The following is a 72,089-nucleotide window of genomic DNA, read 5'->3' on the forward strand; positions in this document are numbered from 1 at the left end:
TGAAGCAGGCGGAGTGGTGGCCTTCTATGGTTTTGGTACTGGAACGTTGATGGCATATGACCAGGCTTAGGAATAGTCCCAGAACTCCAACGAATATTTAGAAGATCTCGGATAATTAAAAGATCAGAATCAGGCATTACTTAAACATCCCATCACACGTCTCATTATTTGTTTATAATGTTGACACCTTTGATTTCATTGTATGAGGATTGGGTGTTTAAACCAGAGCTACAGTCCAACATGGCCGTAGAAATGTCAGATAAAAATGTGGTTTCATGAGTCCACGAGTTCTCTGAAATCCCTCTGGAATTTACCAGAGCTACTAACAGTTTGTTCAGCTAGTGCATTAGCCTTCTGAAAATTGGTAACTACACTGCCTCCTACGCCTAAACAGGTATAGGACAAAGGCTATGAGTACTAATGATGCTTTTGATTTTAGACCAAACAGAAGATAATGGAGTAAATCTATTTATACTTGAATTATATTGTTACGCCGGCTTGAGCGTTTAGTCACACGAACAACACGTTGAAACTCAGCACGTTTCCAGCAGAAGTAGGACAAACCCTTTTATAGACTTGTTTCTTTGCTTTGTTAGTCTGTTCACATTCATCGTACCAGCACACGTCGGGAATGAAAGAAGACCGGTAACTGACGTTTTCCAATAGTATCCCGGTATGTTTACAACAATTGGGAAGTAATGTTGTTATTTTAAACATCAACATCATCATTGATGAGTTCAGAGAAATGTCTTGCCCACAATGAGAATAAAAATCGGACTGGTTTCATTTTTAAATTTCCTTCGTGGAAAATGCATACAAGAGGATCTAAGTGGAGTGACTTGACCCTATTACAGACGTGTTCCCTTGCTGTATTTGCCTTCATCATCCCTCCAAACTTTGGGGATGAAAGTAGATCGCTTACTTGACGATTTTTCCAATGGTTGCCCAGGATATTTGAATAATTCGTAAAGTTATGTTATAATTTGAATCATCAACATTTTCGTTTATTAGAACCGCCTCCGTGGTCTAGTGGTAGAGCGGCCGCCCGGAGAGCGAAAGGTCCGGGGTTCATCTCCAGCCGCGTCATACGAAAAGACGTTGAAAGATGGTACTTGTTGATAGTTGATAATGGACGGCTTGGAGGCAGTATACTGTGTCTGAGTGGGGTATTCATGTTAAACTGCGGCATGGTATCTCAGTGTAGCTCTGTAAATCGGCATCAGTCCGGACTTGTACAAGCAGACACACACACACACCTGCATGCACGTCGCTATGTAAGTGCAATAATTTTGGACGCGACGTTAAACCCCATTTCACCTCACCTCGTTTATTAGTTCAGAGAAGAATATTCGGGCCAGTTTGCATATTGGGAATACATTCCAGGTACATTTAGAAGCTGATGAGGGGGATATAATCGCACCGTCCAAGGGCAAAAAACACCCATCTCCCCGAAATCCATTCGGGCCATTTTACCAACATTTAAAATCATCAGCTCTGATTCATGTTTGATCTGGTGTACAATTATATCCAAACGTATGTTAAAACTTGAATCACGTTCCACGACATGCACTACCCATTGGCAGCCTCAAGAAAACAGGTAGGGTTCCACGACATCCACTACCCATTGGCAGCCTCAAGAAAACAGTTAGGGTTCCACGACATCCACTACCCATTGGCAGCCTCAAGAAAACAGTTAGGGTTCCATGACATGCACTACCCATTGGCAGCCTCAAGAAAACAGTTAGGGTTCCACGACATCCACTACCCATTGGCAGCGTCAAGAAAACAGTTAGGGTTCCATGACATGCACTACCCACTGGCAGCCTCAAGAAAACAGTTAGGGTTCCACGACATCCACTACCCATTGGCAGCGTCAAGAAAACAGTTAGGGTTCCATGACATGCACTACCCATTGGCAGCCTCAAGAAAACAGTTAGGGTTCCACGACATCCACTACCCATTGGCAGCCTCAAGAAAACAGTTAGGGTTCCACGACATGCACTACCCACTGGCAGCCTCAAGAAAACAGGTAGGGTTCCACGACATCCAGTACCCATTGGCAGCCTCAAGAAAACAGTTAGGGTTCCACGACATCCACTACCCATTGGCAGCCTCAAGAAAACAGTTAGGGTTCCACGACATCCACGACCCATTTGCAGCCTCAAGAAAACAGTTAGGGATCCACGACATCAACTACCCACTGGCAGCCTCAAGAAAACATTAGATGGATATCCGTATGTTCCAGTCGTCGCATGTGCTTCAAGTCGCAAGAATCTTGTACAATGAAGTATTGTGGCTGGCCCCACGAACATCTCACAGATGGAGCACAGATGTTTAACCCTAAACTAATTATAGCAAAATGTTGAACATAGTCAAACTCAACACTCCAGCTTACCATCCATGCAGTTCAGAACAGTTGACTTGTCTTTGCATGTGTTTGTGACGGATGCCACCGATGTCGCAGGATACGCTCACCTTTCGCGAAAGGTGCGGCACGATATTTAACTGAAATACTGTTCAAAGTGTTGTTTAGCTCTCTCACTGTGTTGTGTGTCAACATTACGTGTGGTGAGAAAGCATTTTCAATTATCCAGTTGAATTGATTATTGATTAGAATATACTTGCGTCAGTGTGTATTTTATCAACGGCCTAAACCATACTTTTTAAATACATATTATAACAGATCAAATACATGCATTGTACCAGGTACTTACTGTATCCACTACTGGTCTGAACAGTCTGAACTGTGATCTATGCAGAGATTGTGTGGTTTGAAGTCACCAGAGTACGTTCCATTTACAGCCCTTCTGCTGGATCATGCTACATGAGTAAGTGAATGAGTGAGTGAGTTGTGTTTAACGGCGCTTTTAAAATATTCCAGTTATGTCATGGCGTGTCAGCTTAGTGTGGGAGGAAAACCCGAAGTCTCAGACGTTTCGTGGTGAAACCCATGAGGACGGGTATGGTGCTGATAAACCTAAAAACATAATCGGGGTGACCCGGGATTCGAACCCACATTCATAGGTTTCTGGCGTGCCCACGGGACGCAACTCTACACAGCGAATTGCGGCGCTTTCGACGACTGGGCCACCCGTGCCCGCCCATGCCACATGGTGACAGCTGATGATTATATCTATAAGATGACTAACTGACGACGCATTCATGATTTTGAAAAGAAGAGAGAAATAAAAGCATTAACACATTTCCTGAGTCGTTTCAGGGCGGTCGGGTAGCCTAGTGGTTAAAGCGTTCGCTCGTCACGCCGAAGACCCGGGTTCGATTCCCGACATGGGTACAATGTGTGAAGCCCATTTCTGGTGTCCCCCGCCGTGATATCATTGCTGGAATATTGCTAAAAGCGGCGTAAAACCATACTCACTCCTGAGTAGATTCACATAGTTGTTTAGTAACACATGTGCGCTGATCATAGGACAGATAATTAGAATTACTGACAATAACAAAGACAATGTTGAGTGTAACAAGCCATCTTAATTATTATATTTGCTGCGTTACGTAAAGCAGCATCTCATATTTCTTAAGTTTTACTTTCATTTCCTGTTATAACGAAATATTACACGACCGATTGCCCGATAGAGGTAACTGTGCATAGCGGAGGGAAATGTGATCTCAATAAACTTGGTAACATGGATTAATTTGACTTCTTGGCGCGTGTCTGAACTCAAATGACAAGTGACATGTCCTAAAACTCACTCATCAGCAACTCTCGCTGCAATGCGCAGGACAGAAAGGCACGCCACCACCGCCAGAATTACGAAACCTACTGAGCTTCACGTGCGTCAGGGCACCGGCGCCATGTGATTTGCCGTATACAGTGTTTAAACCTCCCAGGAGCCTCCCGTAACACAGGCATGGAGCACAAAGGTGAACAAAAACACTGTTCCACCCCATGTGGAGCCACCTAGTAGATCCACCTGGTAAATCCACCTGGTAGATCCACCGGGTAGATTTCCCTTGCATGTAGCCCATCACATATCACTTTTCCTGTGTAGGAAGCTGAACACTCAGTTGCTCTCACTCAGAGGCTGATACTGAAAGGCTTACAGCGGTACTTCCGGTACTTGAGACAAGGTCACGAGTTGTGTAATCAGGAAGAGGCTGATTATTAAACTAAGGAGACTAAGTATGAATTTGTCATAAAACTGCCATTTGTTGAGGCAAACCTGATTACTCCCGGATACAGCAAACTTGCAGTTGAAGCAGGTAGATGGAGTGTCACTCTGCATGTGAAGCAGGTAGATGGAGTGTCACTCTACATGTGAAGCAGGTAGATGGAGTGTCACTCTACATGTGAAGCAGGTAGATGGAGTGTCACTCTGCATGTGAAGCAGGTAGATGGAGTGTCACTCTGCATGTGAAGCAGGTAGATGGAGCGTCACTATGCATGTGAAGCAGGTAGATGGAGTGTCACTCTGCATGGGAAGCAGGTAGATGGAGTGTCACTCTACACGTGAAGCAGGTAGATGGAGTTATATCCTTAAACTTGAAAATGACTTTTTCAACCAGACAAATACTTATCTGTAATTGCAGAACAATACTAAGATGTCCATGTATTTCAATTGAGGCCTGGACTGTCAGATCTCATGAAGCAGGAACATTGTCCACAGAAACATCCAGTTGGCTATGTCCATGATGTCATTCAGCAGTAGACAATGATACCCATCTTACTTCTGTACGTCATCCCTGTACCCTGTACCTGCTTTATTTATCTTCTCTCTTCAAAGGATGACGATGTCATTTTAAAACTTACAATTTTTGTCAAACATACTATTTCCCTTAGATACCAAGTATTAAAAAAGTAAGGTTTCGCCGAAAATGTAACTTCTAAGTATATGGGCTGAGGCCTTAAACTCAATAACTAGCTTTGACGTAGACTTTGGCTATATATTCGCAGAGTTGCATCGGGCTGGAAAACCCTTGTAAAAGATTGTATCGGACGTACGTTACAACAAATATGTGAGATTTCATCTCCATACTGGCTCGAGTTATACAATGAAATGGGGTTAAGCGTCGCGTTCAAGATTATTGCACTTCTATGGCGACGTGCATGCATGTGCGTGCGTGGGTGTGGGTGGCTGCTTGTACTAGTCCGGATTAATGCCGACTAGAGCTAGCTTACTGAGATGCCATGCTGTAGTATAACATGGATACCACACTCAGACACAGTATACTGACTCTGAACCAACCGTTCCACACACTATCCACAACACACTATCCTCCATAACACACTATCCATCACACACTATCCACAACACTACCACCCCCACGCGATCCACCAAACCGCACACACACGCACGCACGCACGCACGCTCGCAATACAGACACGGTTCATGTTGTGATAGTTACATATAATATAGGCTTTACCACCCCACACAGCGGAGGGAAGTGTTTGCAGCTAGCGATGCCTATGTAGGCTTCCAATTTGTTACACTTATACCGACTTTCTGTCACAAGATTTCCAAGAAAAGAAGCCCATGGTAAATTATTTTAATTTCCAGTGATGACATTATGCGAAAGTAAATTCAAACGGGGCATGGGGAATTATCTGATTAGTGTGTCCCACTACCTGTCTTACAGAACTGTGAAACATCCTGACGAAAACTAGGTCTGAAGAAATGAACTAAATTATGTTCATAAGTTTCGCTAACTCCCTAAATGATCATCCATAGGAGTGTCTTGGGCCAAACGCAAACTAGGGTTTATATAGCAACCTACATGCACGTGTGTGTGTGTGTGTGTGTGTGTGTGTGTGTGTGTGTGTGAGTGTGTGTGTGTGTGTGTGTGTGTGTGTGTGTGTGTGTGTGTGTGTGTGTGTGTGTGTGTGTGTGTGTGTGTGTGTTTGTGTGTTCGTGTTCGTGTGTTCGTGTGTGTGTGTGTACTGACTCCGAGACGACCAGTCCTTGTTTTAGCACCAGACAGGGTAACAACAAGTACCAATTTTAAACGTCTTTTGGAATGACGCGGCCGGGGATCAAATCCCGGACCTTCCGCTCTCCGGGGGGACGCTCTACCACTAGACCACGGAGGCGGTACAGTATGAAGGCTTCATGAACGTTAACGCTAATTTCGGTATAACCAACACGAATGATCACTCTTGACGAGTTAAATATGCTACAACAAGCACCGGGGCTGAACAGGGGTCGCGTCTTCGGGTCTTTGCTTTCGCATATTGACCTCGTTGTTATTATTTGTGTATTATTTCTTGAATCCTTTTTGAGCTCCTCTTTACAAAAGTGCACTGATCACGAACGCCGTCTTAGAAAACCATCACTGTCGAATGACGTCAACAATCTTGGCCTGTACGACGACCGATCGTGGGGTTCCTATGACCGTGATGCACCTCACCAAGTTCGCGACTTTCAATTTGAATTAATGTAAAAAGTTAAGCGTGGTGAAATAAAGTCAGGTGCAACTATCAGGGCAGATATCTAGACCTTCGTTGGATGATCCGGCTGTGCCATCGGTGTCCCCTTCAAAGCGTATTTTGTGGCGCTGTTTCCCAAGGTGTTTGTTAATAAATGGACGTACTCGACTGCACGATCCGATCACTCAAAGCGAACAGTTCCCATACAAATCTTTCGAAAACTCCGTTGCAGTGTGCCTGACTTTGTGGCCCAACACCTCTCAAATATGAACAATTACAGACAGACGGACGGACAGACATACATACACTGTACGTTACTGGGATGAGTGATATGCTTCTAATCTTTAGTACTTGACAAAGAAATTTAACCAAACATTTAATAATATGGCTATTATCGGTTGACATAAGTCTTACATTGGGTTTCAGTTAGTGGTGGATTTATGGGATATTTAGCGAGACATTCTCTCCTCGGCGGAGAACAGCTGTCAATACAATACATCAGGAATACATGTACTTCGTCCTCAACATGATCCAAGCCTCTAGCATGAATGAATGAATGAATGAATGAATGAATGAATGAATGAATGATCGGTGCATATGTTCATGACTTGATTGACGAGAGCATCATACTATCTTTTTGCCACTTTATATGTAATTTGGAGAAATATGTTATGTATATATACTAGACACTTATACCTTACTACTCACAAAATGTACATTGTTAATTGTTTATTCATAGCACTGTATAACATTCATTCATTCATTTATTCATTCATTCATTCAATCATTCATTCATTCATTCATTCATTCATTCATGTACTTCGTCCCCAACATGATCCAAGCCTCTAGCATGGCAGAATAAACAGCAGCCGTCGGTATCCGGAGTCTTTGTATGGAGTCCGCAGGGTGTCTGAAAGTATTACACCGAAACATGGTTAACGTTTTCTGTTGAGAGAGGAGAGAAGGCCACCAAAAGCTACATAGGTTTCTAAATTAAGTACAGATTTAAACTGAGAATAATAATTACAATAAAGATGAAGCCGCGAGGTCTTGATGCCAAGAAGCAGTCATAAAATCTCTGTTTGAAGATTACCATAAATGGTGAGATGCAACCAATGTCCTGAGACGGCCATATACATCCAAAACCATATAAAATATTTGAGATGCCCAAGTATTTTTACAATTATCATCAAGAGTTTTAATCCTTTTATATGCTTCATGGGGAAGCCTGTGCCGTGGTAACTGGGTCACTCTGCACCGGAATTTAACTGCTTTGGATGAATAATATTATTGCATGGAGCCTCTGCCGCACTCTCCCAGGACCATGTTGTTATTTGTATACTTGTTTACTCTCAGAAATGATTTACGGAATCTCGTATGCACACTCTCGATAATGTTACGATAAACAGTCCCCGATATCTTAGACCCATAGCACAGAATCGGTATGATCACAGCATCAACCATGTTAGAAATATCATTATGACTTCCAAAATGATTCTGGTATTTGTAAAACGAGAATACTGCTTTTCTCGCTTGTGCTGCTAAACATGTTTGCGCCTTTGTCCGTGACAATTTAGGTAAACAAAAAACAATACCTAGATATCTATACATGTTGACAACTTCTATTTTTTCTCCATTTAAAAGCCATTTTCCATTTCTGCGGAGGGGACTTCCATTTCTAAAAAAAACATCATTTTAGTTTTGTTAAGCTCTCCTTTCATTCCAATCTCTGCACAAAAACGTTGCAAAACATACATTTTCTTTTGAAGCTGTAAAGCAGTGTTAGATACAGATGAGGCACCATTAGCAGATAATAATGAAAACACATTAGACACGTGAGGAGATATAAAAACACCTCTCCCATCTTCCTCCTCCGACATTGTAGCGAGCTGGTTGATGAACAGTATGAAGAGTTGGGGACTCAGGATACACCCTTCACAACAAACTTGAAGAATTTACCTCTAACAGCAAGCGGTAAGAGACTTTTAAACAATATTTCATGATTTATGCAGTCATTCTTAGGTGGTGATGATAAAGAGACAATAAAACCTTCCATTTTGCTTTAATAAATATTTCTAGATCATAGCTTGCAATGTAAATCTATTGTGGAATAATTTGTCTAAATCCAGCTTGTGAGTATGTTATAATATTGTGATGATCACACCAATGTTGCGGTCTGTTTATAACTGAAGTAAGAATCTTGCTCATGGAGTCGATCAATGAGATTCCTCTTAAGTTGTTTGGGTCAAGCTTACCAGATTTGTGTGTAGGGAAAATAATGCTTCTTCCCCAGGTCTCAGGGACTATGCTTCTATCATACAGTATTAAACGACTAGGTTAATACAGGAGCTATATAGGTCCTTGTTGATTTACAAAAATCACTTGCTAATCTATCCGGACCAGATGATTTGACACTTTTAATATTTCTCAAACTGGAAAACGTTCGTTTAGATAAAGAATCTTACCCTCGTGTCTTTTGATAGCAAAAGAAACGAGGGTGATATTTTATTTATCATCCAACATCATTCTTCCAACTTTGTCAGTTTGTAGACAGTAATTAGCAGTGTCTTAAGTGTAAAAACTACTGCTAACAGCTTCAGTAGCAGAGCCATTAGTGATGTCACGTGATTGTGACGTGATGGTAACAATGACGTCACAATGGGACAGTTTGAGGTGATAATATTCACTCATATAGTCATTATTGTCTGCATCAATATCTGTATCACCCAATAAACAATGAGTGTAAACATACATAGACTCACTGTTCAAAAGCTTTCCACAATGACCATGCCATTCTCAGCTGATATTCCTGGAGTGACTGCAGAATTTACTCTGCATGATTTTCCTACTTTCCAAAATGATTTTGGATCATTCCTTGACTCATGGAGTTTACTCCTTTATGGACATATTCATCTAGTTTTAACTGGTTGTTTTTTGTTTCAGGTGAAATGTAAACATATATTGGCACGGTTTCAAGTCCAAGTTTGGTTGTATAAAATAGCAGTACAACATGGTTCTCGAGTCACATTTCCAAATAATACAGCAGCTACAAATACGTTCATTTTTCCGGGTCCAAAATCGGATGTACACAACGACACGTGATGTTGTAATTGTGACTGCGATCCGCTCGTGTTGTTTGATCACTGGTTTCTGCCTGACGTGCACACATTCACATTATTCACTCTGTCACTAACATACACCTTTCCATCGGTCAGGCGTCGACTCTTTGGTTGTGAACCTGCTTTGAGTGCGTCGGTGTATAGAGGTGCAAATGAGCGCCTGGCTTCCGAACTTGCTGTGTAAGGTCCTCTGTGACGTCACGTCAACAAGACAACCATATTCGGTAGGTGCACTGATTGTGCTGTTCTTGTAGATTCTCTTTCAAATTGTGTACTCGGTGAGCCCTTGTGCTAAAAATATCGCCTGCTTCAGGAATGTCATGAATAATTATACTGCTATCAACCTGCAGGTCATATAATCACATATGATTTCTCTATTGCTGACAATAACAACCTTTGTTAGTTATTCAAATATCGACCAAAATACCGAAAACAACATCCTGTCAATTGGGATCCCAACTTTAAAATCATTATGGATGCTGTAGACGCATATGTCAAAAAATGGCCATCAGAGAAGAAGTTGAATGTCTTTCAGAGTTAAGTCAGTGCGTGATGATGTCATTAGTAGAATTCAGAAACTTAAAGAAAGGAAACGGAATTGGAATAAACCATTCTGTCCAAGCCAGATGTCATCTGAAGTCTGGCTGCCCTACGTGAACAGTTTGTAGTTGTTCCCACTGACAAGGCCTAAAACCCCTAACCATTATATATAAGCATCACTACATTAATTGGTTGATCAGAGAACGTGATATAAATGCCATATCACATAATGCCACATATTAGGCCAGTATGTTAACTGAGGAAGGAATCTGCCAAAACCATGCATCAGTACTGTCCACTATTGACTTGACTCTAAAACCTGAAGACATGTCCATTCCTCTTTTGTGTTGGATTCCAAAGTTCAATGAAAGAGAAATATTGCTGGGTCCAGCAAATGTACCACCAAATCCCTGTCTCAAAGACTAATCATAATCCACAATCAAGAAAGGACTTTCTTTATACTCACAGAAAGTATTTGAGACAAGTGGAATTAATACCATGTGGATTTTCAAAAACTTTTCCCGACTTTTTGCAATCTCAGAAAAGAACCAAGTTCCATTCTGTCAAAGTATTTGATTTTCAACTTTGTACACCACTATCCCACATGACAAACTTAAGAAAAAAATTCATCCCTTGATCCATGGGGCTTTTGTTACAAACGTGGTGTACACGGATACAGTTAAGTATCTATATTGGGAGGTTCAGGACAATTTGTGAAAATGGAAGCAAATGCCATCTGAAGTTTACTGAGAAAACAATATGTGAAATGCTGGACTTCCTCATTGATAACATCTACGTACAATGTAGGGGTAAGACATTTAGGCAAGAAGTAGGCATCCCCATGGGCACCGATTGTGCTCCCCTTCTTGTGGATCTGTTTCTTCCTGCATATGAATCGGAATTTCTGTTCGGATTGGCAAAATCAAGACAAGGTAATTTGGTCAAGAAGTTTACTCAAGCTACAGTTATAGCGATCATCTGATATCGTTCAATAACAATCAAATAGCCAGTTCCCTTCCACTGATTTACCCACCTGAACTAGAAATAAAGGAGACCAGTGACACCGCCTCATCTGTTTCATATTTGGATCTATGTATAAAGATTCAGAATGACAAAAAACTTGACACGAGACTGTATGACAACAGGAATGACTGCAACTTTTCAATTGTCAACTTTCCCTTCAGGTCGAACAATATTCCAGCAGCTCCAGCCTTTGGTGTTTACATGTCACAACGTTTGAGATACAATTGAGCATACTCTTTCTACCAAGGTTTCAAAGAGCGTCATGCAACTCTTGCTCAGAAGTTGTTTGATCAAGGTTACAACATTCAATGCATCAGTAAAGCTTTCACAAAGTTTTATGGTAGACATGTGGAGGATGTTTCCAAATTTGACGTATCAGTGACAGGAATGATGTCCGTTGCAACTCCCTATTTTGACTTGTACAATATGTTCCCATGTGTTTTTTCAGTTGAACAATTGACCTGCCCTCGCAGGTGTTTGTGATGGGTGCCAGTGGTTGGGCAGGATGCTCTCACCTTTTCGCGAACACCTAGTATCATTACTTTTTTATAGTGATTCATAAACACATGTTCATGATATAGTCGGAATCGTACAATCGACTCTGCTTTTTTGCAGAGATTTCTATTGGATATGGAAAGTGTTTTGTCACTTTATTTTATTATTCTGATGAATTCTCTAAGTTTGCCTTAAAAAAAAATATCATATAATAGACTTTAGTGGGCCTTTAAATACACGATGGCAAACATCACACGTGGCCCAGGACTGAGGAAGCCTTTCGGGACAAGTATGACGTTTGGCTTATTTCCTGGTCAGTAGGTAGCTCCACGTTTAAAATTGCTATTTTTAACTGAATGGGACATTACTATGATCATATGACTATTACTAGGTGCTAGACATGCTGTTAATATAACGCGGGGGTTATACCAGCTGCAACGGGGATTTCATAATTTATGAACGAACGCAGAAAAGTAATAGGACATAAACCCGTGCTTACGACCAGTTCATCAGTCGGGATTGTCTCTCCGGTATCACGCTCGGCTGCCAAAAAGGAATTTTAAAGCAAGACGTTCTTGCACATCGCTGCAGAACACGACAATCAGTTGAACCAGCACCGCACCTGCTGATCTAACTATGGAAGAAATCCCGCCATCAGCGTCACGTTACCGGGCCCTTACAGGTTACTCGCTACTGCCATTCCTGCTTGTCTCCTGTGTCGCCGGCCAACACACGGACTGTGCGGTCCCAGGTAACATCACGGAGTTAATGACCAGACTGAACAGTCTAAATCCTGGCACGTTCGTCCAGTACGACCCACAAGGAGATAGAGACCTCCATCTTGATAGAGACGTCCATCCTCGGCGATACAGGCGTAGGTGCCCAAGGTCTTTAGGAGATCCATCATCTGCCGTAAACGACAGGGCGTTGTGTCCATGGCAGAACAGAGAGGTGCACTATCCAGGTCAGTACCCCCCGTCTCTGGTAGAGGCAAGATGCTTATGTCAAAGGTGTGTGGAGAACAGGGGTTTCAGTTGTGAACCCGTCACGTCCGCCACCTGGGTCCTGCAGCAGACTGGGGAATGTAGATCCGGTGCCCGGATGTACCGAGCGATTCAGAGGGATATCACAGTGGGATGTACCTGTGTCAATCCAGTCACCAATGGACAGACATAAAGGCATCGGCCAGCGTACCACCCAGTTGAACACGACTGACTTCCGAATCTACAGGTGAAAGTATTGTTTAAACTGCTAGTGACGCTACAGGTGAAGCTACAAGTGACGCTACAGGTAAAAGTACAGGTGAAAGTACAAGTGAAACTGCAGGTGAAACTACGCGAGAAGCTACAGGTGAAACTACGTGAAGACATACTGGTGAAATTGCATGTGACGCTACATGTGAAACTACAGGTGAAATTAAAGGTGAAACTGCAGGTGAAACTTCATGAGAAGCTGCCTGTGAAACTAAAGGTGAATCTAGGTGATGAAGCTACAGGTGAAAACTGATTGTGTTGTGACCACAGTGAAACCTAGTAACAGTATACTATTGCAAATTTGGACCGGAAGAGACATGAATTGGTATACGTGATATCATCGTGCTTTTACATGATCTCTAGAGTAAAGTATGTGATATCATCGTGCTTTTAGATGATCTCTAGAGTAAAGTATGTGATATCATCGTGCTTTTAGATGATCTCTAGAGTAAAGTATGTGATATCGTCTATTGAGATGATCTCTAAAGTAGGGAATGTGATATCGTCTATTGAGATGATCTCTAAAGTAGGGTATGTGATATCATCGTGTTGTCAGTGTCTTTGAAATCCAATACTTGATACCATACTGCATTTAAGGACGCGTGAAGAATCAGTTATCATTAACAATAAATTAGATCTTTAAAAAAAAGCAAAAAAACCCGACAAAACGCTATCCATATTCAATAAAAGTCGATGGTACGATTCCGACTATATTATGAGCATGTGTTTGTGAATCCAAGTTATTTCTCCCGTTCCAAGGAATCTTTTTATATTCATCGCATAGCTTGGGCAACGGTCATCGGGTATGTCAGTGTCAATATTGTATAAGTGTCCTATTTTCTTATGTACATAGTTAAATATCATATATTTTCTTTATTTTTTCATATTTTAGTGCTAATCAACAATGCTAATTTAATTTCCCTTAGTATAATAAAGTCTTATCTTATCTGATCTTATCTACTATATCATTTGCCCCATTCCTGTAACAAGTATGGATACAGCGTTGCCCCAGTCATCGACGGCGCTCCAACTCGGACGTGCCAGAGGGAGTTGTGTTAAACGCCGCAGCAACAATATCTGATATCTCACGGTGTGTTTGAGCCTCTCTGTCCAAAGTGATGCAGATCTTAGACGTTTAATTACCCCTTTGGAGAAACACATGAGCACGGAAATAATACTGACAAACCCAGAAACACAATGCGACTTACTCCTACATCCACTCTTGGGTAGACGTGGTCCGTAACAGTGTGTTTGTTTGTTTGTTTGTTTGATTGGTTGTTTGTTTGGTTGTTGTTTAACGCCGCACTCAGCAATCTTCCAGCTATATGGCGGCGGTCTGTAAATAATCGAGTCTGGGCCAGACATTCCAGTGATTGACATCATGATAATCGATTCACACAATTGGGATACGAGGACATGCATCAACTAAGTCAGCGAGCCTGACCACCCGATCCCGTTAGTCGCCTTTTACTGCAAGCAAGGGTTGCTGTAGACCTATTCTACTCCGGATCTTTACGTGTCCCATGGAACCGTGTGACCTATATGGGTCACGTGGTCAGTGTTTGGGTTACTTGGTTGACCAGATGACGTGGCGTTACATACACTAGCTTTATACACTCACCATTCACTGCGTGATATTTGTAACCATCTAGTACAGGAAACGGAGGCTTGATGGAAGTTTAAGTGTTGACGTCAACAGACATGGCCACGTCGACCAGAGCACATCACAACGCCTTGTAACCGACGGCACTCTTACTGAGGGTCTTCCCGTCCTTAAGAAACGATCGTGCACTCTGACCCCCTTCCTCGTGCCCCCGTGTAAGTTAAGAAATGTGAGTGAGTGAATATATTTTTACGCCGCTTTTAAGCTGACACGACGCGATATAACTGGAATACTGTTTAAAGCGGCGTTAAACCCAACTCACTCACTCACTCACTTAAGGGTTCATAGGAAGCAGACTATGCTTTCCTCCTGTGTCACATAATGTATTTCCTTCTTAAGTAAGTTCTCACTTTCTTGTTATTATATTCTAGCACCTTATCCGATCTGATTATACTGGGAACAGGGAGCACTTGTAAATATTTTTCTCAATCCAAGCATCTTGTGTTTTATTGTTCCAGGGTTCCACCCACAGAAAACGCGTGAACACATTGATAGTTAGCTGTAAGTATTTGACACCATCATTGTCTACATGTAGGTTAGTCTCGTCAGCCAGCCCACATCCAACCGGTCAATCAGGCCAGTCGCAACCACTATGTCTCTTGAACTTGTAATGTACAGGCCTTTGAAGGGAATAGACATCTCGGGAGGTTATAGCCACTTCTTAATCAGATCAGATGTCCCTTCCTGTTTCCCCACATAACATATAGCTTTAAGGGGCCTGACAATGAAGCTATGTGTTTAAGATTAAAGTAAATACTGGACAAGTTTTCTTTCCAACCTTCAGTGGGCATTATGATCATGATAAGAAGAATACAGTTCATGGCTTTAATCAGCTGCGACTCTCCACTCCGTTCGTTTATACACCTTAACGCTCTCAAGCGGACAGGCAACACGCCCTCTGACACGCGTTTCACATTGTAAACACACTGACGGGGACAGGCAACACGCCCTCTGACACGCGTTTCACATGTAAACACACTGACGGGGTCAGGCAACACGCCCTCTCACACGCGTTCCACATTGTAAACACACTGACGGGGTCAGGCAACACGCCCTCTGACTCGCGTTTCACATTGTAAACACACTGACGGGGTCAGGCAACACTTCCTCTGACACGCATTTCACATGTAAACACACTGACGGGGACAGGCAACACGCCCTCTCACTCGCATTTCACATGTCAACACACTGACGAGGTCAGGCAACACGCCCTCTCACACGCGTTCCACATTGTAAACACACTGACGGAGTCAGGCAACACGCCCTCTGACACGCGTTTCACATGTAAACACACTGACGGGGACAGGCAACACGCCCTCTGACACGTGTTTCACATGTAAACACACTGACAGGGACAGGCAACACGCCCTCTCACACGCGTTTCACATGTAAAAACACTGACGGGGTCAGGCAACACGCCCTCTCACACGCGTTTCACATGTAAACACACTGACGGGAACAGGCAACACGCCCTCTGATACGCGTTTCACATGTAAACACACTGACGGGTCAGGCAACACGCCCTCTGACACGCGTTTCACATGTAAACACACTGACGGGGACAGGCAACACGCCCTCTCACACGCATTTCAAATGTAAACACACTGACGAGGTCAGGCAACACCTCCTCTGACACGCATTTCACATGTAAACACACTGACGGGTCAGGCAACACCTCCTCTGACACGCGTTTCACATGTAAACACACTGACGGGGACAGGCAACACGCCCTCTCACACGCATTTCAAATGTAAACACACTGACGAGGTCAGGCAACACCTCCTCTGACACGCATTTCACATATAAACACATTGACGGGGACAGGCAACACGCCCTCTCACACGCATTTCACATGTAAACACACTGACGAGGACAGGCAACACTTCCTCTGACACGCGTTTCACATGTAAACACACTGACGGGGACAGGCAACACGCCCTCTGATACGCGTTTCACATTGTAAACACACTGACGAGGTCAGGCAACACGCCCTCTGATACGCGTTTCACATTGTAAACACACTGACGAGGTCAGGCAACACGCCCTCTCACACGCGTTTCACATTGTAAACACACTGACGGGTCAGGCAACACGCCCTCTGACACGCGTTTCACATGTAAACACACTGACGGGGTCAGGCAACACTTCCTCTGACACGCGTTTCACATGTAAACACATTGACGGGGACAGGCAACACGCCCTCTCACACGCATTTCACATGTAAACACACTGACGAGGTCAGGCAACACTTCCTCTGACACGCGTTTCACATGTAAACACACTGACGGGGACAGGCAACACGCCCTCTGACACGCGTTTCACATTGTAAACACACTGACGGGCTCAGGCAACACGCCCTCTGACACGCGTTTCACATGTAAACACACTGACGGGGTCAGGCAACACTTCCTCTGACACGCGTTTCACATGTAAACACATTGACGGGGACAGGCAACACGCCCTCTCACACGCATTTCACATGTAAACACACTGACGAGGTCAGGCAACACTTCCTCTGACACGCGTTTCACATGTAAACACATTGACGGGGACAGGCAACACGCCCTCTCACACGCATTTCACATGTAAACACACTGACGAGGTCAGGCAACACTTCCTCTGACACGCGTTTCACATGTAAACACACTGACGGGGACAGGCAACACGCCCTCTGACACGCGTTTCACATTGTAAACACACTGACGAGGTCAGGCAACACTTCCTCTGACACGCGTTTCACATGTAAACACACTGACGGGGACAGGCAACACGCCCTCTGACACGCGTTTCACATGTAAACACACTGACGGGGACAGGCAACACGCCCTCTGACACGCGTTTCACATTGTAAACACACTGACGGGCTCAGGCAACACGCCCTCTGATACGCGTTTCACATGTAAACACACTGACGGGGACAGGCAACACGCCCTCTGACACGCGTTTCACATTGTAAACACACTGACGGGCTCAGGCAACACGCCCTCTGACACGCGTTTCACATTGTAAACACACTGACGGGGTCTCGAATGAGAAGAAACTCGGGACAAACCGATCACAATGTAAAAGATTTAAATACAGAGTCTTACTTCAGCCATCCTATTGTAAAGAGATTAATATACATTGAAATTGGTGACGTCGAATTTCACAACTGCTTGCAATGATCAACAGCAAACTGTCCCAGTCCCTCGAGGTGACGCAGTCGTCATACATGAGCAATAGAATTCATTAAAAGTACATAAACACAATGATTGAATTAATCCCTTTTGGATAAACTGTAACGCTGTGGATAATATCTTTCGGGAAAAAAACTTTGAACTCTACAGAATCTGACGATACAAATAGTGTTACACTGTTTCAGAAAATATATATCGCAGAGTAACAGTAAGTAACCTCGAAGGTCATCATTTCACTTTTATCTTAAATAATTAAGACCAATATTATATAATTTTTGAACAAGTATAACCTAGCACTTGTCAAAGTACAACAAACACAAGGGATCTAGCCTCCTCTGAAGTGACTATTCAGGGATGCGATGAGCGTCTATAATTTCTTCGTATATGCGTTTGGTGTTAAATAGTCTAGAAAACTTAAAAAAAGAAGTATGGCCAGTCGGAATACTATCTATCAATCAAAACTGCTCGTTAATTGGACAGCGATTGACAACGGAACAGAGAGTGGAATTCGTCACCAAGTGTATTTGTATCACATAGTGTGTATGAGCGATCTTCATGAGATACACCTGTCCACCTCCCCGCCTCTATTGGCAATGTATGCTTACATGTCAGGTTCCTTATTGCCTGTTTGTTGCTTAACGCCGCACTCAGCAATATTCCAACTATATGACGGCGGTCTGTAAATAATCGAATCTGGACACGACAATCAAGTGACATCATGAGCATCGATCCACGCAATTGGGATCAATGGCATACATCAACCAAGTCAGCGAGCCTGACCACCCTATCCCGTAAGTCACCTCTTACGACAAGCATGGTCGTCTGTTTCGGCAAGCACGGCTTCCTTAAGACCTGGCATAAGTAACAGTATGTTCACAATGTAATGTTTGAAGATGAGAAATGTCGTTTAGTGTTAAAGGATACAAGTTAAAAGCAGTAACACCTGGAAAAAGAAAAGAAACCCGCATAAATAAATTGCAATCAATCCACAATTATATTCTTGAATCAAATAGGTTTCTGCCTTTCAATACTTAATTGTACAATGGTTTATATAGTATAATGTGTCTATTGAGTGACTTTCTAACTGCTTGCAACCGCCTACATGGTCTAGTGGTAGAGTTTCCGCCCGGAGAGCGGAGGGTCCGGGGGTCGATCCCCGGCCGCGTCATACCAAAGGACGTTAAAAAAATGTACTTGTTGTTACCCTGTCTGGCGATCGGGTTTAAGGGGCTAAAACAAGGAACGGTCGGCCCGCAGTCAGTATACTGTGTCTGAGTGGTGTGTTCATGTTAAACTGTGGCATGGTATCTCAGTGTGCTAGCGCTATGAAATCGGCATCAGTCCGGACTAGTACAAGCAGCCACACCCAAACACACGTACAATTATCTTGGACGCGACGTTAAACCACATTTCGCCTCAAACTGCCCAACAGTAAATGGTATTTATAGCTAAAATGGATAGAATTATCATTAAACCGCCCGCATGTTATCAGAAATGAGCGTGCCACTGTAACTTGATAATGCCCTCATATTACTTGACGACGGGCCATTATCACGCCCGTTGTTAGGTGACGTCAAAGGATAGGATCGGTGACGTCACGTTCAATAGTGACGTCATCTAATTAGTTCTATGACGTTTCCATATAGTAAAAGTGGGTAAGTGTTGATTGCAGTAAATGTTTCAAACACGATATTGTTGTTTCTTTTTATTTGATAAAAAATTCCATCCATTTTAGCTATAATAACGGTAACGCTATTTTTCTGGGCATTATCATTTGCAGAAGCCCTCGGTCTTTTCAACTGCCCTCCTTCGTCGGGCAGTTAACCCTCTTGGTGCCACGGGACCATATATGGTCCCTCACTTTTCACACCCGCATAGTGCCAGGGGACCATATATGGTCCCGAGAAAATGCCCTTTTTAAACTGTGAATTTTGATATTTAACACTGAGTGCGCAAAGTCAAAACTATAACCATCATCACCCGAATTATCTTAGCTTTAACATAGTGTAACTCATACTTTATACAATGCTACGGTTTGCGAAATATGGCGAGATTAGTAAAGTGGCTACCGCTCTTCTCGGCCTTTTTTCTGCCATGTTTGAACACCAAGCGAATGACGGCGAATTTTGATTATGCACCCATGTCACAAACACGTAAATATTTTCAGACAAAATCCTTGTTCATAAGAAAAAATATGACCTGAGTGGTCAGAAAGACATATTTTTCCCAACTGTTTACTTATTAACGTAAATACAATTCTGTTCACTCCTTTATGAACAAGTTTATTTACACGTTTTGTATATTTTTATCGACTATCGGTAATGGCGGCATGGTCGGTACACATGAGAAAACGACAGTGTATATTTCCATTACAATAATGACGTTAATTGAATGAATTTATAACCATCATCACCCTAATCATCTCAACGTTAATATCGTGTAACTCATATTTTATGCAGTGCTACGGATTGCGAAATATGGCGAGATTAGTAATGTGGTTACCGCTCTTCCTCGGCCTTTTTCTGCCATGTTGAACTTCATGCGAATGAAGGCATTTTTTTATTATGCACCCATGTCACATACACGTAACTATTATTATATCAGACAGCCAATTTGAAAAAGAAATCTGATCGAACTGGTCAGAAAGATTTACTAGTCCCCACTGTAAAGTTATTGGCGTAAGAGTACTAACGTTTAGTTGGCCACGGAAGTTTTTTGTTCAAGTATTGCATATGTTTATCGACTGTGTGTCATGGCGATTTAGCACGGCGCTACATACCAACCGACAGTGCAGACTGTCTTTTTGTTTATGATGCTGATTTACAGAAAATAATCAAATCAAAGACATGGAAAGATTGGTATAATCGTTAATATTAAGTTGGGAGTGTATATTTATGGGCAGAAGGTTAATGATCAAAACCTAAACATTGAATGGCCAAGCCCGAAGTGATCGACAGGGCACGTTCGCATCATATCTGTGCCGCGATTTCTTGTTTACCGGTTGTCCTACATACTCGCCCGTTCAGACAAATAACTGCTACTTTTTTCATATGAAATGACTAAGAGTCATGTGTGATTGCTCAAACTACCTGACCGTGTGAGTGACTTGCCCTAACTGTTTCACATTTTTTCGCAAATGGAGATTTCAAAAGTGTGGCCACGACATTTAACGTGAGTCGACGCCATATTGTAAACAAATTGTGTCAAGGTCGGTTCCACATGTGGTAGCTCGGCCCCCGTTTCTGTCGATGGTACACGCGATACAAACATAATGCAACTACTGAAAACATCAACATTACTTCTACAATGATGACATCAATACCTTTTTGTATTTGGATTAACCGCTTATGGATACGCTGTGCTGTTTGGTTCGATTTCGATTTGTTTTTCCTTTCATGGAAACTGTGATAATGGCGCTGTGATTGGTTTGCTGAAATAGTATTTTCCATGAGTCTCATGTACATAGTTCATGCTGTGATTGTAGAAGATAATTGATAACCAATTGTGTAAGCATATATATCATCAAATACACGTTACTAATCTCTTAAGAAAATGGAATATATTATAGCTCGTTTTCAAACATTCTGCCATGGATATTAGATCAAAAAATAATATTAGATTTACAAATTATTTATGTACACTGTACTCTCGATTAACGTATGATAATCTATTGCAAGTCTTCAACTCTTATTTGATATGTCATCTGAAAAGTCAGCAATGAGTAAAATTAATTTTATTTCGTTACAATCTGCAATTTTATTCAAATAGGCTAATAGACGGTCGGTGATTTCCCGCCGCTGTGAATTTGTCGTCTGGACAGGTGCGCGTGATTTGACCTCGCGTGTTGCGACGTGGATGACGTCACATGAAACAGCTGATCTAATGTGGTGGTAGTATAATGGATACACGTGGTTTCATTTTCCAAATAACAATATTCTCTTTGACTAAACTAGAAAGCATATCTAGTATATCACGATTGGAAAATGTCTACGGCGACCGACGAGTGAATGAGACCGCTTATCATTTGACTAACAGTGTTAGAATATTTGGCGCAGTTTTCTAATTTTGGTATGTTGACATGTGCTTTTCATATCTGATTGAAGGCTTGATATTCCAAAAATATAATGTGCATTTAGTTGAGTACAGTGAGAAAGCTGTCAAAATGGATCCAATATTAAACCTAGATTTTTAATATTTTAGCTTCATCTCTTGGAATCTCGAATGGTTCAATTTATAACATAAATACTAAAAGTAATCAGAATCACTCACAATATATAGATAATCAATTTCTGAAAGACAAAAAGTTGTCAGTGTAAATGTGATTTCGTTTTGATGTTTTATATAGTTATATTTATGTCTTTTTTTTCACTTTGCATTATCTAAATTACCAAATACTTCGACCAGTGACATATAATAAGTAGTAATTATATTCTACTTTGTTTTGTATCCTAAGTATGAAATAGATTTTCTTTTAAATAAATATTTGTCTAAGAGCAAAATCAATGCATTCTTGTGGGTTTTTTTTCACCATTTTAATTTGTATATCTTCCCTCCAAGTAGTTAAGCTAGGCCAAAATTAAGAAAAAAAGGAAAGACATAATAAACCATTTTTATCGAAGATTTTGCTGGTTAAATTTTCGAAGTTCAACAACAAGAATAGATTTTTCCTTTTATGACAAATAATTCCATTACTTTCATTGACCTACGATCATTATCTTTTTCAAACTTTTCCTTTGGTAGAATGGGATGGAATGGGAAACTAGTGGAAATAAACTATCACGTATGTCCTTAAATGTACAGGTACATACCTAGCTAGGTGTAAATACACTTCTAAAGTCGTATTTATAAATCAAACGAATAAATGAAAGAAAAAGTGTTTTTTCATGGACTGGCCATAGAAGTATATTTTGAGCAAAGGTCTAAGTTAGACAGAAAAGTGCGAAATACGAGCTGATTCGAGGATGTATGTTTTCTGGTGGTCATAGTGAAACAATGACATATGGCGCCCGAGTTGCGAGTGATCGAAAATAGTTTTGTTGAATAGATTTGCTGCCAATGAAAACGTTTCAACAATTTTGATTGAATCTACATGTACTTACTCTTGGGTGGTATTACGTTAGTATAATCTTGTTAATTATTAAGAAATAACAATGATGCCCGATATTGAGCGATGTCAATTTGAGTATTATTAGGGCTGTTTAGCGATCTTTCACATTTTGTCCTTTGAAAATGTACGATGTCAATAACCCCGAAGTTGTTTTTATCACTAATAAAAGAGCACGGTCATTGAAACATACATGGACGTAACCGGGATTTCTTCAAGATATACATTCCAAACTGTCATTCGTTTTGTGGCATAATCTTTGAAACAGTCTGCGTATGAATTAATCACGACCACTTCCGTCAATTTTGTTTTGACGTCAAAAACACGCACAATTTCACCGGGATTTTTTATCGGTAAATATAACTCACGGAAAATTCTCAGTGAATGTGTACTTCAACATAAATATCATATGTCTATCACTGTTAGGACATGTACTTGCCAATGATATGAATTATTGGTCATTTTGATTTCAAACAAGGGCGCTTACTTGACTTTGCTTGCCATATTCGGGTGCGTCCATATTACGATTAATGTGGATAAGTAGGAAACTTATAATACCAGCACTTTTATCGATGGCTGGGCAGTGCATAGATCTTTTGGATTTGGTGACTTTAGATACTGTTGGAAAGACAATCAACTCGAGTTGCACGTAATACAATTTGGTTACACTGTGTGAAGAAATAAAGACGTTGTAACACTTTTGATACAATGTATACTTTTTTGAAACAGCGACGTCATCACAGTGCGGCACTGAGCGGTTTGCAGGCTGACTGACGTCCAGGCACCATGAGGGTTAATGGAAGACCTCGGGCTTCTACAAATGATATAATGCCCTGAAAAATAGCGTTACCCTTATAATAAACATAAGCGTTGACGTCATGTTATAGTTTATACAGGAATACTTTTATGTAATGGAAATCTATTCCCTTACGCTTATTCTTGTGAATTTTGAATTGAAATATGTTAAAATTTGCACACCAACGGAATATACATTTTATCACTGGAACCCGTGAAGATCCAGGGTAGAACAGGTCTTTAGCAACCCGTGCTTACCGTAAAAGGCGACTATGCTTGTCGTAAGAGGCGACTTACGGGATCAGGTGCTCAGGCTTGCTGACTTGGTTGAAGCATGTCATCGTATTCCAATTGCGTGGATCGATGCTCATGATATCAATCACTGGATTGTCAGGTCCAGACTATATTATTTACAGACCGCCGTCACATAACTGGAATATTGCTGAGTGCGGCGTTAACAAAAAAAAAACCAACCAATTTAACTATCCTCGTTCCAAGATCCCCCTCTGTTCGTTCTACACGCGGGAATTTACCCCATAGAAAAGTGGGCCGCAATTTCTGACGTAGGAATTCTGATGATAAAGATAGTTGATCAATACCATACGCGACATCACAAAGTCCACCGACAAGAGTGTTCATGCTACCGGGCGTGATGCAGCACGGCGAGTCGAGTGCTACTGATATCACCGCTGCTTCAGTCATAAAAAACCGATATTATATGTTTGGACCACAATCGTTTTGCGCCATGTCACTCATTACGAATCTATTGTGGCGACAGGACCCAGGTAGTCCTCAAAATAGAGAGGAGATATAATACCCTGGACTCACGAGGATGGTAAAGCGATGTCAATACATACCTGATTAATTGTCAGTACTTCATCTGTTAATATATAATTATGACTACGCGTTGCTAATCTCTGCGAAACACACTTGTCTGGGAATAAATGAGTGAGTATGGTTTTACGCCGCCTTCAGCAATATTCCAGCAATAGTACACCAGAAATGGGCTTCACACATTGTACCCATGTCGGGAATCGAACCAGGGTCTTCGGTGTGACGAACGAACGCTTTAACCACTAGGCTACCCGACCGCACTTGGAATAAATGACGGCCCTTAGCCCTGGGCCGAGACATCCAGCAGACTGTAGCCTGGCCGCTCCACTGGGACAGTGGCAGGTAAGGACCTGGGGGGTAGCCTGGCCGCTCCACGGGGACAGTGTCAGGTAGGGACCTGGGGGGTAGCCTGGTGGTTGAAACGTTCGCACGCCACGATGTCGATTTCCCACATGGTTACAACGTGCGAAGCCCATGTCTGATGTCGCCCGCCGTGATATTGCTAAACGCGGCGTAAAACCACACTCACTCATCACACGTTGATCAGTAATTGATATCATTAAATTAATCCTGTCACTTATGAAAAGTAGCATGTCTCCCCCAAACACAGGAAACGGCAACTTTGCGCATGCGTAGAAATGGTAACAATGCTCTCATTTAGACGGTTGCAACCGATTTTCATTTTGAGTATACAGGAATATGTTTTTCACGTTTAAATGTGAGTGATATACAAACAGAACTTCTAGTTTCATAGCACTATATTGCCAAGAAAAAACAACATTTTTTCTCAATAAATTGTATTTTACAGAAAACTGTACTGCATGATGCGAGTCAGACTCATGACTTCTTTGAGTGTGGGACATCGTATCGTGAAGTCGCTGAACGTTGCCAATAATATCTATCACTGGATTGTGGCCCAGACTTGATTATTTACCGACGCCATCACATAGGTGGAATATTGCCGAGTGCGGCGTATAAAAAAACAACAAAGAAACAAACAGTTTACCTTAACTTGTACTCCATGAGGTAGGAAAATCAATTTCTGCATAGCTCAGCGAAAATGTTCTAGATAAATATTATCTGTTTTATCAAATGGCGGTAGGTTATGAATATGTAAGTATATACACTTTGATTTCTTTTTAGGAAGTCTCAATCCTCGGTCCCTAGGTACACTCTCTCTATATATATATATCACAATCAAGACACAGGAATGTGAACCTACGTCACAATGACACCAGTTCTTGGGTTGAGCGAATAGCGCGATTTATCTCAAATGATGACACAGTTAAGATCTTTACTGGAAAGGTAGGTCATATATACAAGCAGGTAAGATCGTCTTCTTATATGGCGTCTCACTAGTACTGTTATTTTCAAACGTTTCTCAGCGGGGAACAAATCTCCAGACTGAATGTGTGAGTGAGTAGGTTTTAAGTGAGTGAGTGGGTTGGTTTTGAGTGAGTGAGTGAGTGGGTTTTGAGTGAGTGAGTGGGTTGGTTTTGAGTGAGCGAGTCATGTGAGACAGTAGTGAACGGTCGATATGCGGCTACAGTGAAATCATACAAACTATTGTCCTTGATGACGGAGCTAGAAGTAGCTCTGAAACGTCGTACAAAGAACAAAAAGAAGTTGCTATCCATAAAAAGTGTCATGTATTCATGTTCTCCCAACTTCTAAATGCCTATCAAAGACTTCTTCTGGAATTAGGGTAACATGTTATTTTAAAAAAAAGGAAACACAACTGCCGCCCACCAACCCCTCCCAGCCCCCAACCGAATGACCCCGATATGTCACCGTGACCCCCACGTCTGTGTGCGCCTCCTTGACCCCCCACCAAGGACACTCAACCAAGATACACTTGGTAAGACGCACATTATCTCCACTGACACAGATACGGCAGCAAATATGTGTCATTGGAAGTGCAATATGTAATGTTTGAAGATTTTAAAAGAGTGACACATGAAGATCCGGGGTAGAATAGGTCTTCAGCAACCCATGCTTGCCGTAAAAGGCAACTATGCTTGTCGTAAGGGGTGACATTGTGATCGGGTGATCAGGCTTGCTGACTTGGTGGATGCATGTCATTGTATCCCAATTGCGTGGATCGATGCTCATGATGTCAATCACTGGATTGTCTGGTCCATACTCGACTATTTACCAACCGCCGTCATACAGCTGGAACATTGCTGAGTGCGGGGTTAAACAACAAACAAATAAAACACACAAATAAAGAAGAGTGACCTAGCAGTCCATTCTCTTCACACGCATGAACAACGCGCGGTGCAACCGGTGTGAAACCTGTCCGCCACGCGTGTGTACAGATTTGAACACGGGAGTGCACATTGTCCGTCACACGTGTGTAAAGCTTTGAACACGGGAGTGCACATTGTCCGCCACACGTGTCCAATCCGTGATACACGCATTTCGGAGGGAACAAACTTTTGACCAAAGATTGACCCATGATGAGCTGAAAATGAAGAACCCATTTTGGACTTCCCGGAGACAAGGGTTAAACTGATTATCTAAGGGACTTGCTGATGTCTCCTTCTGAGAAGTGGTTCAGCAGTAAAGGGGAATGGTGATTCTAGACCACTTCCACTGGAGCCACATTTATACCCCAATACCTACCTATACTACAGAGGTAATGTTTTATGCAAAACCCGCGATGTGATTCAATGAACGTCATGCGACTAAGCTACATTGTAATGAATAGGGCTGTAGCTCACCACCATCTGAACCCTGTCAATGCTTCTATGATATAATTTTTTATAGGTAATGGTGATTCTAGACCACTGCCACTGTAGCTACATTTATACCTCGATACCTTTTGGGGCAGGACTATACATGTTTCCGAGTAATGGGGAACTTACGATCAGCCAAGTGATAGGTTATAATAATAAAATTGTGGCTGCTACCGATAAACAAAAACCAGGTATAAATTCAGATATTAACACCGAATTAATAACGCTAACAAACATAGGTGAAACAGGAATAGTTACGCCACAGCCATCTTCAAAACCACATGTTTCACAAGCCACAAGTTGTAAAACCACATATTGCCGCTCAAAATCAACAACATATCGATGACAAAGCAGCGCTTATAGTAGGTGGAGTCGCGGCTGGTTTACTCATGATTTGGATAAATAGTCTTTAACAGATAAGTACAACAGCCCGGCAATTGTTACTATCAGTGCCCACAAGTTTTGACTAAGCCAAGTGGCGGTCTTGGCTAATAAATTCAAGAGCCAGGATACAATAGTCCCTATTATGTCGGGAAGTGCGGACGCGACTTTCTCAGCGAGCTTCCTAGTGCTTCTACTAATGCCTTTCAATGCTTTTTAATTCTCTTTTTTACACCATCTGACCGAAGTGGTGTAGGCGTACCACCGTGGCCACCACCGCCTCTGGTTAACGCGAGAGCCATAGTCTATATAGTCTATACATCCCAATGCCATTAAAATACTGGTAATGGTTATCCCCTGTTCTCTGAACAATGTTTTAATTTTTTTCGAGTAGGAGAATGCATAAGATCAATATCCAGAGAGCCGTGCAGTCGCAATATTCCTTTACTGTCTATTGTAAACTTGGAATAGTCACGACCAATAGGGGCAACATATTTTTTGTCTTCTTTTAAGACATTGTAATAATCATTAACGGTTGATTGCAAAAGTTCCACGTTAAGATTCATAAAACTGATTTCATCAGTGCCCTCTTCGATTGTACTAGTATCAGTTAGGTTATCTAGATTCATATCATCCATTTTTATATTAAACATAAAGTTATATAATTTAAATATAAACAATGTCTTCGTAATACGGATGCAAGTTAAATCCACAACGTAGACTTTGGGACCCATTAGGAGTCAAAGCAATTTGCCAGTCTGTAACTATAACTAATAACCCGAATACCATAAATGAGAATCAAACACTTCTGGTTCGCTTTCCTAATCTTAACGCTCACGATGTGTTAGTTCCAAAAAGTGCCCGACTATCATTTACAATTAGTTTTTCTTCTGTTGATGAAAACAGGGAGCTTGTTCAGTACATAGGTCGTGCAATTGCAAAGAAAATCACGATGTCAATTAGCGGTAATGAGGTTTTGAGCGTTGATGACAGCGATGTATACTTCTGTTACAAGGATCTCTGGAGAACCACGAAAGGGAAAACTTACATTATCAAGGTATTAATAATCGGAAATCAACGAGACTGCGTGTGGGTGCTAATAATGGTGATGATACCATCGAGAAGATGAGGCTGTTGCTCTTGCATTGGGTAACCAATTCTATATTCCGCTCGACTTTCAATTACAAGATAGTCACATGCCCTTCTAGCAAGCATCCCTAGGCGATAGGTTAGAATATGAACTTTCTTTTAATGACTTTTAATGACTTAGATAGAGTAATCAAAACCGATGGCAATGATGCTATCTATTCCACTGGCAATACCCCATTGGAGTATGATATGATAACAGACCCTGAATTAGCCAGACAAATTCGTAACCAGTATAACGGAAGTTTAGCCATTTTGTACGATCGCTTTAGCTTCGACACCGAGAGATCACCAGGAACAAAAGAGATTCGACGTGGAATATCAATCTAAACATCCCCGCTAGATCATTGAAGAGTATTTTAGTGTTGTTCGAGGACCCTTCTGAACCATTTCGCAGAGATACATAGGCATTCTACAATCCCAAGATTACAAAAGTAGAATTGTCTATCGTGGGCGTGCCTAATCAACTCTATAGTCAAGGCATGCGAGCATATCAGCAGTGGGATGAGATATCAACAACGGTCGCAAAAGATCTGTCTCTCGGGGATGTATAGCTGGCTGAATTCCTTACCACAAAGTATGTTGTATGGCACTGATGATAATCAACTACACCGAGCGATCTATTAATAATATTTTACCTAAAGAACAGCACTGCGCTATCATCTGCTGGCAAACAGGTTGCAGAAAAACGGCCTTTATGCTAGATATTTCATAAAGTCATTATCAGAATGTTTTCGAGTATATTATTATTCTGTGTCCGACTATAAACTTTAATAAAATATACCTTTCGAGAGAATGAGTAATGAATGATCCCGGGATGCACAAAGCTTACAAGACTGTTTACGAGTATGTCATGAAAAAATACAAAGGAGAATCAACTCTTTTCATAATAGACGACTGCAGCGCGAGTAAAGAACTTACCAAAACGAAAGATATGCTTTCATATTTTATTCTCCGGTCGGCATATTCAGCATAGCGTTTAGGTACTTACTCAAAAATACAACTCTGTCCTGAAAGATCTCAGAGAGCAGACCAAATGGGTAGCCCTGTTTCATTGCAAAGACCGAGATTCATTTGAGGAATGTCTACACACAAATGATGTTATTTCTACCAAACTCGAGTGGGAAAACTCGAGTTAGAAGTCAGAAAACTCTTAGCGGAAATGAAACACTGTAAACTCGTATTAAAAGCTCACCAACCAGCTGCTTATGCAAGTGCTTAGCAAAAAATATAGCAAAATATAGCAAAATATAGCGAAAATGTAACAAAATATAACATATTATAGCAAGAATATAGCAAAATATAGCTCAAGCAAAATAAAAGTGGGCTGAGATGTTATTCTCGAATGAGAAAAGCTGAATTGATTGCTATACTGGATAATAATCAACCCGTTGTTGAACCGGTTGTTGATCAGTTAAGATTTGTACCCACAGCCGGCGTTGGTAAGAGGTTGGAAGCTGGATATTAATTCCAACATGGATGTTACAGATGTTAAACCCATCATATCGAGCAAAATTAATGAGGAGTTAGATGATTTAAATAGTATAAAATACCAGCTAACAGTCATTGAAAATGTCATTGAGTAAAAATAACGCATACGATAGCGCTGAATATATCGAACCTTATTTCCTGGGCAACCAAGAAGTTAAAACCGAATCTGAGACTATAAGCGCATCATTGGATGCTTCAATTCAGAGGATACAGGAAACTTTAGAATGCTGGACTAATAGAGGTTCAGGTTGGGGTGTGGATAGAATCGATACTTTATATTTAGATATAGCTAATGATATGCCTTTGAAAGGTGGATCTTATATAGATTTACCCTCGTATTATAAGAAAAGAAAGCCATAATTAATGTAAAGATTAATGGCGGTGACTGTTTCAGAATGATCTGCCCAGTTTCCCGCAGACAAACATTCGGATAGGCCTTCGAGCTATCCCCAAAACGATGGACTCAACCTTGATGGTTTAGAAGAACCTACGCCAATCTCACAAATTGATAAGGCGGAAAAGCAAAATAATTTAGCTATAGATGTTTTCGGAAAGAGCCCTAGAGCATATTCCCAGAATCAATTCATTTCTGATATAAAAAAGATGGAAAATATCATTATACGTGGATAAAGAGTTCAGCGTGCTATTATGTGATCAAACAAAACATGCAGGAAAGAAATATTTCTGTGAAAGATGTCTGCATGGGTACAGCAGACAAGATCTATTAGAAGCGCATAAAGAAGACTGCAGAGGTGTTGGGCAGACTGCTATCAGGATCGATATGACTAAAGAGGGAAAAATATATTAAAATTTGAACATTATTGTAATCAAATGCCAGAACCGTACATAATTTACGCTGACTTCGAAGCACTTATTAAACCAATAGAAAATACCGAGCACGGAACTGAATGTAGTTTTACATACAAAACTCAAGAACATATTCCTTGTGGGTTGGATATATAGTTGTAAGGTATGATGGGAAAACAAACCCGCCCGTGATCTACAGAGGTCCCGATGCAGCGGGAAAGTTCCTAGAATATCTACAAAATGAAGAGAGAATAATCAGGGAAAATTTATCGCGTAAGGAACCCATGTGTATGACGAGGGATGATTGGAGGGCCTATAAGAAGTCAATGAGTTGTCATGTTTGTAATAAACCCCTGAATGGGGAGTCTGTAAGAGATCATTGCCACTTTAAGAAGTGTCAATCACAGGATATATGGATTAAGAATGAACAAGACATCATTAGCCCCCTTAGGTACAAAGAGATGGATTGATAAGGACGGTGTAACGACCTATGCTTATGGTGATGGTGGTAGTACTGTACCTCGGGGAACGATGAGCAACTCGTACAAATCCCCTCCCCGGCCCAACTTTGAGATAATACAGAATAGACCCACCTGCTTTCATAACCAATCGACTGTTGTTATATATCTTATGAGTCCAAATCGGATGGGTTGCGCGACGTAGGCCTCCTTCGAGTTCACCCGGCTGGTATAAATATCTTACGTTTACTCTATCAGGAAGTTTTTGTTCTTTGCCTCTCCTCGGTGGTGAAGATTCGGAAGTCACAGATTTAATTTTAATCTCATTGGATGGTTTCTTCCCGATTAATTGTGTTACTTCATTATTCAGCGCTGATACAACATAATTGTTCTTAATCGATCCGATTTCATTTCAATCCCATACTGATATCCAAACAAACGTTCTGCTAATGTCTGGTTAAATCTTTCAACACTAGCTTGGCTACGGTGGGCCTCTTTTTCACCACGCCTGATTGCGACAACGTGTTTTGTTAATATTTTAGTTACTGATCCCATAAACTCGCGACCAGAATCTACTTGGAATAATTTAGGCCATTTTAATGGTCTGCGTTTATATACTCAACAACAAAAGTTCCTGTGACACCAATATTTCAGTGTATTTTTCAAACAAGTAAAGTTTGGTTTTCAATATTGTAGTACATGTATGGAATCAAGTCACTATCACGCAAATGCTACAAAAATGCATGCATTCCATGCAAAAGTTGACTTTTATGCAAGCCCCATGCATTTCACTCCCCAAGAATCGGTATAAAACATGTGCATTAACAGGATTCCATATGCATTGTTTAGCATCGTGCTGACAACAACCACTCAGAAAAACATCAAAATTACGCAATTATTCAACATTACGAAATGCCACGTCTGTCCGAAAATGAGCGTCTGCAAGCCATTGGTATGCTTGAAGCAGGATCGAGTCAACGTGATGTTGCAAGACAATTTAACGTCTACAGAAACACCATTTGGTGTTTATGGCAATGTTGGCAACAGGTGAATGCAGTCAGAGACCATCCTCGGAGTGGCAGGCCACGCGTAACCAATAATCGACAAGACAACTGGATTCGAACAACACACCTACAAAATCGATTCCAGCCAGTAACAGTGACTGCAAGAAGCATCCCTGGCCCTCGACAAATATCTCACCAATCGAGCACATGTGGGATGACGTCAACCACGTGTTCCACAAACACTCCAGGAACTTCGAAACATGCTCCAGCAGATATGGACAGATATCTCACAGGACTTTGGGCGACGCCTGGTCCATTCCATGAGACGAAATGAGTTGCTTGCATCGCAACCAGAGGTGGACACACACGCTATTGATTTGTCAATTGACATTTTGGCATGTTCATGTTTTTTTTATAATGAAATCACGCATTTTCTGAAGTCAGTATGGCAAATTAAACCATTTGAACACTTACAGGAGTCTTTTATCTGTTGCAAACCGAAATTGTTTCAGATTTGGGAAAAAAACATAACTTTCCATTAAATCTTATTCAATGTCACAGGAACTTTTGTTCAGTATATATGCTGCTCAGTGCATTTGGTACTTCTGTTGAACCTTTCGAGGTTAATGGCTCAGCCTCTTTGTACCGACTAGCCACATCCACTAATGTTAAAGCGTATTTATACGTTTTGCGTTTTACCTTATCATGAGGAAGAAACAAGAGGTCAGCCTGATGAACTTCATTCGTTATAAAAATATCAAACTTCTTCCTCGGTATATAACGCAGTGCTGGTAAATATATTTGCCACATTGCTTGTTTCTTTAACCAATCCTTGGCCACATCCTTAGATACCTTAGCCGCAGTGGCTAGTTGTTGTATTGCTCCTATAGTAATTTTTATATCTTATTAATTCAGGTTTCATGATAAGTTCAGGTCATATGCTTTGAAAATGTGTAATTTAAATACATATGTAATATCTTGAATTGATTGTGTAAGATGTGACGATGTGTCAGAGGTATTAGCTGGCCACAAGGAACTCTAGGTAAGAGAGTGCGATGCGAGTGCAATTGGCTTCATACGACGAAGGTTTGATGGATATGCTGGATGCTATTTTGGGCTCCCTTGTGTCATGCGAAGATCGAGTCCTCAGAAAACTTCATTCTGTCATGTGAAGATCGAGTCTCCAGGAAACTTCATTCTGTCATGTGAAGATCGAGTCTCCAGGAAACTTCATTCTGTCATGTGAAGATCGAGTCTCCAGGAAACTTCAATGTGTCATGTGAAGATCGAGTCTCCAGGAAACTTCAATGTGTCATGTGAAGATCGAGTCTCCAGGAAACTTCATTCTGTCATGTGAAGATCGAGTCTCCAGGAAACTTCATTCTGTCATGTGAAGATCGAGTCTCCAGGAAACTTCAATGTGTCATGTGAAGATCGAGTCTCCAGGAAACTTCATTCTGTCATGTGAAGATCGAGACTCCAGGAAACTTCAATGTGTCATGTGAAGATCGAGTCTCCAGGAAACTTCATTCTGTCATGTGAAGATCGAGACTCCAGGAAACTTCAATGTGTCATGTGAAGATCGAGCCTCCAGGAAACTTCATTCTGTCATGTGAAGATCGAGACTCCAGGAAACTTCAATGTGTCATGTGAAGATCGAGTCTCCAGGAAACTTCAATGTGTCATGAGAAGATCGAGTCTCCATGAGGATGTCATTGTGTCATGTTGTTGGTTGTTGATTTGTTGTTTTACCCCACATTCAGCAATATTCCAGCTATTTGACGGTGGTCTATAAATAATCGAGTCTGGACAAAAGAATCCTGTGATTGATATCATGAGCATCGATCCGTCGATTGGGATGGATGACATGCTTCAACCAAGTCATCGAGCTTCATTGTGTCATTGTGTCATGTGAAGATCGAGTCTCCTGGAGACTTCATTGTGTCATGTGAAGATCGAGTCTCCTGGAGACTTTCATTGTGTCATGTGAAGAGGTAGTACAAGGCTCTTTCATCATCATATTTCCAACTGTGGCTTTACCGCTACTCCATGCTCAGTTTCAGAACACTTTTTGGTGAAATGGGTTGTGGCAGAAATCACATTTATTATTAACAGGTGTAACAGTCATCAGGCGCCGGGCAATTGACGACTCCAGGCGTGGCAATATGGAACCCCTCACGAACAGCAGCCACAGCCACAGCCGGCAGCCTCAGCCTCCGCCAGTCACACAGCAAGGCCTGGACACAGTCGTGGGACAATGTGGTACACCAACGATACGAATGCAGTTGTGGGCTCTTCGCAATGTTTTCATAGTTTTCCTGATTCCATTAGTGCTGCTGCCGCTTCCTGTCGTAGTGAATGATCCGGTGAGGAGTTTCTTGTATTACCGATACCAATTTATCTCGTTCTTTTTAAAATACCAAAAGGATTATGTAACAATTTTTGGGCTCCCTTGTGTCATGCGAAGATCGAGTCCTCAGAAAACTTCATTCTGTCATGCGAAGATTGAGTCTCCAGGAAACTTCAATGTGTCATGTGAAGATCGAGTCTCGAGTAACAATTTTTTAAAAGTTATATTGTTTGTCTTACAAACGCTTCCCTCATAACCGAATTTGGTGCAATCCGTGAGACAACACAACGGTTCCACAATTAACCTCTTCGTCTATAAACAGCATCACATTTAGTATTAAAAATTCCCTTTTCAAAAGGATTATTAAAACAACAATGTCACCATCGTTCAGAAAACCGACTGCGCCTACGTGATCTTGGTGATGGCCGTGTTCTGGGTCACGGAGGCCGTGCCAATCGCAGCCACGTCTCTCATCCCCATCTTCCTCTTCCCCATGATGGGACTGCTCTCGGCCAGGACGGTGTCAGCAACATACGTCAACGTGAGTAGCCGCGACGTCGGCAATACACCTAAGTATCAGCAACATACCTCAATGCCAGCAACATACCACAATGTCAGCAACATACCACGATGTCAGCAACACACCTCAATGTCAGCAACACACCTCAATGTCAGCAACATACCTCAATGTCAGGAACGTACCCCAATGTCAGCAACACACCTCAATGTCAGCAACACACCTCACTGTCTGCAACACACCTCAATGTCAACAACACACCTCAATGTCAGCAACACACCTCAATGTCAGCAACACACCACAATGTCAGCAACATACCTCAATGTCAGCAACATACCTCAATGTCAGCAACACACCTCAATGTCAGCAACATACCTCAATGTCAGCAACACACCTTAATGTCAGCAACACACCTCAATGTCAACAACAAACCTGCCTATACCCGAGTAGTTATACAACCAATAGCCTGCCTTTACTTAAGTAGTTATACAACCAGCAACCTGCCTATAGACGAGTAGTTATACAACCAACAACATGCCTATACCTGAGTAGTTATACAACCAGCAACATGCCTATACCTGAGTAGTTATACAACCAGCAACCTGCCTATACCTGAGTAGTTATACAACCAGCAACCTGCCTATACCTGAGTAGTTATACAACCAGCAACCTGCCTATACCTGAGTAGTTATACAACCAGCAACCTGCCTATACCTGAGTAGTTATACAACCAGCAACCTGCCTATACCTGAGTAGTTATACAACCAGCAACCTGCCTATACCTGAGTAGTTATACAACCAGCAACATGCCTATACCTGAGTAGTTATACAACCAGCAACATGCCTATACCTGAGTAGTTATACAACCAGCAACATGCCTATACCTGAGTATTTATACAACCAGCAACCTGCCTATACCTGAGTAGTTATACAACCAGCAACCTGCCTATACCTGAGTGCTTATACAACCAGTTAGATGCCTATACCTGAGTAGTTATACAACCAGCAACCTGCCTATACCTGAGTAGTTATACAACCAGCAACATGCCTATACCTGAGTAGTTATACAACCAGCAACCTGCCTATACCCGAGTATTTATACAACCAGCAACCTGCATATACAACCAGCAACATGCCTATACCTGAGTAGTTATACAAACACACATCCTGCCTATTCCCGAGTATTTATACAACCAGCAACCTGCCTATACCTGAGTAGTTATACAACCAGCAACCTGCCTATACCTGAGTAGTTATACAACCAGCAACATGCCTATACCCGAGTAGTTATACAACCAGCAACATGCCTATACCTGAGTAGTTATACAACCAGCAACCTGCCTATACCCGAGTACTTATACAACCAGCAACCTGCATATACAACCAGCAACATGCCTATACCTGAGTAGTTATACAACCAGCAACCTGCCTATACCTGAGTAGTTATACAACCAGCAACCTGCCTATACCTGAGTAGTTATACAACCAGCAACATGCCTATACCCGAGTAGTTATACAACCAGCAACATGCCTATACCTGAGTAGTTATACAACCAGCAACCTGCCTATACCCGAGTACTTATACAACCAGCAACCTGCATATACAACCAGCAACCTGCCTATACCTGAGTAGTTATACAACCAGCAACCTGCCTATACCCGAGTACTTATACAACCAGCAACCTGCCTATACCTGAGTAGTTATACAACCAGCAACATGCCTATACCTGAGTAGTTATACAACCAGCAACATGCCTATACCTGAGTAGTTATACAACCAGCAACCTGCCTATACCTGAGTATTTATACAACCAGCAACCTGCCTATACCTGAGTATTTATACAACCAGCAACCTGCCTATACCTGAGTAGTTATACACCCAGCAGCCTGCCTATACCCGAGTACTTATACAACCAGCAACCTGCATATACAACCAGCAACCTGCCTATACCTGAGTGCTTATACAACCAGTTAGATGCCTATACCCGAGTACTTATACAACCAGCAACCTGCCTATACCTGAATAGTTATACAACCAGCAACATGCCTATACCTGAGTAGTTATACAACCAGCAACATGCCTATACCTGAGTAGTTATACAACCAGCAACCTGCCTATACCTGAGTATTTATACAACCAGCAACCTGCCTATACCTGAGTATTTATACAACCAGCAACCTGCCTATACCTGAGTAGTTATACACCCAGCAGCCTGCCTATACCCGAGTACTTATACAACCAGCAACCTGCATATACAACCAGCAACCTGCCTATACCTGAGTGCTTATACAACCAGCAACCACCCGATACCCGAGTACTTATACAACCAGTTAGATGCCTATACCCGAGTACTTATACAACCAGCAACCTGCCTATACCTGAGTGCTTATACAACCAGCAACCTGCCTATACCTGAATAGTTATACAACCAGCAACCTGCCTATACCCGAGTACTTATACACCCAGCAACCTGCCTATACCCGAGTACTTATACAACCAGCAACCTGCCTATAGCTGAGTAGTTATACAAACACACATCCTGCCTATACCCGAGTAGTTATACAAACACACATCCTGCATATACCCGAGTACTTATACAACCAGCAACCTGCCTATACCCGAGTACTTATACAACCAGCAACATGCCTATACCCGAGTACTTATACAACCAGCAACATGCCTATACCCGAGTACTTATACAACCAGCAACATGCCTATACCCGAGTACTTATACAACCAGCAACCTGCCTATACCCGAGTACTTATACAACCAGCAACATGCCTATACCCGAGTACTTATACAACCAGCAACCTGTGTATATAACCTAGAAGCTTGGACATATGTGAGTAACTTTATATGAAGCGATGTTGATTTGATCCTACGAAAATGCATAAATTGAGACAAAACATATTGAGCAGTACCTGCAAATATATAGTTTTATGTTTAATGAAAAAAATGTGATATAAACTTTTCTTAAACAGATGTAAGATACATCGATGTAATTGTTTCTTCGTTTTCAGGACACGTCTGTGATGTGCTTTGGGAGTCTCATTCTGGCCGTCGCCATAGAAACGTGGGGACTCCACAGGCGTATAGCGCTGCGGATCCTGGTGTTTGTTGGTGCAGAACCAAGACGGTAACTGATTGAATTGAGATTGAGTGAGATATTGACCACATTCTCCTAAAGCAATGACACCGGACATGTTTGTTAATACGTGTTGCTCACAGTTTACCTTTTCCAAACGTGATTCATGCTGTCCTTCCCGAAAGATCATCTGTCCTAAAAGCGGAAGGCCGGGAGTTCGATCCCTGGGCTGCGTCAGAGCAAAAGATGGTACTTGTTTATACCCTGCCTGGCGCTCGGCATAAAGAGGATATACAAGGACTGGTCGGCTCAGAGTCAGAATATTCTGTCTGAGTGGGGTATCAATGTTTAACTGCGACCTGATATCTCAGAGAGCTAGCACTATAAAATGCGGAGTGGTACAAACAGTCCCAAACAGACACGCACGTACGTAGGCTAGCACACGTGTAAGCACGCGCGCGCACACACATGCCCACACACGCACGCACACACACGCGCACGCGCACGCACACGTGCATGCAGGTCATTAAAAAGCTGCAATAATCTCAAGCGCGACGTTTAACCCCCACCTCCGATCACCCAATTCTTACTGAGGCGGTAAATACATAAGTATACGTGTTGGTGTGCAAATAAAAACATATTTGATTAAACATGCATAAGGATCGGTGAACAAGACTGTGTCGGCTTGTCGGCTTGTGGGAATGCATCTCCATTACAAAATGTTACTCTCAGTAGGCTGTGCATATCAAACCCCACACCACTTTCAACTTCAGTTTGTCAACAGACCCTGCAGGAAGTAGATCTAACAGTTGGCATTTGTAAAATTTGGGGACGTCAAATAAATAAAAGACAACTTAAGAAATCAGTCAAGCCTTCAATCTCCATGTGTGATCATTGGGAGTAAAAAGATCCCCAAACCCACATGTGTGAGTATGTTTCAGGTTGATGGCGGGGCTGATGGCGGTCACGTGGTTCCTGTCCGTGTGGATCTCCAATACCGCCACCACCGCCATGATGACTCCCATAGTGCTTACAATTCTGCAGCAACTGAAAACTTCCGGTCATGGCGGCCAGGACAAGGATAAGGACATCGAGCAGTGTAAGACGACATCAACTCTGTTGGAAGCGTTCGTTAAATCTCCTAATGTATTAAGCCTAGGGAACGAAATAACAGATATACACTACAGCTGATATAGGATGTTTTGTTTGTGGGTAGGTTTGTGTAACGCTCAACCATATTCCGGCTATGTGACGGCGGTCTGAAAATAATTGAATCTGGACCAGAAAATCCAGTGATTGACATCAAGAGCATCGATCTATGTAATTGAGGTACGATGACATGCATCAACCAAGTCAGCGAGCCTGACCACCCGATCCTGTTGGTCGCCTCTTACGACAAGCATGGGTTACTGAAGACCAATCGTAGCCCGGATGGTCACGTGGGCTGTAGGATGTTGTTACCAACATGGCTGCTCGAGAGGCCCATTGGACAAAGCGTTGGCTCGTAACGACAAAGACCCGTGTTCTATTCCACACCTTGGTCTAATGTGTGATGTCTACCATTATAGCTTCCCGCATAGCAATATATCATCCAGTTCCATGATGATTTACAAACAAAGCTTCCACCACGACTGGGACAACAACAGCACAATTAATGACATTGGTGTAATCTTGCGTTTATTCGTAGCAAGTAACTCTTACGAGCTGGCGACGATCGCTCCAGACAACGACCCGGGTAAACCTGCCGAAGGAGACGTTGAGTGTAAGGAAAGAACCGCAGCAGCTCAGCGCTCCCCGTCGTCCCCCACCAGGTAGGTATGGTTCCCCTCGTTGATACAGGTTAGATAGACGTACCAGATAGACACATGTAGATACCCGACAGTTACAGAGACGCGTGTGACGTGTAGATACCCGACAGTTACAGAGACGCACGTGACGTGTAGATACCCGACAGTTACAGAGACGCACGTGACGTGTAGATACCCGACAGTTACAGAGACGCACGTGACGTGTAGATACCCGACAGTTACAGAGACGCGTGTGACGTGTAGATATCCGACAGTTACAGAGACGCGTGTGACGTGTAGATACCCGACAGTTACAGAGACGCTTGTGACGTGTAGATACCCGACAGTTACAGAGACGCACGTGACGTGTAGATACCCGACAGTTACAGAGACGCACGTGACGTGTAGATACCCGACAGTTACAGAGACGCACGTGACGTGTAGATACCCGACAGTTACAGAGACGCACGTGACGTGTAGATACCCGACAGTTACAGAGACGCGTGTGACGTGTAGATACCCGACAGTTACAGAGACACGTGTGACGTGTAGATACCCGACAGTTACAGAGACGCGTGTGACGTGTAGATACCCGACAGTTACAGAGACGCGTGTGACGTGTAGATATCCGACAGTTACAGAGACGCGTGTGACGTGTAGATACCCGAAAGTTACAGAGACACGTGTGACGTGTAGATACCCGACAGTTACAGAGACGTGTGTGACGTGTAGATACCCGACAGTTACAGAGACGCGTGTGACGTGTAGATGCCCGACAGTTACAAAGACACGTGTGACGTGTAGATACCCGACATATACAGAGACGCACGTGACGTGTAGATACCCGACAGTTACAGAGACGCACGTGACGTGTAGATACCCGACACTTACAGAGACGCACGTGACGTGTAGATACCCGACAGTTACAGAGACGCGTGTGACGTGTAGATACCCGACAGTTACAGAGACGCGTGTGACGTGTAGATACCCGACAGTTACAGAGACGCGTGTGACGTGTAGATACCCGACAGTTACAGAGACGCGTGTGACGTGTAGATACCCGACAGTTACAGAGACGCACGTGACGTGTAGATACCCGACAGTTACAGAGACGCACGTGACGTGTAGATACCCTTTCTAGGGTGACAGTCAATCATGTCCCTTTTCCCACTGGTGTAATCTTGGATTTAAAAAAACAAGTACAAAATTACTATTGACATGACTGTATTCTTGTAACAAAGTAAATATTATCTCAGCATTTCTTAAAAGCTACCTATAACGCTATTGATGTTGGAATATGGTTCAACAGTTAAGAAAATATATACGTGAACAGCATGTGTGATTTCGTAAATGATTTTGGAAAACTAGAATATTTAGAAAGCTACATTGAGGAAGTCGACGTAACAGTGCGGTTGAGTGGTGATCAGTTTCCCGGGCCTTGCGTGTTCCAGCGAAGACGAGACCCTTCATCTGCGCATGTCCAAAGCCCTGTCGCTCAGTATTTGTTTTGCTGCCAACATTGGCGGTATAGCGGGGCTCACGGGGACTGGGTCCAACGTCGTGTTGAAAGGCCAAACTGACATGTGAGTCCAGTAGAATCCACACAGGATCGCCCATAAAGTACGGAATTCGTTATTAACATAATCATTTGTGTTAAATATCTTGTGTACAAATTAATAAAATTTGAAGAAAGAAAAGAATTTGGATGATAAAAAGAATCTTAAGCTTACAGTTCTACAGTTTTATCCTATCGCGTTGATATATTTGATACAATCGGGTTGATATATTTCACATCATCGGGTTGATAGTTTTGATATCATCGGGATGATAGTTTTGATATCATCGGGTTGATAGTTTTGATATCAAAAGATTTTCTATTCTCGCACAGCCGACAATGCCGATTGTAATCAGGTTCTGTTTGTGTGGATCATATTAAATTTTTTATTATTCTTATGATCATATGCGATCTTTTGTTTGTTGTTTAGCGCCACACTTAGCAATATTCAAACTATAAAACGTTGATCCGATGATTGACATCACGAGCATCTATCCATGCAAACACCAAGTCACTGCGCTTGACCACTTGATAGATGTTACGACAAGGTTGCTTGGGACGTATATTTTTACCCGGAATTTCCATAATAATTAATGTACCAAATAAATACAAGGTAGGAGCGGTAGTTGAGGCTAATCAGTCGTTAAGGCGCTCGCTGCTCACGCGAAAGGCGCGGTATTGTTTCCCATGTGTGAAGCCCACATCTGCTGTCACCCGTTGTGATATTACCGGACTATTTTTAAAAGCGGCGAAAAACACAACTCACTCAATATATTTCTTCCCCTGCAGCATTTTCGCTAACAACAACGTCACGTCCCCCGTCACGTTCAGCGCGTGGTTGGTGTACGGGGCCCCCCTCTCCCTCCTCGTCCTCATCCTCCTTTGGTTCTGGATGCAGATCTACATGCTCAGATGCAGGTACTGCTAGCCGCACTATTGGTTATAACTAGGCTAAAATAGCTTCCTACATTTCCTTAATTTCCTTCCACAATTAATCATTAAATTGTTTCTGTCTTATTTCAAGATTTGCATCCAGAGATTTGCAGTGTTTGTTTGTTGCACATCTTTTTTCATTTTTTAAAATAAATCGTGATGTTTGTATCAAGTAGGTACACAGTCATGTACACGGGATTAACAAGGCATGGGTCACAGCGACTCGTGACATGGGCACTCGTTCCCCTAATATCAGTTTGTAAGCCAAGAATACTGGTACAGCGCTGACAGGCGGAGGGGCCAATCTCGAAATCAAACCTCGAAAACCGGATCCTAACTTGACTAAGAGACATAACTCTGCAAAGCATTAGAAACACTACAGTGTACTTCAAGCCCGAATACCAACAAAAAAAACACTTCCTGATGAATTAAATTTCTGAATTACTGGCCACGAATAGATGAAATATTGCTGCTTAAAACACTATTCGATCACTAATTACTGAAGTTCTAGTTAATGATGTTTAATTCAACTTCATTCAAATGAAATTCAAAAGTCCTGTCAAATCATCTTGTCAGAAATGTGTTAGTCGCCAAGTCCGACTGGCTTCTATGACTGATTACAACTCCATTCGGAATGGTTATGGGGCAGTGGGTCAACCTAGTGGTTAGCCTTCACTCGTTGCGCCGAAGGCTCGGGTTCGATTCCCGACATGAGTACAATGTGTGAAGCCCATTTCTGGTGTCCCTCGCCGTGATCCTGCTGGAATATTACTAAAAGCGACGTCAATTCATACCCATTCACTCACTCACTCTGAATAGGCATATCACGTGACATAACGTATTAGTCAACACATTTATTGATATTACCCTGCACATATATGGCAGATAATATGTTCAATATAGATGTTGCGGCACATTCTCAAACCAGACCGCTACCAGAAGAGTCAACGACGCCCTAAAAGAAGAATTAAAGAAGCTTGGACCGATATCGTAAGTGTGAACTACCTGGTTACATTCACGTTGTATCCTATAGACTAATAAGGTAAATGATATAGGAGGTAATATACAGCCCTGCTGAACACCCTTTCTCTCACCCTTATCTCTGAACTGGTTTTCTCATCTCCCTGCAGACATTCCGGGTTAGCATAGGTTCCCTGCAACCATTGCTGGGGAGTTGACCTGTGACTTGGTTGATTGAGCGCGATAGCACCCGGACGCTCGTAATTATAATTACAGGGTTTCTGGTCCAGACTCGAATATTTGCAGGCGGCTGTCACATTGCTTGAATATTGCCGATTGTGGCCTTAAAAAACCCAAAACATATGTTATCTCCTGAATAATTACAAATACATGTACCTTACAGTCACAGTATACAGTCATGAGTAAATGCATTCATGTACTTTGTCAACAGAATTAGTACCCAGATAATTAGTATTCAGAACATATTTGACTTTATGTGTATCGTTCAACGCCGTTAAACTGTTATAATAGTTACTCATGTGTGTGTGTGTGTGTGTGCGTGCGTGCGTGCGTGCGTGTGTGTGTGTGCGTGTGTGTTTTAATATAAAAACAAAAAAATATGTAAATATCTTATACGTATCTGTTGCTAGAATACATACAGGTTGTTCCTAAGGATCAGTTATGGGTGGTGGGGTAGCCTAGCGGTTAACGTGTTGGCTCCACGGCGAAGACACTAGTGGGTGCAAGCATATGGATCCCATGCCTGGTGTGTCCCAGTCGTGATATAGCTGGAATAGTTATATAAACGTCGTAAAACCCTTCTCATTCACTCACTCACTCCTCCTGATTTCACTGAGTTCCTTGTCTTCAGGTTTCCCCAGTGGTGTACTATGCTCTTCTTCGGACTTCTCACGGTGCTGTGGGTCACGAGAGATTTCGGAAACTTTGGCGGCTGGGGACGAATTTTTAAACCAAAGTAGGCTTTTTCATCCCCATGTAAGATTAAATGTACACATCTGTTTCATCAGCTCAGAAATGTTATCTCTGTTGATTTTGTTATTAATCATTGATACTGTATATATTCGCGTTAATGTTTTTAATTTCGAATATACTGTGTAAGAATTAATAATGTGTGGGTGTAACTGTTTTTATTTTTATATCACGAAATGCACTTTATACGCCTTGTATAGAATACGCCATAATAGAAAATATTTCATTTTTCGATAATTTTACTTACCTAGTGAGTATATGTAAGAGAAGTAAAGACCAACGAGAAAAACATAAATCTTCACAAAGTGACGGTGTGCTCCCTTAAATTTTCGAATAAAGATTACATTGCCATGTGTGGGGGCTGGGGCTGGGGGCTGGGGGTGAGGGTGGTAGAAACAGCCAGATGCCACCCACCCACCCACCCCCAGGGCAATGTAAGCTTGACGTATCTGAGTGTTTCTACAATCCAGGTTTGCGTCAGACTCGACCCCTGCCATCTTCATCAGCTTTCTGCTCTTTATATGTCCCGCTGATCCTCCGTTCTGTTTTCGGAAGCAAAATGGTAGGTAAATTATATACGTATTTGTGTTCTTAGTCACTATATTCAGCTGTCCAACTGTGTAAACTATGAAGATTCGACCCCAAATAATCCATATTTGTGACAAGGGATTACTAACTTACACAACACTTGATGGTTTGTCTGCACCAGGCTTGACTACTGACAGGCTGCTATGGCACAGTTGGAACATTGCTTAAAGCGGCGTAAAACAGTATTACTGCAGTTTTATCATTCGGGGCGGTATTCATAAAAGAACTTAAGTCTGAAGAAAACTTAAGTCTTGAAAAAAACTTAGTTTTTCTCCTTTTCTGACTTAAGTTTTAAGATTTGACTTAAGTACCGCTAGAGCGTCGTTCGTTTCATGAAAGAAGACAAAGTTTTCTTGAATACAACGATGGGGAGTTAATACGGCGATACCGTTTAGATGGAAATGGCATTAGGTACGTAGCTAATTTAATAGCAGCTGAGGTGGAGCCTGCAACTAACCGTAACCACGCACTTGACGAGATACTAAAGACGCTGATCACATTAAAGTACTTTGCAACGGGAAAGTTTCAGTGGTGTAATGCTGATGATCAAGGTGTCACCCAGCCCACCATTTCCAGAGTTGTAAATCAGTGCATCACCAGTTTGTCATCTGACACGATTGTGAAACAGTTTGTCCGCTTCCCCCTGCAACTCGGGGACATTAGGCGTCACCAAAACAACTTTTATCACATTCGCGGAGTTGTCGGGGTGAGGGATGAAACCCACGTACAAATCCAGGCTCCAACAGAAAACGAAAATGAATACGTAAACCGACATCATTATCACAGTATAAATTCGTAGATCGCTTTTGACAGCGGCGACAGAGTCATTGACGTTTTGGCTCGGTGGCCGGGATCGACACACGATTCACGCATGTTGACAAACAGCGGGCTCTACCAGCTTTTCGAGCGCAATGTTGTCCCCATCGGATGTCGCCTTCTCGGTGACAGTGGTTATCCTTGCAAGACGTGGCTACTGACCCCTTTCCTAAGACCATTGCCGGGACCACAAACAAACTAAAACAGGTATGTAAAATTTCGTGTTACGTTGCCGATCGTAATCAACAACTTAGAGTGATGTCCCTTGTATTTACCTCGATTACATATTTGCCCATCTTTCTTTCATAGAGGACAAACGCAATCGAAGCAATTACAAAAAAACATTCTTAATAAAATACGGAATATTATTCACACCATAACCATATGTTTTTATTTTAGCATCTATTATTATGTCTGTGTTAGTTGTTCTAAATGTACAAGTTCTCCATGGGGAAATCAGGTTAAAACCTGAGAAGGCTTGTTGGGTAAAAAAAATGATCAACAAATGTTAATTTGCGTGCACTATTTATTTGCCACGCAAATAAGTTCAACAAAACAAAAATGTAACAAAGCTAAATGACAAATATATATGAAATAACCATTCCGAGAGAGGAAAGCAATGATTGAAAAAAGCAACAAGATATTATTGAGTTACATAATTATTTCAAACATGCTTGTTTGAATTTATGTTAACAAATGCCATTGAGAATATGAAAAGAACAATGCAGTGGCTCATCATGTATTAAAGTTTGTGCATGGATATGAACTTGTTCATATTTAATATTGTGTCTAAATCAAGTGAATATATATAGTTATGTCTTTAAGGCAATAACAGGGCAGTTGTAGATTGGTAATGACTAAGGGCAGATAACGAAAAAACAATAATATTTGAAGTATAGATTTGTTAAGGTGCACGTGGAGATGATCAGGAATGATGGGGTTATTTGTTATTTACAGTAATATGTGTATGTTTAACTGAGGCAAGGTAATAGCCTAAATGTTAAGCGTAATGATGTTAATTTATCATTAATGATTTCATATTTTAGGTGGTAATAGCATGTGCTGTCCTACACAACATATGCAAGGACAGAAATATCCCAGTCCCACCCACTGATGGGCATGATGGACTTGGCAGGCTTGATGGACAGAATGGAGCTCAAGCAGTGACTGCTCCACCAGTAACTGCACTCAGATACCGGGAGCACTTTGCCAATACCAACTTTCCATGGAAGATTATTTTATTTCAATTTTCAACATTTCCTCATAATAAATCCAATATGTATCAGCAGTACATTCTTTGCAAAATTTCTTTTGTTTTTAATCATCTTAATTATCCCTCGCCCTCTTAAGTATGCAATATTCTAAGTGCAATGTACTAGTTCGCAAAAATATTCCACAATAGTGTTTCTACCAGAATCTGTTTAATATCAACATTAGCCTTAGCATGTATTGTGACATTTAATATTCAAATATATAAATAATTCTTTAATCCCCAAACAACATGTATGATACTTTTAGCTAAGTCAGTTTCATGATTTTCAATTTTAGGAATTCCTTTTTCAAAGTGAGGAATTCAATTTCAAGCTTTAATTTTTGCTTCAACAGAGTTTCCACGGTTGGTGAAGTGAGGGACCCTGTGACATCTGGCTCCTTGGAATACATGTTGGCTCCTTCTGGTTGAGGATGTGGATCGGACATGGCGGTGTCATAAATCTCCCTGCAACAGAAAATATTAAAGTTTTAATTGTAATTTTCACATAAATGTTCTTTTCAATTTCAACAAACCTGTTGTTTTGTGTTATTATAATGAGAACCTAAATAAAATTGTAATTAGTCTCTAACCCGGAAGCTATCTCATATGATTGATGTACCTGTCAGTAGGTGGCATCAGGTCCAGCACCTGCAGCATTGTCGTGTCAATTGAACCTGGCACACCAGTTAGGGTCACGTTGTCCTGGCCTAAGATATCAATGACTGCATTGGTTACTAGGCTGATTGGTGCTGGTGCTGGTCCACCTCCTGTGTAAACATTTAATTACAAACTGTAATTTTTTATATCTTTTAAATTTTTTATTATATATGTTCGTTTATGGAAGGGATAAGGCAATGGAATTTCTAATCATCATCATCATCTAAATGTATTTTGGAAATAATATTCTTCATACAAAAATACACAGAACATTATGATTGATAATTGATCTATTGGTAATACCGTATTTATAATGACCATTGATAGAAGAGTTGTCATGCAATAACCCTGACTTGTATACAGTATGTATGAAGGGAAGAAAAGTACTTGCCAGTTCCTTTTGTCAGTTTCCCTAATTCTGAGTACTTGTATTTTGCTTGGCTTTTCACGTTCTTCCATTTTTTCCACCTCTTCCTTTGTTCTCGGGTGTGAACCAGAGGAATTAAGGGCAGCTGTAATAACCTGTAGAATTAAGGGAAAGTAGTAAGTGTCTTACAATTGTGGAAATATTAAAATATTAAGGGGCCGAAAATTTTGTGAGGGGGCTAGAATATATTAAAAAAGTAGTCTGATCCCGAATATATATATAAAAAATTTTTTTTCTCAAGTTAATGTATTCAGCCGACAATTAAGATGTTAATACTTTGGATATCACTTCAAGATTTCATATTTAACCCCAAGTCTGCTGCAAGGGCACTGTCAGTAAAAAACCTCTAATTGGAAATAACAAATGTCCCAGTTTATGATAGTAATAGAATATGTTATGTCTATATTAGAGTTGACTTAAATTCCACTGATAACAGGACCAATCACCAATAGTGATGATTTCATGCTCAGTGGTAGAATGCTGCATACAATCTATATGCAGTGGTAAATACTAGCGAAAATATTGTTACTGAAAATCAGCAAGTTGGCTACAGGGACAGGTGATTTATTATAGGGGTGTGTGGGATTTGTTATACTAATATTTAAATAATGTTCGATTTACCTTTTGAATACAGTACCACAAACTTTTCAAACACGTGACAATACCCTGTGACGTAATTTGTGGTATTTTGTTGCCAGTCACACCGGCGAAACAATGGCCTATAACGTCAGGGGTCATCGGGTGCATAAGCACCTCCCAGTGATCTATCATCCCCACACGCAATGTCATTGAATACGCCCAGCGGTGTTGAGAGTTTTGAATATTTGTTAACTAAATATAGCCTGCGGCGGCGCATTTTATAGCGAGCGCTAGTTTACGAAAGCAGTTGTATTTTTTTACATATTTCTTATTTCGTTTTTCTCGTAATTCAAGTGGCTTAAATGGTTATAAATGGGAACTAAAATACATATATAATTTATTCGGTTCATTAATGCACAAGAATGGAGTTTATTAGGGATATTATATTGGCGCTGAACACCATCCAAATGTCGCCAGTGTTAGGGTAGGTTACCCCGAACGCTATCCCCTTTACGACCAATCACCCCTTTACGATCATTAGGGTTAGGTACCCGTTTAGTGGCTATTAGATTACCCGAACGCTGTCCTTAGCCCTTGGATCCCCATTACGATCAATCACCCCTTTGCGATCACTAGGGTCAGGTACTCGTTAAGGGGCTATTATAGATTACATAGCGGCCCCTAATATTCTTCACACAAAAACGTCGAGTAAAAAGGATGAAATGGTTTTGTGTCGAATATTTTGGCTACTGGAAACTGTCCTGGAACATTCACACAAGCCACTTTCACCGGCTACATTTTTTCAGTACTGATTCAAAAGCGAACTCACCGTTGTGTCGTCACTAGTCATGCTTATTTTCTCCCTCGTTCCTTACTATTATCCACATCATCCTTACCACACTTTTCTATCACAAAAATCACCCGACGATTTTTTTAAATACCATATCATTCATGCGTACTCGAGAGTTCGACGTCTGACGTCTGACGCCTGGAGCTGTTTTCAGTTAGCGCCATATCGGATCATTCCTCACCACTCGGTATCTTGTAGATTACGGAATGGGACGAGTGTGCCAAATGGAATCGGGATCATTCGTAAGTGTCCTTAGACTAAAGTCACGAGAAACCCGTAACCTTCGTGAGTGTCTGTCACTTATTCGACCGTTTTCGTTCAGTTCCGTAACAACGTAGGCATGACAATGTAAATCTGCTCTAAGTTTTACAGTGTGGACGTAGCTCAGTCGGTTAGCTGTCGGGCTACCAATCCAAAGGTCGCGAGTTCTCTCGTTGCTTGTCTTTGAGACATGTGACCTACGGCAGAGATCGTCCTCACGAGAAATTGTGGTACTGTATATCAAAGGCGCTCCCTTTAACTTTTGATTTAAACTCTGTTAACTAGTGATGCTTTCCACAAAGCAATCTCAGTGCTCAGATCAAGTCTCATACATGTACTTGAACGCAGACTTAAGATCTTGGTAGTGCTGGGATCGTAGTGCTGTAGAAAGGTAACCTGGATATAGTTGCATGTCGATTTTCTATACGACTGATGACTAAAAGCTGAGAATGACCCAGGTACTCTCATGCTCCAAATAGCGAATGAATGAATATAGTTTCACGCCGCATCAGTAATTTCAAGCTATTCGCGTCGACCCAAATAACGAGCGTGGAGTGTTGTTTATATCTGCCCGCTTCCCCCGGACGTCCTGTGGTAGGTCCTGATGCTTGTTTGTTCAGGTCAGATGTCCCAGGTGTCTGGCAGACCTCCGTCTGGATGAACATTGTATGTGTGTGTTATCTCCAGATGTCGGTGAACCAACGTTCCGGCCGCTGCTCACGTGGAAGGATGTCCAGGAGAAGATGGCATGGTCACTCTACCTTCTCTTCGGGGCCGGCTTCTCGCTGGCAAAAGCATCTCAGGTCAAGCAGATTTCATCCTCGATAGTCCAGTGCATTATGTCTTCATTCTAATTGAATTTCTTCCCTAGACCCAGTCGCTACCATAGCTTCGTTTTGTATCCAGTTCGAATGTCTTGTCCAGCACAACCACCCCATACCCGCCTCTATACCAGCTGTCGTCTTTATACCAACTACCGTCTTTATACCAACTACCGCCTTTATACCAGCTACCGCCTTTATACCAACTACCGCCTTTACACCAGCTGCCGTCTTTATACCAACTACCGCCTTTATACCAACTACTGCATTTATACAAACTACCGCCTTTATACCAACTACCGCCTTTATACCAACTAATGCATTTATACCAACTACTGCCTTTATACCAGCTACCGCCTTTATACCAACTACCCCCTTTACACCAGCTGCCGTCTTTATACCAACTACCGCCTTTATACCATCTACTGCATTTATATCAACTACTGCCTTTATACCAGCTACCGCCTTTATACCAGCTACCGCCTTTATACCAACTACCGCCTTTATACCAGCTACCGCCTTTATACCAACTACTGCCTTTATACCAACTACTGCCTTTATACCAGCTACCGCCTTTATACCAACTACTGCCTTTATACCAACTACTGTCTTTATACCAACTACCGCCTTTATACCAACTACTGCCTTTATACCAACTACCGCCTTTATACCAACTACTGCCTTTATACCAACTACTGTCTTTATACCAACTACTGCCTTTATACCAGCTACTGCCTTTATACCAGCTACCGCCTTTATACCAACTACCGCCTTTACACCAGCTGCCGTCTTTATACCAACTACCGCCTTTATACCAACTACTGCATTTATACCAACTACTGCCTTTATACCAGCTACCGCCTTTATACCAACTACCACCTTTATACCAACTACCGCCTTTATACCAACTACCGCCTTTATATCAACTACTGCCTTTATACCAGCTACTGCCTTCATACCAGCTACCGCCTTTATACCAACTACCGCCTTTATACCAACTACCGCCTTTACACCAACTACCGCCTTTATACCAGCTACCGTCTTTATACCAACTACTGCCTTTATACCAACTACTGTCTTTATACCAACTACCGCCTTTATACCAACTACTGCCTTTATACCAACTACCGCATTTATACCAGCTGCCGTCTTTATACCAACTACTGCCTTTATACCAACTACCGCCTTTATACCAACTACCGCATTTACACCAGCTGTCGTCTTTATACCAACTACCGCCTTTATACCAACTACTGCCTTTATACCAACTACCGCCTTTATACCAACTACCGCCTTTACACCAGCTGCCGTCTTTATACCAACTACCGCCTTTATACCAACTACCGCCTTTATACCAACTACTGCCTTTGTACCAGCTACCGCCTTTATACCAACTACCGCCTTTATACCAACTACCGCCTTTATACCAACTACCGCCTTTATACCAGCTACCGTCTTTATACCAACTACTGCCTTTATACCAACTACTGTCTTTATACCAACTACCGCCTTTATACCAACTACTGCCTTTATACCAACTACCGCATTTATACCAGCTGCCGTCTTTATACCAACTACTGCCTTTATACCAACTACCGCCTTTATACCAACTACCGCATTTACACCAGCTGTCGTCTTTATACCAACTACCGCCTTTATACCAACTACTGCCTTTATACCAACTACCGCCTTTATACCAACTACCGCCTTTACACCAGCTGCCGTCTTTATACCAACTACCGCCTTTATACCAACTACCGCCTTTATACCAACTACTGCCTTTGTACCAGCTACCGCCTTTATACCAACTACTGCCTTTACACCAGCTGCCGTCTTTATACCAACTACCGCCTTTATACCAACTACTGCATTTATATCAACTACTGCCTTTATACCAGCTACTGCCTTCATACCAGCTACCGCCTTTATACCAACTACCGCCTTTATACCAGCTACCGCCTTTATACCAACAACTGCCTTTATACCAACTACTGCCTTTATACCAGCTACCGCCTTTATACCAACTACTGCCTTTATACCAACTACTGTCTTTATACCAACTACCGCCTTTATACCAACTACCGCCTTTACACCAGCTGCCGTCTTTATACCAACTACCGCCTTTACACCAGCTGCCGTCTTTATACCAACTACCGTCTTTATACCAACTACCGCCTTTATACCAACAACTGCCTTTATACCAGCTGCCGTCTTTATACCAACTACTGCCTTTATACCAACTACCGCCTTTATACCAACTACCGCCTTTATACCAGCTACCGCCTTTATACCAACTACTGCCTTTATACCAACTACTGTCTTTATACCAACTACCGCCTTTACACCAGCTGCCGTCTTTATACCAACTACCGCCTTTATACCAACTACCGCCTTTATACCAACTACTGCCTTTATACCAACTACTGTCTTTATACCAACTACCGCCTTTATACCAACTACTGCCTTTATACCAACTACCGCATTTATACCAACTACTGCCTTTATACCAACTGCCGCATTTACACCCGCTGCCGTCTTTATACCAACTACCGCCTTTATACCAACTACCTCCTTTATAACATCTACTGCCTTCATACCAACTACCGCCTTTACACCAGCTGCCGTCTTTATACCAACTACCGCCTTTACACCAGCTGCCGTCTTTATACCAACTACCGTCTTTATACCAACTACCGCCTTTATACCAACAACTGCCTTTATACCAGCTGCCGTCTTTATACCAACTACTGCCTTTATACCAACTACCGCCTTTATACCAACTACTGCCTTTATACCAACTACCGCCTTTATACCAACTACTGCCTTTATACCAACTACCGCCTTTACACCAACTACCGCCTTTATACCAACTACTGCCTTTATACCAACTACTGCCTTTATACCAACTACCGCCTTTATACCAACTACCGCCTTTATACCAACTACTGCCTTTATACCAACTACCGCCTTTATACCAACTACCGCCTTTATACCAACTACCACCTTTATACCAACTACTGCCTTGATACCAACTATCGCCTTTACACCAGCTGCCGCCTTTATACCAACTACCAACTGGTGCGTGTGCGTGTGGTGTGGTGTGGTGTGGTGTGTTGTGGTGTGGTGTGGAGTGGAGTGATTTGTGTGTGGTGTGTGTGGTGTGTGGTGCGTGTGCGTGTGGTATGGTGTGGAGTGGTGTGGAGTGATGTGTGTGTGGTGTGTGTGTGGTGTGGAGTGGTGTGGAGTGATGTGTGTGTGGTGTGTGGTGCGTGTGCGTGAGCGTGTGGTGTGTGGTGTGGAGTGATGTGTGTGTGTGGTGTTGGTGTGTGTGTGGTGTGTGCGTGTGGTGTGGTGCGTGTGCGTGTGCGTGTGGTGTGGAGTGGTGTGTGTGTGGTGTGTGTGAGTGTGTGCGTGTGGTGTGGTGTGGAGTGGTGTGTGCGTGTGGTGTGTGGTGTGGTGTGGTGTGCGTGTGTCTACTTGTACTAGTGCGGACTGATGCCGATGAATAACATGAATACCCCACTCAGACACAGTATACTGACTCCGAGCCGACCAGTCCCTGTTTGAGCTCCTTTATGCCGAGCGCCAGACAGAGTGACAACAAGTACCATTTTCTAACGTCTTTTGGTATGACGCGGCCGGGTATCGAACCCCAGACCTTCCGCTCTCTGAAGCGGACGTTCTACTACGGTCCGCGATAGAAAAGAGATTTACTACACTAGATAAACGAGGATGCATAAATATAGAGTCGTAGCCCCTTGTTAGGGTCAGTAGTACTTATAGCGTTAGCGTTATCAACCGAGCCATCTTGTTGATTTCGGGGTAGAATAGGTCTTCAGCAACTCATGCTTGCCGTAAAAGGTGACTATGCTTGTCGTAAAAGGCGACTAACGGGATCGGGTGGTCAGACTCGCTGACTTGTTTGATGCATGTCATCGATCCCAATTGCGTGGATCGATGCTCATGATGTCAATCACTGGAATGTCTGGTCCAGACTCGATTATTTACAGACCGCCGTCATATAGCTGGAATATTGCTGAGTGCGGGGTTAAACAACAAACAAACAAACATGTAAAACATCTCGTTGTGGTCAAACCATAGACAGGATACACGTCAGAGACTCCTCAAAATACAGAGAACAAATAATATATATTCAAAAATCTGTCAAATACTAGTATATACATTTAAAAATACTTTTGAACTTCAGAAAATACAAAAAGTAGTATTGGTTTATCACCAACAATGATTGTGCCTCTTTCGTATTTCTCGGGCAATTGGGTAGCCTAGCGTTTAAAGCATTCACTCATCACGCCGAAGGTCCGGGTAAGAAGCCCATTTCCGGTGTCCCCCGCCGTGATATTGCTGGAATATTGCTTAAAGCGGCGTAATACCATACTCACTCACTCATTCGTATTTCTTACCCTCTTTGTTGTTGTTGATGACGATGTCTTCAATGTTCAGGAGTCCGGCCTCTCTGACTGGATTGGGGAGAAACTGCAGGTGCTTGCTGAGCTGAATCCGTACCTCACGATGCTCATCCTCTGCTACATCGTGTCATTCGCCACACAGTTCATGAGTAACGTTGCCCTGGCAACGCTCATAATGCCTATCATGGCCCAAATGGTACGTCATGGTTACCCGCATCCCTTGCATTACAAGTCAGCTGATTCATTTTACATTTGTCCAGCTCAGGGGTAGAATAGGTCTTCAGCAGCCCATGTTTGCCGTAAAAGGCGATGATGCTTGTCGTAAGAGGCGTCTAACGGGATCGGATGGTCAGGCTCGCTGACTTGGTTTAGTGCATGTCATCGTATCACAATTGCGTGGATCGATGCTCTTGATGTCTATCACTGGATTATCTGGTCTAGACAGGAGTATTTACAGACCGCCGTCTTATTGCTGTAATATTGGTGAGTGCGGCGTTAAACAAAAAACAACAAAAAAAATTGTCCAGAGATATTCGTTCGCAATTTCTGTGCAAGGTTACGTCCCTTGGCCGCTAAAGGATCAGCTAAATATTCAAATCCTAAATCGTTATTAGTACCACTCCGTTCCGCAACGTGGAAAACGTCTGCGGCAAACATTCTCTCACGCTAAGGGCAAACGGGTTTGCAGGTCGTTGAGTCGCCACAATTTGTAATGCAGAGTTGCGTCCCTTAGACATGCCAGAAATCTGTGATCATGGGTCCGAATTCCGATTCGCCCTGATTATGTTTCAAGGTTTGTCGCGCCCGTGGGTCTCATCAAAGTGGTAAACATCTAAGACCGGCATCACTTCGCTTCCCCAAACATGACGCTTAAACATCGGAAGTACTGCTTAAAGCCTCGTAAGACCCATCTATCACATCCCCGATCAGCAGATCCTAACATATGGGAGGCTCACAAGTATCAACGTGAAACTAAGAAGATCCACCCTTGTACTTTCTTAACTTTACAGAACCTTCCAACTGGTTTCCCCTTAATGGGTAGGTCGATGTTACAATGTACGTTAAGCTGAACTCCAACATCGAGGCCAATAAGGCGGGGTTAGCCTAGTGGCAGCATCAACCTCACCCTTTGTGGGGCAAACCGGGTGAACACATCCCGTCGTGAGTGAAAATGTGAAGATCTTGTCAGAACACCAATACAGGGATATGGGCTAGTCTGGTGCTTGAAGCCTTCTCGCGTCACAACCAAGACGTTGATTGGATTTCCACAAACGTGCACTTTGAGAGGTCCATTTCAGATGTCCCCCGCCATATATTGCCGCAAAATGAGGGTAAAAGCGGCGTAAAACACGACTCACTCGCTGTTTGAATGTTTGCCTGTGGTTCTTTTATTGGTCATTCTGATGAGAACATTTATTTCCAGGCCATCAACATCGGCTTCAGCCCCCTCTTCTTCATGTTCCCCGTCACCGTAGCAACATCATTCTCCTTTATGTTGCCAATAGCAACGCCTCCAAACGCCATCGTGTTTTCCTACGGAACAGTGGGCGTGGCGGACATGGTAAGCATCTTCCATACGTGGTTTACCGTCTCCCCGTGACAAGCGTGTCCACAAGCTCATATCAAAGCCTAGTTTCTACCCTTGCCACATCAAGGCAACTTTTCTTGGCTCGACCCTGGTGCCAAATCTCGTAGATCACAAATTGCTGTTCTTAGTCGTATTGTAACCACTCGACTACCTGACCGCCCCTGTTGTTGCTGTAATATTGATGAGTTTTGTTATAAACCTTTTCTATGAAAGATGTTTTTTATCGTGAAGCAGATTTCTAAAAGAAATTTAAATTATGACCATTTAATTGCGATACAGACGTTATTTTTCAACAGTTGAAACTTGGTTTGTTCACAGGCGATTAGCGGTTTAGTCATGAACATCATATCCGTCCCCGTTATCGTCTTGGCAACAGCGACGTGGGGAAACGCCTTCTTTGACCTTGAAATCCTCCCCTCGGGCTTTGTAAAGGGACCCACAGCCATCTCCCACTTGAACGCTTCAATCTCCAACACGACGACCTGACAACGTCTTTCTACAAACAGCCACAACCATCTCATCCTGAACGCTTCAAACTCCAACACGACGACCTGACAATGTCTTTCTACAAACAGCCACAACCATTTCATCCTGAACGCTTCAATCTCCAACACGACGACCTGACAACATCTTTCTACAAACAGCAACAACCATTTCATCCTGAACGCTTCAATCTCCAACACGACGACCTGACAACATCTTTCTACAAACAGCAACACTCATTTCATCCTGAACGCTTCAAACTCCAACACGACGACCTGACAACGTCTTTCTACAAACAGCCACAACCATTTCATCCTGAACGCTTCAATCTCCAACACGACGACCTGACAACGTCAACTGTGTGATGACAGTAACATAAACATCATCGAGCATGTAGAGAGGATCAAATAAATGATGTTCGTGTGATAGTGTAATTAGGGCTCGAATGATAACCTAGTGTGTGAATATTGTTTTACTCCGCATTAAGTGATATTCAAAATACAATATTTTTTAAAGTGAAGTTTACACCATATCATCTTTTCCTTTGAACAAGAGGGCGGCCATAAGACCGCGAAACTGACTGTCCGAAGTCACCTGTGATGATAAAACCAACAGTTTATGATAAAATGGTATAGGAAATTGAACTGCTGGTGGTTCCTAAAATTTGAAATATTGTAGAGTCAGTCAGTGAGTATGGTTTTACGCCGCTTTTAGCAATATTCCAGCAATATCACGGCGGGTGACACCAGAAATTGGCTTCACACATTGTACCCATGTCGGGAATCGAACCCGGGTCTTCAGCGCGACGAGCGAACGCTTTAACCACTAGGCTACCCGGCCGCCCCGAAATATTGTAGAGATTTTCCTTTGCCTGAGAATGTACATCAATTATCTTCTTTGAACAGGAACATGCGCTCTTTATCTGACAAAACGACCACAACAGTCTGATTTAGGTTTGGCCAAGGTTTCCAATCAGTATCAAGACTTCATATACAAGGAATCATAATCAATCTCACAATCTGCGTATTTGTAGTTGTCATATAACCAAGGCACTGGGTCGGAACTGCAGACAAATGCCCTCTTCGTTACGCGTGATGATACGTCACAGGGGGCGGTCAAGTAGCCTAGTGGTTAAAGCGTTCGCTTGTCACGCAGAAGACCCAGGTTCGATTCCCGACATGTGAATGTTGTCGTGAATGTGTGAAGCCCATTTCTGGTGTCCCCCGCCGTGATATTGCTGGAATATTGCTAAAAGCACTCACTATACGTCGGAGCATCACGGCGACCTGAAGCTGACAATTTCTGTTAAACTTACTAAATCATTGTAATGCATCTATTTGTGAAATCAGTAAACGCCCACACAAGATCAATGAATAATAATTTTTTAATTTGAAGTTTACACGATATACGGCTTTTCCATTGGACGCGAGGTCGGTCACATGATTGCGAAATTGACGTTCATAAGTGTATGAACGACACAATTTGACGTTCCTTCGTTTTTAACGAGATCGTGTTCTTGAAATGACACTGACGGACTACTTCCACATTCCTGGGGAAACCCCTGGGAATTCCCTAGCAGGAAAACATACATAAGCGTTCTTTCTGATCATTTTGAACCTTTATTCTTGGCCTCAGCGCTTCAGTATACATTGAGAAATGTCAGAGAGCGTGACTGCATGATTGTTCACGAATATCCTCGCTGCGGCCTATCCCAATGAATAAACGAAGAAATGCACATCTAAACTATCGTAGCATCGACTCAATCCGTGCCTAGGCTGACATTGACCGTCTCCAGCAATCTATGAATTTACCATAGTGTCTGTTTGACGCATCTTTATTCACCTTTCAATGATCGGCCAGTTGATCAATAATGACTTACACATGTAACCACCACAGGTTCATTAAGAACTTCGGAAATCTCTCCCGTCACGTTTATCGTGTCGGCCATTTTGACGTCTTGTACTTGATGTAAATGTATTACGACGCGCTGTCATTGTGACTGACTTAATGAGGTAGTTCTTAACAGACCTTCTCATCTAATGAGGATATGATTTGAACATATGTGCTGCCTAAGATGTTTCTGAAGAGCAAGTTGTGCATCCATACGCCCACGTCACCTCGCTTTTTGAGGAACTATTTTAATCCGCGATATAGCTGGTTGTTGTATGGCTGTCAGTGTAAACACGAAGTCACACGTACTAAATAGAATTGTGTTTAGATCTTGGCCTACATCCTTTGAGGTAAGAAATTGTGATAAAAAATAATAAGAATTGACTTTCACTTTGTGTGTGTTCATTGGAGTATGAACCTTCATAGAGAGAGGGCCAAACATTGTATGAACGTCGTCGCAAGCTCCGACGTTCATACAATTTGGCCCTCACTCTATGAAGGTTCATACTCCAATGAACTCACAAAAAGTGAAGGTCAATTCTTAAATGAATCAACTATATTCAAACACACAGTTAAAGGTTACAATACAATCCGATAGGTTGAGGTGGGTAAGCAGCAAAAAGACCCAGTTATATGTTAAGCCCAGTTAAAAATGTTGGTACTGTCGAATGTCCTGAAGCAGGCCTGGCTCCGTGCTGGAATCCAGCGTTGGTGGCAGGTGGGAACAAGATCTTCATAAAACGGTTTTCATTCCTCACTTGGCATGTAGATGACACAAGTAGATGACACACAAGCAAGGTGATAAAGAGGTCTGGATCTTCCTCGACCCGTAACTTGACTACCACTACCCTTGACACGACAACAACAGCCTCTACTGCTGCCACTGACCCAACACCATCTCTACTACTGCCACTGACACAACAACAGCAGTCTCTACTACTGCCACTGACCCAACACCATCTCTACTGCTGCCACTGACACGACAACAACAGCCTCTACTGCTGCCACTGACACAACACCATCTCTACTGCTGCCACTGACACGACAACAACAGCCTCTTCTACTGACACTGACCCAACACCATCTCTACTGCTGCCACTGACACGACAACAACAGCCTCTTCTACTGACACTGACCCAACACCATCTCTACTGCTGCCACTGACACGACAACAACAGCCTCTTCTACTGCCACTGACACGACAACACCATCTCTACTACTGCCACTGACACGACAACAACAGCCTCTTCTACTGCCACTGACACGACAACACCATCTCTACTACTGCCACTGACACGACAACAACAGTCTCTACTACTGCCACTGACACAACACCATCTCTACTGCCACTGACACGACAACACCATCTCTACTACTGCCACTGACACGACAACAACAGCCTCTACTACTGCCACTGACACGACAACACCATCTCTACTGCCACTGACACGACAACACCATCTCTACTACTGCCACTGACACGACAACAACAGCCTCTACTACTGCCACTGACACGACAACAACACCATCTCTACTGCCACTGACACGACAACACCATCTCTACTACTGCCACTGACACGACAACACCATTTCTACTGCCACTGACACGACAACACCATCTCTACTACTGCCACTGACACGACAACAACAGCCTCTACTACTGCCACTGACACAACAACAACAGTCTCTACTACTGCCACTGACACAACAACAACAGTCTCTACTACTGCCACTGACACAACAACAACAGTCTCTACTGCTAACACTGACACGACAACAACAGTCTCTACTGCTGCCACTGACACAACAACAACAGTCTCTACTACTGCCACTGACACAACAACAACAGTCTCTACTACTGCCACTGACACAACAACAACAGTCTCTACTACTGCCACTGACACAACAACAACAGTCTCTACTACTGCCACTGACACGACAACACCATCTCTACTACTGCCACTGACACAACAACAACAGTCTCTACTACTGCCACTGACACGACAACAACAGTCTCTACTACTGCCACTGACACAACAACAACAGTCTCTACTACTGCCACTGACACGACAACACCATCTCTACTACTGCCACTGACACAACAACAACAGTCTCTACTACTGCCACTGACACGACAACAACAGTCTCTACTACTGCCACTGACACAACAACAACAGTCTCTACTGCTGCCACTGACACAACAACAACAGTCTCTACTACTGCCACTGACACAACAACAACAGTCTCTACTACTGCCACTGACACAACAACAACAGTCTCTACTACTGCCACTGACACAACACCATCTCTACTACTGCCACTGACACGACAACAACAGCCTCTACTACTGCCACTGACACAACACCATCTCTACTACTGCCACTGACACGACAACAACAGTCTCTACTACTGCCACTGACTTGTATTTTTTCTCTCTTACCGCGACACACTGTATTGTTTCACAATAAGATATCTCGATGTTTTCTTATTTCATCTGGTATTTCTTGCATTTAGACGGTCGAGGAAGTAAGACCGCGGCAATCGGGTATCAGCAATGTCAGACCTCGGAGTGATATCCTCTTGCCTTACTTCCTCGACCAGAACCTTGGAGGTGTGCTTTTTCTCACTTGTCGTTCACTAACCTTCACGTCAAAAAATTATTCAGCCAATAACATGCTGATCAAGCTGCATCCATGTATGGGGCTTAACATGTTTCAAAATAATCACTACAAAAACAGCATATTCATGTTCAACTGTTCTCACTTCTCACCGAGTAAGGACTCGACACGATCTTCTCTGTAGATCGTCATCTAGTGAGCATGGTTTTACACTGCCTTTATCAATTTTCCATGGTCAGCTTTAGAAATCGGCTTCAAGCATTGGGAGCTCAGAACGGTGGAGCTTTGTGGAGTTACATCACTTGAATTCCGCTCGGAGGCTGGGAACAAGGTGTCAGACAGGTTTGCCGGGGGGGGGGGGGGGGGGGGGGGGGGGGGAATATTGTTTGAACCACGGACCCAGAGAGACAATAGCTGTGACACCGGGATACGGACGATTGGTACATAAGGTCTAAGCTCTACACATCTCTACACCAACCATTACCGTGTTTTCCTTCATTGTCGCACACCGGCTTAGTATAGTTAAAGAGTGCGCTCGTCTAGCCTGAGGCCTAGTTCGATACCTTAAATGGGTACAACGTGTGAAGCTTATTTCTGAGGTCCGCCCTCCATGACATAGCTGGAATATTGTCTAAAGCGGCGTAAAACATTCTCACTCCTAGTACATTCGATGGTTATGGTCTTCAGCTGTTCATCCGGAGTTGTTCCTGTTGTAACATGGTTCATAATGTCGTCATAAAATTGTTCCTGTTGTAACATGGTTCATAATGTCGTCATAGAATTGTTCCTGTTGTAACATGGTTCATAATGTCGTCATAAAATTGTTCCTGTTGTAACATGGTTCATAATGTCGTCATAGAATTGTTCCTGTTGTAACATGGTTCATAATGTCGTCATAGAATTGTTCCTGTTGAAACATAATTCATAATGTGCCGTCACAGAATTGTTCCTATTGTAACATAATTCATGATGTGTTGTCAGAAATTGTTCCTGTTGTAACATAATTCATGATGTTTTGTCAGAAATTGTTCTTGTTGTAACATAAGTCATGATGTGTTGTCAGAAATTGTTCCTGTTGTGACATAAGTCATGATGTGTTGTCATGACTTGTTCTTGTTGTAACATAAGTCATGATGTGTTGTCAGAAATTGTTCCTGTTGTAACATAAGTCATGATGTGTTGTCATGACTTGTTCCTGTTGTAACATAAGTCATGATGTGTTGTCAGAAATTGTTCCTGTTGTAACATAAGTCATGATGTGTTGTCATGAATTGTTCCTGTTGTAACATAAGTCATGATGTGTTGTCAGAAATTGTTCCTGTTGTAACATAAGTCATGATGTGTTGTCATGAATTGTTCCTGTTGTAACATAAGTCATGATGTGTTGTCAGAAATTGTTCCTGTTGTAACATAAGTCATGATGTGTTGTCATGAATTGTTCCTGTTGTAACATAAGTCATGATGTGTTGTCAGAAATTGTTCCTGTTGTAACATAAGTCATGATGTGTTGTCATGACTTGTTCTTGTTGTAACATAAGTCATGATGTGTCATCGTGGCATGGCTCCTGTTATACATAAGTGCGTATGTTATGCATGTATTGGTTTGGATATGAATTGCAACATTGTTTATATGAGGACACGGGTGTCGTTTGGAGACAGTACGGTACAGAGACAGCAGGTGCCCGTGTCAGTATGAAGACAGCTTCTCAATGTTGTACATAAACTTACACTGTACAGAAGACCCTGTATACACAGGCGACTGCAGCTTGGCTTCCCTCACAACAATGGCTGTGTAGAACATCAGTGAGAGGCAGAACGGTACAGATACAGCAGGTGCCCTTGTCAGTATGAGGACAGCTTCTCAATGTTGTACATAAACTTACACTGTACAGAAGACCCTGTATACACAGGCGACTGCAGCTTGGCTTCCCTCACAACAATGGCTGTGTAGAACATCAGTGAGAGGCAGAACGGTACAGAGACAGCAGGTGCCCTTGTCAGTATGAGGACAGCTTCTCAATGTTGTACATAAACTTACACTGTACAGAAGACCCTGTATACACAGGCGACTGCAGCTTGGCTTCCCTCACAACAATGGCTGTGTAGAACATCAGTGAGAGGCAGAACGGTAAGTGGCTCCATGATTCATGTTGACATCGCTTGTCCGTGCAGCCTGACAACTAAATCACGGTACATCTCATGTAGATCTCGATATACCCATCTGCAGTAACCTTCTGTCACACTCTGGTCCTTCCGTCACTCACTAGATTCAGTGTATTGCCAGGTAAGTTGTGAGTTACAGGGCAACTCGGCTCGGGTAAACCGGTTGTTTGTTTGTTTGTTTGTTTGTTTGACATGAGCATCGATCCACGCAATTGGGATACGATGACATGCATCAACTAAATCAGCGAGCCTGACCACCCTATCAGGTTAGTCGCCTCTTACTTCAACCATAGTCGATAGATCTACATGGGTGCTAGGTCATTAATAAAGATAGACATGTTTCATGTTTACCAGTCTTGCAGTGATGGTTCACCTTATTTTATCCCAATTACACAAAAGACATTGCTTGGCTTAATAGAAGTTGAATTTGAAATTTTACACGTATTTATATTTTAATGAGAAAATATAAAATTAGGAAGAGTGTGGCCATCTTCAGACGAATAAATACCAGTACAATTAATAAAATTCATAGTAAAAGAGATAATGACATTTGCGTGCTTCGAAGAAATCACAAAAGAGAACCTGATCTCACGTACAGTTACTTTTGCTTATGAATATACATATACATACACGGGTCGTTTGGATTTAGACTAGAGGATAGATCTAGAGCATCTGTTAGGAGAGCGGTAGGTCGATGGTTCGATCCCAGACCGCGTCATACCAAACTACGTTAAAAGACGGTACTTGTTGTTACCCTGCCTGGCATTCGGCAATGGGCGGTACACAAGGACTGGTCGGCTTGGAGTCAGTATGCTGTGTCTGAGTGGGGTATTCATGTTAAACAGCGACAAGGCATCTCAGTGGGCTAGGACTTTAAAAACCAACCTGTACAAGCAGACACACATACACACACGTGCATGCACGTCTCTATATGAGTGCAATAATTTTGCTCGCGACGTTAAACCCCCATTCACCTCATCAGTTATGTAACTGTCTTTCCCGACATTTGTTCCCAGGGGAAAGATGGAAGTGATGCAGGTTTGCCACTTATGGTTGAACACAGGAAACAAACTGACAAACTCAAGGATCGTAATCAGACCTTTGAACTCAGGGTCAGCCAGTCCTGACACGACCAAAGCGGCGCACAGGTCATGTGAGGGACCAGGTCAAGTTGAGGCGAGTTCCCGCGTGACTCGCTGACGTTTTCATACACATTTAAGGTCATGTACAGGTCATCGCCAGGTCTGACTAGTACTTGAAGGATTAACACACGACAGACAAAGTCTTGCATGGCATTAGGGACCACGTATGTGCGTCCTTGTCTGAGAGCGTGCTTGTATAAGTACACAATACATTTAGCAGGATGACATGGGGTTTTATGCGTCCCTTGTTAGGTTGTATACCACGAGCCCTATGTACCCCGAGTGAATATGCTTAAACGAATTTATCTAACCGACATGTTGAATATGACATTGTACATGAATAAATACAAATTAAAGATATATAGAAAACATCTTTGCGATTGAGCGATGGTAAGCTTATACTATATGTCACTTGACTTTCATTGACTCGGAAGCTTTTTGCTCGGGAGCGGGGGATAAGGGATGTATTCTGCCTCTATTCACTCATGTCGAGGGGGGAGACTATGTCGAGGGGGGAGACTATGTCGAGGGGGGAGACTATGCGTGTCGTAAGAGGCGACAAACAGGTTTGGGTGGAAACTCGCTGACTTGGTTGATGCATGTCTTCGATCCCAATTGCGTGGATCGATGCTCATGATGTCAATCACTGGATTGTTTGGTCCATACTCGATTATTTACAGACCGCCGTCATATAGATGAAATATTGCGTATGTGGCGCTCAACAAAAAAAACAACCAAACAAACAAAACATTTCGAGGGAACAAACTCTTTTCCAAAGGAGGACCCGTGTCTAACTGAAGTTGGAAAAAACATTTTGATTTCCTGACGAAAAAAAACAAAACAAAACACATTATGATTTGTACTTGCTAATGTCTCCGGTTATAGTTGTGATTTTGTAAGAAAATATGAGTACTATTGTGATCCATCTTATTTATACGACCACCGCCTTCTCCGTGATCGTTTGCGCTGTTAAGAGAGTGATCTAGGAAAATATCATTGTCATTGAAACGTTTGAAATAATAAATTTTGTATTTAGTTGGGAATAGGATTTAAGATAATATAACTGTTGCCTAGACCTGTGGCTGAGGCTGTTTTGTTTTGTTTTTGATTACTGTTTGTAGTTTATGTATGCTCAATGTTTGGTTATTTATTAGGTGTATATCTGCTGGTTTGGGGGGGGGTGTTTAGGGGGATTTTTTAATGATGTTTTGGAATGCTGTGGGTGGTTCATGGAGCTGCTGGTCTTAGAAAGGTGAGCTGAAATAGCATTATCTTTTTCTTTGTTTGAAGATACATTCAAGTTATATATATATCTTTCGAGAAATCATATTGAGATATTGCCACCTTAGGTGGTACCGCTATATGCAAAATGGGGTCTGGCTCATAGACTATGACAAATGAAATCGTAGCCTGGTATTTTGAAGGCACTTTTGGGTGATATTCTAGTTTCTTGGACGGCAATAATGAATGGTTGGATTTTGTTTAGGGCTGTGAGTGCCTTAAGCTCATGCCCATTTGAGAAGAGTCCATTGCAGTTTTGCTGTAATACCACCACGATGAGGGGTAGCATGAGGTGGGTAGAAGAAAAGGTCAAGGTGAGGGGGCTGAATTTTGATTGTGAATTAGTTTTTTTTATCAATAATTCAGCTGGATGAGGGCAGTTTTAAAGTTTTGAACGGGATATTGGTGTAGACTGGAGATGAGAACAAGGGTGTGCAGTCTTTAAGCAGTGGGATTTTTTTATGAGAATGGCAGCTGAAATAAACTGTATGATTTTGATTACACTCTTCATAAAAAGAAACGCACAGGTAGTATATGTAGTTCATTGAACTTGATTACACAAAACATCCGGTATATGAAGTGGATATATGTTATTGGAAAATGTTGGTGGCCTGATATTCGACAAACGGTGCGTCAAAACGCAGCCATTGTCGATTTGCAATGTTTTAAACGGCATTGTATTCACACTTGTTCAAAAATGTCATGGAGGAAAACAGTAAAGCAAAATGCACGTGAGTTAGGTCATTCGTAACTCGTGGTAGTGGCTATAAAAAGGCGAGCATAAGCCAAAAATTTGTCATTCAATTGTCAACATTTTTCAAGTTCGAAAATGCCGAGACTCAGCGCTGCCAATCGGAACATCGCCATAGGACGTATCCAAAGAGGGAAATCGCAGTCTTTTGTTGCACGCCACTTTAACGTCCACCACAGCACCATTTGCCGTCTTTGTGACCGATACGCAATGTTCAATTCCACTGCAGACCGTCCGAGAACCGGTCGACCAAGAGCTGTCACCCCTGCACAGGATCGCTATGTTCGACTGTTCTACCTATGTCATCGACAGCGACGCTTGAGTTGTGCCATACCTTACAGCCTTGGAATTTGAGGAACTGGTAACGAGTGTGGTTTAGCGATGAATCACGATTTCTTCTTCCCCGTTGAGATTGAAGACAACATGTTTATCGTCGTCGAAATGGGCGTTTTGCCCCACATTTTGTATGTGAATTCGAAAATTTCGGTCGCGGTAGTCATGTTTAGTTATAACTGATCTCGAATTTCAGCTTTTTTTTACCAAGTTTGTTATCGCCTGTTAGTTTACCTGCATTCTCTGCAGGGATACCATGTAGTCGGTAACTGTACAGGATATGACGTTGACGCACAACTTTACCCTTTCAAGAGAGAGAGAGAGAATATTGTTTATTAAAGTGTCACATGTTATATACACTTCGTGATAAGATATATACAAAACAGTAAAATATAACATCCGTCCAAATATGACCAACGAGACACTATAAAACGTATCAATCTTAAAACTATTGAAACAGAATAAAAAATGTAGCACACGGACACATACCTACGGGAAGCTACTTTTCAGCCACACGGAGGCGCGTACTCATACTAAACATACACCGCACATATACATCCATCCATAGACACATACACATAAATACATACCTCGTGATGCGGGCGCGGAGCACGGCCGTGGGCGGCTTCAATGAGGAGCGCACCAGTATGCCAGGATACAGGGCCACTGACGAAAGTCCTAAGTTAAAAAGTGCTCTCCCCCTTGACCCCCCCCCCCCCCCCTCCCACCGCGTTGCGCCGCCCCCGCTCCCCGAGCACACACACACACACACACACACACACATTTTAAATGAAATTGCCTTCTTTTAACCATGTTGTAAATTGATTTGGCTAAAATACATTGGAGCGATTCTTCGTTCATAATAAGTAGAAACTTTTCTAAACTACTCATATAATGAAATGCTTTATCTGCTGAAGTTGCTTCTTTAGCTTAGTTGTATCTTAAATCATCATAAATGGACATTCTATTAAAAAGTGACATTCATCTTCAACATAATTTACATGATCATTAATACGATTGGCATGACAATATTTACAAGTCCTATCCAACAGTGGGGTAGGTGGCTTGGCGTAACGGCCGGTCTCAACATGTAAAGGTAAAATACCACATCGAAACGATGCTAAAAGTCTTCGATGATCTCTAAAACGTACATGACATAAATAAGGCTCAGCAGTAGGTAATGATTTGTACATTCTGTATGTGCGTAATTTATTGCCATTTGGTTTATTCTTGTCATTCCAAAGCGCAGTATACCACATATCACAATCTTCAGCAGTTAAGAAACACTTTACACGGTCAACACACTGTTTAATGCTGTATCCACAATAAGGTAAATATGACAAATTATAGTGAGCTAAAATATTTACAATTTTTTTATCCCAGGATTGTGATCGGATTTTGGACCAATTATGAATGATAAGAGGAAGATGATGGGCCCGCATATTCTGAATTCTAGAATATAATCTAAAGCATTCAACCGTCTGATGTTTCTCCATGTCTGCTTTTATACCCCAGTACTTACATCAACTGGGATAATAGTGTAGCATCATCGTTCATAAAGAGAATGGCCACTGCCTGCAACGCGTTTACGGCGTAACAGTCCCAATGTCTGCCACAAGTGACCCACGCACAACACTTAGTGACCGCAGGGGTCAGGGCCATCATGTTCGGCAGACTAGTCTTTTCTCTCTGGATATCCAGGGTCCCGTTCCACTGACCGATCTTAGCGCTCCGACTGCCATAAGTTTATGAAATTAGGGGAGAAACGATCGTCTTAGCGCTACGACCTCCATAGATCTATGTTAAATTAGGGGAGTTACGATCGTCTTAGCGCTACGACCCTTTTGTGAAACCGGCCCTGGGTCACTTGAGCGTTTTGTTGTACGGGAACCAGGGTTTAGTCTTACGATTAACCTTATACGCTCTTTCCGATAGACTTACAATGAATGAAGCGCTAAGATCGTTTTGTCGGACAGTGCCCTGGTCTCCCCAATACGCGACCAGCCTGAATGTTCCTGTTGTATTGTCCTATTGTACTGTCCGTAGACAGTGTCAGGATACGCTGATCGTGTGTTCGAATTCCCGTATCGCGCCGATTACAAACCATGGTTTGTCCTTCCACGACCTATGCTCGTGGAAGTTACCACAGGGGCTTGTAACGCACAGATTTGCAGCTGACAGATATCACAACCAGTGTTGTTATATGGCAGTGTATTCTATGTTTAACAATGTTTGTACCTGTGTTACATTGTTTCTGTTGAGATTCAGTAGACGCTCATTGCATTGTGTTTGTACAGTGATCTGTCGTTAGGAAGCTAGTATATTTAGATGCTAGTGGGATGTGTAAACTTCCGCTCCGATATAACGCGGAGGGTGATAGAATTTTATGGACTCTTCTTTAATGTTCTAGTGCCGATTGACTGGTGAGAGCACTGTGTGGAACTTTCGAGTGGCTGGGTAAGTTGTATATATGGGGACAATAGCGTGTTTACGTATCTCTCTCTCGGAACCAGCTTTCATATGAGGATAACTCATCATCCTTGTCTCTTCGCTAACCAATAGTGAGTGAGTGAGTGAGTGAGTTTGGTTTTACGCCGCTTTTAGCAATATTCCAGTAATATCACGGCTGGGGACACCAGAAATGGGCTTCACATATTGGACACATGTCGGGATTCGAACCCGGGTCTTCGGCGTGACGAGCAAATGCTTTAACCACTAGGCTACCCGACCACCCCCGCTAACCAATAGGTTTGGATACATAATGATACATAATTGAAAAATATCAAAGTTGCAGTTAAAAAGCTGGGAGTAAGCGTCTTCAGAAGCTCAAAATAATTGAAAATATCTTGATATTTCGATTCCGAGACAAAATCACTGTTAAGTTTCTATCTCATAAAAATCAGGTCTTAGTACTCGCTACCGCCACACAAAGACATCAGGACATTTCATTACATGTTACGTCAGAACGACCTTTAGCGAACTCTGACCGACCAATGAAATGACTAGCATGAAGCCGGCATTAGCCAATCCGAAAGCAACTTTCTCTAGCTTTACGACACTAGTTTTTAAGTGGCGACTTCCATTCCAGAATATACGCTTTGGCAAAATATAAAGATTCCAAATTTGAAAACTGAACAAAAGAAAATTATGTAATGTCTAATCCGAGATTGTGTGGCAGTAGGACCCTTGGGCTGTGGAAAGTATTTTCCGTTTCAAATGTTATCACACTGAAGCAACAGATAGACGATCATTTTGACCGAATCAGTCGTGCATTGCGTAACTGTCATTCGGTACACCCCGTGTTAACCTTTTCGTGGTTGGATGAAACATATTCCGAATTCTTTTCCAATTATGCCTGGTTGGTATGATCAGACCTATTTATAAAAGCAACATGACCCCTCCAAACCTGTTTATTGCCCAATTACCATATTATCTAGTCTTGGTAAATTGTTCACTGGAGTTTTGAACAATCGCTTGACATCTTTTACAAATGACAATTATATTATTTCAAAAATAGAAGCTGGCTTCAGGAAAGGTTACAAAACTGTTGACCACATCGTTGTCTCTATGGTTTAATAGCTATCATAAGGGCGAGGAAAAAGAAATTGTACTGTACATTTGTGGATTTCCAAAAGGCCCTTGACAACATGTGGCGAATAGGGTCATGGCATAAGCTCACATCATATGGTATCTCTGGAAGAATATTTAATCTTATTCACTATATGTATTCAAATATAAAACTTTGTGTTGTTAATGATGAAGATATATCAGGATGTTTTGCTTCTAGCAAGATAGTTCGGCAAAGTGACAATTTATCACCATTACTGTTTGCAATATTAGATTATGTTGAAACCTTTTTGAGAATCCACAACTGTAAAGGGTTTTTCCTTCAAACGTCTGTTAGGATTTTGCAACTTATGCTATTATTGTACGCAGGCGATACTGTAATGATTTCGGAAAACCCTAGTGACTTGCAAACTAGTCTAAACGTCTTCGTTACACAAAGGAAAATTCCAATATATCCAAAATATACAATTTTGTGTATAGAGAGAATCTCACCCGAGTGTCTTTTGATATCAAATATATCAACACGAGTTGATAAAAGTGGAAAAAGTCCGAGGCTTGCCGAGGATTTTTGCCACTTTTATCAACGAGTGTTGATATATTTGATATCAAAAGACACGAGGGTGAGATTTTATTTATCATCCAACATCATTCTTCCAACTTTTTCTATTTGTAGACAGTAATTAGCAGTGTCTTCAGTGTAAAAAGTACTGCAAACAGCTTCAGTAGCAGAGCCATTAGTGATGTCATTTGATTGTGACGTCATGGTAACCAGTGACGTCACAATGGTCTGCAAAGCATTGTGATGTAATTTCATTGCAGCGATATCTACAGTGTAGATATCGCTTGATCTCACCCAAGCGATATCTCCTGTGGGAGCCAGTTTTGGATGATAAAAGGTATTTCCAAAAATATACATTTATGTATATTTGGTATTTTCAAAGGATATCCAAGGTTTGTATATGTGGATAGATTTTACCACTGCTTCATTATGTTTCTTTTTATTTTAG

The 72,089-nt window shown here is 42.2% G+C and overlaps 1 protein-coding gene and 2 pseudogenes across 1 annotated transcript; 2 read left to right on the forward strand and 1 right to left on the reverse strand.

The window, feature by feature from the left end:
- The first annotated feature begins 25,698 nt into the window (after positions 1–25,698).
- On the forward strand, positions 25,699–57,754 carry LOC139472389 (Na(+)/citrate cotransporter-like). The gene is made up of 15 exons (XM_071254861.1): positions 25,699–25,710; positions 34,525–34,775; positions 35,151–35,300; positions 38,299–38,414; positions 39,305–39,462; positions 40,051–40,174; positions 41,602–41,733; positions 42,495–42,623; positions 43,542–43,628; positions 44,470–44,574; positions 45,059–45,150; positions 50,706–50,821; positions 55,301–55,462; positions 56,690–56,827; positions 57,173–57,754. The coding sequence occupies exons 2-15, from the start codon at positions 34,575–34,577 to the stop codon at positions 57,338–57,340; spliced, it is 1,878 nt and encodes a 625-aa protein (XP_071110962.1). The 5' UTR covers positions 25,699–25,710; positions 34,525–34,574; the 3' UTR covers positions 57,341–57,754.
- LOC139472525 (putative nuclease HARBI1) lies at positions 45,216–47,357 on the forward strand (annotated as a pseudogene).
- LOC139472526 (uncharacterized) lies at positions 47,511–49,757 on the reverse strand (annotated as a pseudogene).
- Positions 57,755–72,089: the final 14,335 nt, after the last annotated feature.

Source organism: Haliotis cracherodii, unplaced genomic scaffold (assembly GCF_022045235.1).
Source record: "Haliotis cracherodii isolate W230 unplaced genomic scaffold, xgHalCrac1.p SCAF_24, whole genome shotgun sequence".
Classification (NCBI taxonomy): domain Eukaryota; kingdom Metazoa; phylum Mollusca; class Gastropoda; order Lepetellida; family Haliotidae; genus Haliotis; species Haliotis cracherodii.

What these genes read in the sequence shown, in the direction of transcription:
- LOC139472389 (XM_071254861.1), top strand. Translation starts at nt 34,575, where the DNA reads ATGGAACCCCTCACGAACAGCAGCCACAGCCACAGCCGGCAGCCTCAG. An exon ending in TTGAAAGGCCAAACTGACAT is followed by an intron (nt 41,734 to 42,494) that starts GTGAGTCCAGTA and finishes CTTCCCCTGCAG; the next exon opens with CATTTTCGCTAACAACAACG. An exon ending in CGCTGGCAAAAGCATCTCAG is followed by an intron (nt 50,822 to 55,300) that starts GTCAAGCAGATT and finishes TTCAATGTTCAG; the next exon opens with GAGTCCGGCCTCTCTGACTG.